The sequence below is a fragment of the Hakea prostrata genome, chromosome 3 (assembly GCF_041222555.1).
Source record: "Hakea prostrata isolate BN-2017 chromosome 3, UWA_Hpros_2, whole genome shotgun sequence".
Lineage (NCBI taxonomy): Eukaryota > Viridiplantae > Streptophyta > Magnoliopsida > Proteales > Proteaceae > Hakea > Hakea prostrata.
Window position 1 is genome coordinate 62,112,324 of NC_142602.1, and position 72,089 is coordinate 62,184,412.

Below are 72,089 nucleotides of genomic sequence, written 5' to 3' on the forward strand. Positions count from 1 at the left end.
TATCTTATGTAGATGTGCTTGCATTATTTTTTTAATTTATTCTCCAGTTTTTCTATTTCTATGTATAAATCCATATATTCCATATATGCATTATTAAATAGTCAATGGTCTTTAGTGGGCAGTGTGTAGGGTGATATAGATCTCTATTTTTTTTTTCTCTTATTCCATCCATAATTTCTTTTCGCTAAAAGGATCATTATATTAAGCGAATAAGAAATATTAAAAATACATTAATTAATACCTTATAGAGAACCAACCTTCCTTACCCGCAACAACTGTTGCCCCCAATACACCCTTCCTCACTGGTTCCTACTCAATTTAGAAAACCACTAACTCGTAAAACGAAATCTAAGACGTCTAGAGGCATCCACATTAAGTCCATTAAGGATTGAAGCTGACCAAGGAATATTAATATCAGAAGTTCCTGTCCTAGCTGCCAAATTTGCCACTATATTAGTTTCACGATAGCAATGTGAAACCTTCCAATCTGTAGTCAGCAAATATTCTTGTAACTCTCTCCACATATGAAAGATATACCAATGTATTTTCTTCTGCTGTATTAAAGTCACCACAGCTTTTGAATCACTTTCTACCCAAAGCTTTGTAATTTGTAAATGTCTTGCCCAACGTAATCTGTGAATGAAAGTTTCCAATTCAGCCTCAAAGTTGGTTTTCACATCTAAAAAAATACTGAAATTGAAAACCTCCGCAACAACTTCATTTGGAAATACTCCACCGCTAGACCTTCCTGGATTGCCTAAAGAAGACCCATCAATATTTGGTTTAACCCATCCTGCAGCAGGAGGGCACCAAAAATTTCTTTATGGAAGAGCAGCACTAAAGACAGAGAAGTGAAGGCCCAGTCTTCTTGCATCCGAAAAAATGGCAGGAGTTACTTTTCTCCCATCCATTTTAAAGCCAAACTGTACTAAGTTTGAAAAAATTAAACTCACCGCCTCATCAGTCCTGAAATTTAAATTTTCAAATCGGATTTGATTGCGGACCATCCAAAGAAAGTATAAAAGCAAACAATATTCATTAATCAAAGCAGTCTGTAAAGGAGACTGTGAAGCTTGATGTTTCCAAGCCTTGAACGACTCTACAATCGAATCTTTTACTGTCCAGCTATAACCAATCTTTGCTGCAAAAGCTTCTCCACATCCACGTGAAAATGAGCAGTGAAGAAAGAGATGTCCTATGTCCTATGAAGCTTTACCACATATATTACAATGAGAGGCCAGCATAATCCCTTTCCGAGTCAACAAGGCATCAACAGGTAGCCTATCATGAAAAAATCTCCAACAGAAACTTGTTGTCTAGGCTGCAAAGAAGTCTTCCAAATATTTTTTGGCCATTCCAGTTGTTCTCCTTTTCTACGATAGAGATCCCATGCCGATCGAAAACTAAACTCTCCCCCCATCGAACCTTGCCAATGACAAACATCAACAAAACCAGCACAAGGAACATGATATAACATAATAAGAGAGATTATCTCTTGAAATTTGGCATTGTCCACTGGCGGAAATCTCCACTCCCCTTGCTGTAAACAATCTGCAACAGTCAATTTCAAATGACCGTCTAGATCTAGAGGAATACCAACATAGTCTGCAATGGTAAAATCCCCAACCATCTGTCAAACCAGAATTTAATATTCTGACCATCTCCAATTGACGACCGTTCATGAGCTTGAACAAAATCCCAAACCTTCCTCAATCTCAATATCAAAGATGACTGCTGCCCATAAATCTTTAAATTTCCCCTTTTGTCCACCATCTTCCCCTTTAAAAAGTGAGCAAAACCAGAGTGTTTATGTTTAATTTTCCAAGCCAATTTGCATAAGGATGCAAAATTGACATCTCTTAATCTCTGAATACCCAAACCACCCTCACATTTTGGAGTACATAGTTTTGCCCAAGACACTGTAACCTTCTTCACAGCCTATATACGCCCTGTCCAAATGAAGTTATGCATCCAAGCCTTTGCTTGAGAAATAATAGAGTTAGGCCATCAGTACACTGAAAAATTATGAATCGGCATACTAGAAATAACTGAACGTACCAACTCCACTCTACCTGCCAAAGATAATAGCTTTCCACACCACCCTTGTAGTCGATTTTTAATCTTGTCTAAAATTGGCAGCAATCTGAAATGAGTAACTCTTTCTGTAAAAATATCTACCCCCAGATATCGAGTAGGAAAGAGAGCAATTGGAATATTTAATATGAGCAGTGAAGAAAGAGATGTCCTATGTCCTATGAATTTTACATTTTTTTGACCTGAAAATTCTTAATACTTTGATAAGAAATTTTTCAAAGCTTTAACATAACATAAAGAAGCATTTGAAAAAAATAAAAATATCATCAGCATACATCAGTACGGAAGGAACTTCTACTCCCCCTGGGACCGGTAAAGCTCTCAATCTACCAGCAACTATCAAAGAATGAAGACCCCTGCATAGTACCTCTTCTGCAAGAAGAAAAAGAAGAGGAGCTAAAAGGTCCCCTTGTCGAAGCCCTTTCTCAGCTCCAAAGAATCCAACTGGTCCCCCATTCAATAAAACTGAGATTCTAGTAGACTGAAGCATCTCATGAATCCAACCAACCCATCTATTTGAAAATCCGAAAGCCTTCAAGACCAAGAATAAAGCTCCCATGATAGAGTATCATAAGCCTTCATAATATCAATCTTAATTCCCATCCCTCCCCTTATAACAAAAAAATGTAAAATATTTGTAAGTTCGGAAGGTATAGTAATATTTTTAGAAATCATCTTACCTTTCTGGAAAGCTCCTTGTTCCTCAGAAATAAGCTTAGACAAAAGAGGACTCAGTCGAAAAGCCATTATCTTTGACAATGCTTTGCAAAAAAAATTCCCCATACATAGAGGCCGAAATTTGTCTAGTGTAGCTGCATTCTCCACCTTGGGAACCAAAGTGATAAAACAATTATTTACCCCTTTTGGAAGTTTCCCTTTTCGAAAGAAGGATCGAACTGCAGCCCCAAAATTGGTAGAAACAATATCCCAGCATTTGCGGAAAAAACTTCTTGGAAAGCCATCTGGTCCTGGAGAACTGTCAGGATCAAGGTCCCATACCACTCCTTTGATCTCCTCATTAGAGGGCGAACCTTCAAGTAGTAAACAATCATCATCCATCAGCACTTTTGGAATCACAGGCAACAACTCTGGGTGACCCAAGTAGGAACCAGTTTTATGATAGTTTTCAAATTAAGTCACCACAAAATCCTGCAGTTCAACCGAACTTGATGTCCAAGTGTCATTCATTCTTCGCAAAGATTTAATAGAGTTTTTATTCCTTCGAAGTTTAGTAGAGAGATGGAAAAATTTTGAATTCCTATCTCCCTCCCTCAACCACCTGACCTTTGCTTTCTGCCAAAGAAGAGAGTCCAGACGATCCATTGCTTGTACAAGTTTTGACTTCAAGGAAGCCTTTTGATCAAAATATTCATCTGTCATATCAAGTTGATCAATATTAGTTTGAAAGGATTCTAGATCTTTCTTCACTTGCTGCACTTCAATAAAAAGATTGGGAAAGGTCATTTTTGCCTAGGCTTTAAGACGTTGCTTAACATTTTTCAATCTCTGTGCTAGTACAAAAATGGGATCACCAACAACCGGTTCCACCCAAGCCAAACAAACCACCTCCAAAAAAAGAATCGTCAATCATCCAAAAATTATTGAACTTGAAAGGAGAGTTTACCGGTTTGACACCTTTGCTAACAAAGACACAAATCGGAGAGTGATCTAACCAGTGTGTCAGAAGAGTTATCTGTTTAGAATCACTAAACAACTCTAACCATCTGGCATTGAAGAAACTTCTATCAAGAACCGAACAAACATTACCAACTTTGCGTTGATTTGACCATGTAAATTTCCTACCCGAAGATGGAACTTCAAAAAGCTCACAAGCATCAATGGTAGCTTGAAAATCAGCTGTTGCACCCAGCTGGAATTTGCTTGAACCCCTCCTTTTAGACACCCGTAACACTACATTAAAGTCCCCCATAACAAAAAATGGTAAGCTGGACAAAGGGAGAGCAATAAGATCCTCCCAAAGCCGTTTGCGATAAGATCTATCACAACAAGCATGAACCACTGATATACCAAATTGCACACCTTGCCTCTTGAATTGAAGAGAGAGTTGTTGGTCAGATGAAGAGAGAATAGAGGGCTGTTGCAACTCTCTCTTCCAAAAGACCCAAAGATTTGGAACTTTCTCCAGCCGAAAATTATACACAAAATTAGAAGAATATCCCAATCTGAAAGACCATAACGGATCTGTTATGGTATTAGAGCTAAGGTTTTGAGATTTTTTTTCTTCCCCCAAAACACTATATTTTCAATGGCCACTGCTAACACTCCATTCCCCATTACCAATCTCTCCAACCTTGTTTCTGTCAAGCTTGATGGAGCAAATTATCTCATGTGGAGAGAACAATTAGAATCCATTTTTATTACCTGTGATCTTATGCATCATCTTGATGGTACTGGATCAATGACAAATCAAACTGTCACTACTGGAGAAACTCAAACGCCGAATCCAGCATTTCAAACCTGGAGAAACAATGATCATTTTGTTCGAGCATGCATCAATGCCACCCTCACATGTCACTTTCTTCTCATATTCTTGGCCTTCAAACAGCGAAAGATGTATGGGATTCTCTTGCACAACTTTTCCAACAACAGTCCACTGCTCGAATGACTTATCTTCGTAGTAAATTGCAGATGATCAATAAATGAATGAGCACAATTATAGACTATCTTCACAAAATTAAGTCCATCGCTGATTCCTTAGCGGCAATCAATAACAAGGTAAATGATTATGACTTGGTAGCATATACATTAAATGGTCTTGGTTCGGATTATCTCACTTTCATCATCACTGTGGAAAATATTACCCCACCCGCGTTACCTTTACCGACCAAAGAGCCAAACTACTTACTCATGAGCAATGGTTACACCGTGGCTATGGGAACATCCAATCAATCTTAACTGATTCCCATTCCCCTACTGCATTACTTGTTATAGATCAGCCTAAATTTAATCGGCCTAATAATAGTATTAAATCCTATCCACCCAACAACTGAAACCCACCTAGATCGACCTTCCGAAATTCATCAAATGGCCCTCCAAGATCTCAAAATTCCTATAACCGACCAAACCAAAACACCTTTAATACTAATTCCTTCAAATGTCAAATATGTGCTAAGTAAGGCCATTTGGCCAATAGATGCTATTTCCGTTATGCCTAGAGTCGAAATAATCATAATCCACCACCTCACAATCCTTATGCTGGCTACTTACATGGTACCCAAAATACCCAACACATTACACCACATAATGATGCACAGTGGATACCGGATTCAGGTGCTACCAACCATATGTCATTTTATCCAGCCATGCTACATCAATCTGCCACTTTCAAAGGAGAAGACCAGGTTTCAGTTGGTGATGGTAAGAAACTCCCTATAACTCATATAGGCTCCTCAATTTTGAAAACAAATTTAAATCATTTATCTCTTAATGCCATACTAATAGTTCCCCAATTATCAAAGAATTTAATTTCCATTTCTCAACTTACGTCTGACAATAATTGTTCTGTTGAATTTTTTCCATGGGGTTTTTGTGTTAAGGATTTGGAGTCAGGCATCACTCTACTGAAGGGTCCAATCAAAGAGAAATTGTATTATTTCTTGGCCAATGCTGTGCCTCCTTTGGCTCTTTATGGAAATAAAGCTCCTTTTGATATTTGGCATCGCCAGCTTGGTCATCCTTCTTCTGCAGTACTTACTCATTTGAGAAATAGTGTCTTATTTAATTCCTTTAAAACACTTGTATCCAATAAAATTTGTGACGCTTGCCAACTTGGCAAACATCACAAATTACCATTTTCTATTTCAGTTAGTCGAATTACTCACCCATTACAGCTTATTCATTGTGATTTGTGGGGTCCCACTAATAATATATGAATTACCTTGAATTTGATTTGGCATTGATCCAGTACCATCAAGATGATGCATAAGATCACAGGTAATAAAAATGGATTCTAATTGTTCTCTCCACATGAGATAATTTGCTCCATCAAGCTTGATAGAAAAAATGTTGGAGAGATTGGTATTAGAGCTAAGGTTTTGAGATTTTTTTTTCTTCCCCCAAAACACTATATTTTCAATGGCCACTGCTAACACTCCATTCCCCATTACCAATCTCTCCAACCTTGATTCTGTCAAGCTTGATGGAGCAAATTATCTCATGTGGAGAGAACAATTAGAATCCAGTTTTATTACCTGTGATCTTATGCATCATCTTGATGGTACTGGATCAATGCCAAATCAAACTGTCACTACTGGAGAAACTCAAACGCCGAATCCAGCATTTCAAACCTGGAGAAATTTCCAGGGCAAGATGATATTTAGTTTTGGAAGTGGCTCTTCAGCCCATGATGTCCTAACTCTAGAGGCTCTAGCAATGCGCAGAGCCATGCTGTGGGCCAAAGACTTCAACTTGAATTCTGTCGCCCTAGAAAGTGACAACCAAGCACTCATCTCCATCCTTCAAAAGCAGCCCTCAGAGGTACCATGGAAGATCTTTCCTATCATATCTGATACTCGAAGGATGGTGGCAAATTTTGAATGTATCTCATTTACACATGTGCTTAGGGAAGCTAATTTTGTAGCTGATGTTTTGGCCAAGGAAGGGGCGTTAACACATGAATCTTTCTTATATGTACACATCCCCCCTGATCATCTTAGATGGTTAATGTTGTATGATGTTTTTTCCTTAGGTTGTAATCGTGGTTTTTCTTTATAATAAAATATTTTCTTCATCAAAAGAAAAAGAACTGTGCTTGAGTTGAAACAACATGCTATTTTTGCTTTAATCTTTCTAACCAACTCGTACGTCCAACTTTACTCTATTTAACATGTCCTAGATCTATCTAAATAATGGTAGAATGAGCATGATCCATGAATGTTTTGCAAATTTATATGAGTGCACGGTATTTTAAGTGACACTTGGTCCACTTGAGCTCGGTTGATCTTTTTTCTTCATCTTCAAAAGTCAAGTCCACACACTCCAACTTCACTGTTTAATCTTGGGTTTTGACCTTCATCTATGTCTTGACTTCACTCATTTGGGTTTTGATCATCCTTTCTTTGGTCCAATTACTTTGGCTTGATCCAACTAACACATCTTAAACAAAACATTAGAGTCTTGTGTTTATTATTATCAAAATTAAATAGGGGCTGATGTAACAATTCACAACACGTAGCCCTTTACTTCTATGAGCTCAACCAAAGAGATGGTGGATACATGGAGGATGAAGGAGAACATATTTATTTATTTTCTTAGGATAGTATTATTTAGAAATACTATTGTTGTAGATCGTTTGGAGATTGATATTTTGAGTTTTTGAGAATTATAGATTTTTATGGATTTTTCTTTTTATTTTGAGTTCGAGTAATTGCTACAATTAGTTGTGTTTTTGAGGTGATTTTACGGTTTACATAACCAACAGATCAACCTCTCAATGGTTCACTAGATAAATATTGTCGAACCTTAACAAGTGTTAACCTTCTCCATAACATGGAGATTAGGGTGGTATTACACATAAACAATGATCAAAGGTGTGAGATAAAAGACGGCTGCGGTTAAAGTCTGAATCAGATTTTTAGTTCGAATAGAAACAATCAACCTTGTGGAACCCATCATTGAATCAGACCAAAGCAACCGAATATTAGTTTGATTCCTGGTAGACCCAAGGTTCGACATGTCAGCCCGTGTCGCCGTGTCGCCGTGTCGGACCTTGGCGACACGGCGACTCGGGCGACATGTCGCCAGAAGTCGGTCGATATTTGCAAACCTAAATATCACAAAACTAATTCCCCCAACCTAAAGTCGGTTGGATTTCTCTCAGCTTTCTCCGTTTCTCGTTTCTCTGCAACTCTCGCTCCTTCCCAGCGTTACTCGCCGTCAAACATGTTCGCCATCCCCAAACCACTTGATCCCCTCAGTTCCTTGGCTTGAGAACTGAAGATAACTCTGAGTTGCTAAAGGAGTGTGATTTTGGCTCAGATCTTGTGATTGGAGTCATCGACACCGGAATCTGCAGATGGAATCATGGAAGAGCTTCAACGATCGGGGTCGCGTTCCTAGCAGATGGAAGGGTGATTGTGTGGTTTCACAGTTTGGTGACCTAACACGTAATAATTCTGGTTATCGATCCCTCGTCTCATGGTGCTAATGTGCTATCCTTTACGGTTGGACTGTTCTTCTCTTTCTTGTGATTTTCTTTAGCAAATTCCTCAGCAATCAGATGCTGCGCCTTCAAACTGGTTGGAGAATGATCAGAAATCGAATGGTCAGAAGTGTTTCGTTTAGAGATCGACTGATCCACAGGGCACAGGCTGATTATCTTCCTGATTGTTCTGTTGATGGCTCTGGTTTGGGTGCCGGAGGTGGGGGTGGAGCGTGGAGGTGGTTCTCAATTGGGTTCCGGCGGTGGGGTGGTCAGGTGTCGTCGAAAAAGTCGATGTCGGCGACATATCGCCGACTTAATGTTAAGTCGGTGTCGCTGGGGGGTATCGTGTCACCCTCCAGCGACACCTCGAAATTTCGCCTCATGTCGGCGATAAATCGCCGACATGTGGTAGCATGGGTAGACCTAGGAAGTTGAGTCAATAGGTTAGATCAGAGCCAGATTCAATCATTTTTCAAGAAAAAAATTATATTGTCGACCTCCTGAGGTTTGGTCTATTTCATTTTTAGTCCAAAAAAAATTGAGACTTTGCGTCGCCTCCCCCAATGCTATAGAAAAAATCAATGTAAGGACAAATTATCGTTTCTATGACCAATTTGTCGTTATTCTTTTTTTTTTTTGGGTAATTTTCATATGGATCCCTGAGGTTTGATTTATATTATTTTTAATCCAAAAAAATTGAGACTTTGCATTTGCGTCCCTATACTATAGAAAATGCCAATTTAAGGACAAATTGTCACTTTTATGATCAATTTGCCTTTATTTTTTTTTATTTAATTTTTATACATACACACCCCCACCTGCCATGAAACTTGTGACTCCCCTTTGAGTCCAAAAATTATAGAAATGTCCTAAAATTCAAATAAAATATAAAATATGATCAAAATACCCTTATATGTTAAAATGACTCAATTACCCCTTAGCTTATACATTATTTGCAAACATTAACCTTAAATGAAGATGGGTGCTTGCTCCTTGGTTGAGTTGAGCAAATGAGAAATGAAGAAGATGGGTGCTTGCTCCTTGGTTGAGTTGAGCAAATGAGAAATGAAGAAGATGGATGAAGGGGGAATCTCTTCATCCATCTCGGCTAAGGTTTTACTTTGCAAATATGGTTTAAGTTAAGGGGTACTTGAGCCATTTTAACATATAAGAGCATTTTAGCCATATTTTAAAATTTATTTGAACTTTAGAATTTTTCTATAATTTTTGGATTAAAAGGAGAGTCATGAGTTTTATGATAGGTGGGGGGGGGGTATATGTAAAAAATTATATTAAAAGAAAGAGTAAGGGCAAATTGGTAATAAAATGATAATTTGTCCTTAAATTGACTTTTTTTGGGAGGCAGATGCAAAGTCTCAGTTTGTTTGGACTAAAAATGACATAGACCAACCCTCAGGGAATCCAGATGAAAATTACCCAAAAATGAATTGAGACAATCTATCTACATGCATGTAGCGGGAATGGGTCTCCACATTTCATGAGATATAGGACCAATGAGAAAGTTGTGCCATCTATATATACCATGAAAGGTAGAGTTCTATTCTAATTTATCATTTATACCCATATAAGTAGAGAATCTAGGCTCAAAATGAATAATAAAAAATAATTTTATAGATTAAAATAACTATTCAAAATTTTATTTGGAAGTACCTCTCATGATCATGGCCTTAAAAATAAAATAATTCCCCCTCACTTAAGTTATAGTGGTACCTATAGTCCTTTGTTGTAAGGATCACATTGATCCGAGGACCTAAGGATGTCAAAGTGAAATGAAATATCTGAAGAGACTGTGTGGGATCAAATTGTGCTATACCATGGAGAAATGATCCGGTTTTGATCTCATAGGTTTCCGTTTTTGGGTTGGTTTTGATTTGCACTAAAAAAACCATTGGTTTTAGACCATATTAAAATTGGTGCTTCTCAATCTATACTATCCTATGCATCCATTGGATTATTAGTTTGTTTTTTAAATTTTGATTCTTTTAGTTTGATTAGTGTGATATCTAATAGTATTTTAGATTTTCTTGTCAAACAATGTTTAAGATTGAAGCGTTATGAGACTTGGAGGTCATTTCACCAAAATTTCCTATAAATTCTTGTCTTTTGAGTTGAAGCCTATAAATTCTTGTCTTTTGAGTTGAAGAGTCGCTCCTTTTAGATTTCGAGATTTCAAATATCTAGAGATTTCAAATCTAAAAAGGTGAAATTTCTTACATCTATAGATAAGAGAAAACAAGTAGGGTTGACTTCATTTTGCACATCCTTATTTGTTATGAGTTTTTCATTTTTAATCTAAATGAGTTTTCCATTTTTAATCTAAGAAATGTCTTTTTTTTTTTTAATAGATCAAATCCAAAAACATAGTAATCAATAATTTCGAACTTGATTTCCCACCCACATATGTTGTAGTTCCACTTTTTACATTGAGAATACAGATAATGTAAAGGGACTAGATTGAAATCAAGCAAAAGACTCCACCGAAGAGCACAGCTTACCTTTGCTGTTGCATTGTGACACTTAAATTGTCTTTTTGAGAGATGTCATTTCTGAATTTTATGGGAAGAAAAAAAGTAAAATAGACTTTAAAGTAACTTTGAATTTTTTATTTTTTATTTTTTTTTCGATTTGATGAATTTTTGAAAATAAGATCAATAAAAGCAAAAATTATTATTAATGTTCAAAAGTAAATTTCTCTCCTATATGTATAAGAGAAAAATATAAAAAATAGTACAACCATCTACCTTAGCAGACAAAGATCCAAAATCTCCACTGTGGCTCCACCACAAGACCACCACCACCACCATCACTTGAATCACTTGACTACAAGAAAAAGACTACGAAGAGAAGAACAGAAAACAGAGAAGAAACACAAACCCCGTTATCTGGTGCTTTCTTATCATATCTAATTAAAAGTCTCCACCAGCATTATATTTCCTCTGTTCCACAGCTGGCGACGTACCTTTTCTTTCCCACTTTTTCTCCAAAAACCATAAAGTTCTTCACTGCAGCAACTATTATGCAATGAATTCAACCTCTACTCAATCTTCCGGAACCAATACAATTTACCAATTTAAGAGAATAGATCTAAGAAATCAATAAATGCTAATTAAGAGACAGGTACGGTCGAACTGTATTTCAGTGTTTTCCACATTGTTGTTTCCACTTTATTGGGAAAGTTTTCCTTTGTATCGTTTTGTTTTGTTGTCCATTCCAGTTGAAGCTTGCACAGGAGTGGAAAGTATTCCTTTCTATCCTTTTGTTTTCTTGTACATTCCAGTTGAAGCTTGCACAGGTAAGTATTTCATGATAGAAAGATTTCACGGTGTCCTCCTTACTGCAACTTCACTTTAGAATTTGGAAACTAAATTAAAGCTTGTGTATTAGTGCTTCTGTTGTTATTTTCTATGGATTTTGTTTAAGGTATATGGCTGCTCTGTATGGATATTATCCGTTGCCTTTTGTTTTCCTTTCCAATTCTTCTTGTTTAAGCCGTTCTAATATCAATAGGTGTTATATCTTCAAGTTATGATAAGACTCTAGTAGTTGTGATCTTCGCATTTTTATTCTTCTGAAGTGAAATTAAGAAGGGTATTGGGAGCCTTACTGACTGATCAATGTTGGTAGTTTTTCTAGTGATTCGACTACATTTACAATGAGAAAAGGATCTCAAAGCTGCAGTCATAATATCAAGATACAAGTTGATGAGTACATGGAAGAAAAACTAGAGACGATCAATTGGCTTCGTTCAATGGCCAATGTTTCCTTAAGTGACTCTGCCACATGGAGAGAAGAAGAAAGAGGACATGATGAATGCCAACTTAGTGATGAGGGAATCAAGAAAGTGGCCAACTCCATTGATGAAAAACTAAAAGAGATCAGTTCCTTGCAATGCGATTTTGATATATTTCGAATTCCCCGGCAGCTTCACAACTTAAATCCTGAAGCCTACACACCTCAGTTGGTCTCAATTGGGCCTCTGCACTGCAACAAGGAATACTTACAGACCATGGAAATGCATAAGTTGCGGTATTCAAAGCGCCTTCTAAATAGAGGCCATACGGAAAGATTAGATGTTTTGGTCAAAGCTGTGAGTAACTTGGATACAATTTCCCGCGGAGCTTATTCAGAAGCCATTGGTCTTGGAAAAGAAGAGTTTGCAGAGATGATGGTGGTGGATGGCTGTTTTATACTCGAGCTCTTACAGATATATGCATTCCCGGAGAAGGACCATTTGGTATCAAATCATTTATGGTTTTGTCAAATTTCACAAGACTTGATTAAGCTGGAGAATCAGCTTCCCTTCAATCTTCTCCAGATCTTACATGGCCTAATCTTTCCACCGTCGCAAGAGTACACCTTCAGTCATTTTACCTGTTGCTGTCTCGTAACTTTGTTTGCGTATGGACTTCATGGCCCAACCCTTGCTACTGTTGAACATATAAAGTTATTGCAGTTGCCAGAGGGTGGAGCAAAGCATTTTGTTGATCTTTTACGATATGCACTCATCCCATCATCTCTGAAGAAGATGAAACACGATGAAAAGGTTAAACGACTTAAGTTTTGCGCCTCAAAATTGAGGACTGCTGGTGTCAAGTTTTCGAAGAAGGAGAAGTCGGATTCTCAAGAGTCGTCTTTATTTGGCGTGGAGTTTGATTTGGACAAGGGAGAACTGAAAATCCCATTTATCACCATCTTTGATAGAACTGAAGTGGTCCTCAGAAACCTTATTGCCTATGAACAATGTTTAGACAGTCATGAGCGTTACTTCACAGCCTATGCAGCATTCATGGATGACCTCATTGACACTGTCAAGGACATCGAGTTACTAGTGCATGCCGGAATAATTGAAAACCGCATTGGAAGCTCCGAAGCTCTGGTGCATTTATTTAACAACATTGCCAAACAAGTGGTCATTGGGAATTCTTATTTCTCTTCTCTTATCACCGACTTGGAGGAGTACTACAAGAAACCTTGGAATCAATCCAAGGCAATTTTGATGCAGAACTATTTCAATACACCATGGGCATATATTTCATTTGCTGCGGCAGTGTTCCTCCTCATCTTGACGATAATACAGACTGTCTGCTCCATCACACAGATGAAATGAACAATTCCTTTGCTGCAACACTTCTCCTGCTAGCATTAAAATACAGCACACTGACTATAATTGCTTCTAGCTATCAGGGTCTTTGAAAAAGGAGAATTGGATCTGTGCCATGACTTGTTATGCTGTATTTGTCTTTTATCCAAAAGAAAGAACTTGTACACCACAACAAAGTCATCTTTAATAATGAGTTATTTCCATTTGACCTTGTCTTTAGAGATTGTATTCCATGGCGAGTCTAGATCCTTTACCCGTCAGTGTAGAGATTTGTGCTCCTAGGCACTCTCCACTACACATTAGGAGGGGGCGCATAGAGTCTATTAGAAAAACTAGCTAAAAAAAAGAATCAAGAAGAATTAATCTACAAAATAGTAGATTATTATTTGACAAACTCATGATAGAATTAACATACATTTTCGAAGATAAATTCCAACCTTGTAGAGATGATATAAGAATAAAAAGAAGATCTAACACCACTGTAGCAAAAGTGAAGGGTGAGACTTGAAGATAAACACCACAATAAGAAACACGTTCGATGCCAAGGATCTCACAAGCAATCATGGTGCTCACCCCAGCTGGACAGGTATACCATTACTTGGTATTTTGAGCTTCTGAAGATAATTCTTATCCCTTTGCATGTGTGACCTTGAGATTTATATATATCTCTAGGGTGGAGATGACCAGCCATAAAGTCCACCCTAAGTAAGATGCTTGCCCACTAATGCTCATATCCATAATGCCCTTAAGGCTTACCTTGACAATTACTAGAAAGCCCCCAAAAGAAATAGAGAACAAAATTACAGAACTGCCATTAATAAAACAAAACAAATTGGTTTTGCAACAAATAGAGAAGAAAATAAATAAGTTTTTACTAATAAATAAAAACAAATTTGCAAAACCATTTTATCAATAAATCCTTTCAAAAGGCAGTCTGTAGGTACGCGTACACTTTCGCAATTGTCAAGTCACTGGCAATGGAGCACTAGTCACTAAGATCAACACTCAACGTACACATAATCTTTTCATGGATGGACTCCACAGATTCAAAGTGTATCATCCATAGAGAGACTAGTCATCATATCTCCCATAGTCTGAGCAATTTTAACTTGCACCCCTCAAAACCCATCATAGTCCAATAATGTATATTAGACAATAATACATTATGATGGGTGCGGTCAAGTCAAGGACTACAATGTGGTTAAACCAGATGATCATCCATAAAATCAGTCTAAACAATCCAATGGAACAAATAACCACATAAATCATCATAAACAATAAATGCCACATATAATCAAAATAACCTTACAAATGTCCAATGTGAATGTGCAAGTAAACTAATAATATGTGTTGGGCCACATAATTCCTACAGAGTCCACCAAGACCTTACCTCTAATTCATTTTATCATCACTGAAAAGTGAGAGAAGTACAAATTTCTACCCTAGCTAATGGGTAGAAGATCCAAACTCTACCACAGTTGATGGTTGTAGCTGTACCACACATACATTGACAGATCTTGATTTTGTCGATATTGAGATGTGCAGTATAGCCCAACCGTGGGATGCCTCCTTATTGGCACTCCATGGGTGCTGAGCCTTGTAGCAGAGACAAGCCAAATCCTTCTACATATGACAATATATTTAGGTAGGTAGAAATAAAAAAAAAAAATAAAATAAAAAAAAAAACTTACTTTGAGCCCTTGCAGCCTTCTTCCCCTTTCCTATCTCGTGTAACTCCCCTGCCCACTCCTCTCTTCGTCCTCTCTCTCTTCCCTTTCTGAGTGCGCCCTCCCCCCCTCCCCTCTCTCTCTCTCTTTCACATCTTAATCATACCCCTGTGGGTTCTACCTCTCATGTGGACCCAGTTTTTTCCTCTTCTTCCCCTCTCTCCTCCTCCCTTCCCCCTCTTTTACCCAACCCTTCTACTCGGCAGCACATCCCCCCTACTCTTCCCTTCTACTCGGCAGCACATCCCCCCTTATCGAATACCCTCAGCCCTCCTTTCTCTAGCCCATGTCCATTTCCACTCAAATTCACCAACGATCCCACCTCAACCAGGCCCAACCTTCCCCCTGTCAATCTGACCCATCCTCCCCAGACCATTATGATCCATTCTTCTTCCTTGCACCCTAGCCCTCCTGGCCTTGGGATTTCTAACTATCTCAAAACCTTGTAGACCTCTTTATATTTCTTGCGTCCCCCTCCCCCTTCTAGTAATAGCCTCCGTGTCTTGATTACCCTTATACCTCCCTCGTTACGTGTGGAGGAAGTTGTTGAGGCTCTGCTTGACTGTTGCTTCTGATGTTGAAGGCTACAGGAGAAGCAACCGTGCTTCCAAAGGTCGATTCCAAGTTAACAGGGATTTTGTAGTTACTGTCAAATTGCCCAGAAAGAAGAAGAAAAACGAAATAGATTGAGAAAAAAGAAATTGCCTTGGGATCTCTTGCTATACTTCATGCATGCGCAAAAAACCTGTAACCAATCCAATATGACTTGTTCATTTTCCTTCTTTTCTGCAAACAATCAGGTCAATCAATGTGGTTCTAGTGTTCTTGTATGAGTTATATGTTTTCATTATCTACTTTTGGAATCATCGTCATCCGATCAACAATCAATTGGAAGATATTAGTAAACCCAAGAGGTTAACGGTTAGACGAAGAGAAAAAGAGGAAAATTAGTTTGATGAAGGAACAAAGAACTATAAGATGTACAATAAGCCCATATAATGAGGAAGCTTGGACCAACATTTTGAGAGAAGAAAAAAAATAATAAAAACAACAACAACAAACGAGGGAAGAAACTTAGGATGAAAAATCAGGGTTTCTTTCCTTGTTGGTCCTTTTGGTTTCTCTTCCTTTTGCTGGGATTGATCAGTTGATCCTTCCTTTTTGGTCCTTCTGGTTTTTCTTTTTCTCCACCTTCCTCAATGGTACTGCGTTCTTGAAGAATGAAACAAAGACGAAGAAGAGGCATCGTAGGTAGGGGTGTTATGGTCATCTCACATATGACTAAGGGTAGTTTTGAAATTAAAATATCTCAAACAGTGAATTAACGGAAAGTAATAGCAGGAATGTTAATGTGCCCAATGCAAATACAACTCTACCTAAGGTGCTTGTGCCATAAAAAGAGGTCTCAAAACATTTAAGCCATTATTATGGGGGTGTTGGAGCAATTAATTTCCTCTAGGAATTATATATCATGGCTCGACTATGTTTATATCTTATTAACCAGGAAAAAAAAATAAAAAGTAAAGAAGAAAGAAAGAAAGATCGTAAATCCAGCCTTTATCTCCGACTATAACAAATGACTCGCCCACTCAATGGCAACAGAAGTTGGGCTGAACCATTGTTTTCTCCCCAATCCACAACCACAATCCTAAAAACGATTCACAAAATTTAGGTTCTAAGAATTAACAATCGCAAAGAGCAAGTATAAGGGGAACGATTTTTGTATGGCTTCTTAGAAGTGCATACGGTTCGCTGCTGAAGCATGAGGTTGTGTTCCTTGTTGAAGCATGAAGCTCGCCAGTAGTTGGTGCTGCTGATTCCCTCAATATTGTAAACAATTTTTAAAGGTTAAATAATAGGTATAAATGTCATTCCAATTAAAAAGTAGGGATAATTACTGTTGCTCCCTTGTACTTTGATTTTATTACTACTTTATCCCCTGTATTTTTTAAAATTGATAATCCAACCTTTAACTTTGTCTACAATACTAATGCTCCCTTACCGTTAAGCTCCGTAAGTTTACTGATGATGTGGCATCTATAAATTTTTTCAAAATTCCAAAAATAACCTTACATTATCTTTTTACTTATTTACTATTTTGTCAAGTTATAATACTATCTTTAATTAATTAGGGAAAAATAACTTTAAATTAACTTTTCTTTTTTAAAAAGAAACCACCGAATAAAGGAAAGATGTGATTTTTCTTCCCTAAAAAGAAATCACCAAATAAATGAAAGATGTAATTAAATAAAACTTAAAATTAAAATTAAAATATTAAGAAATATCAAATATAATTCAAAGTTGGAAATTGAAAATCACCTAAATATGCTTAGCATTATGTATGTTACCAAATTTCTATCAATTAACATCTTATATACTAATTTGTTTGTAAAACTTCTATCAAGGTGATTATGAAAAATTTAAGTGGAATGTGTAAGTTTCAACAACCATAAATATGTGGTCCCACCAAATCCAAAACTAATTCTAAAATGTAAGATTTCAAGGATATAATTGACATTCAATATAGTTTCTATAAATGAGGATAATGCCATACTTTTGACTTCTTAATTTTAATGAAGGGCAAAATAGACATTTCATATTTGATGTTAACAACCACTTAACACCGTTAGAAGTAAGGGGGGCAATTGTAATTTCACAAAGAAAGGGGTTTGATTAATAATAAAACCAAAGTATAAAGAGGCAATAGTAACTATCCCAAAAAGTAACTCTTCCATCCCTATTTATTCTCCTCTCTCTTCTCTTTCATCTTTTCTTCCTATTTATTCCCTTCTCTTTCTATAAATGTGGGTTAAAAGGAAAATTTTGAAAAGAAAAATCTTATGTATTCAAAATGTCATTCCTAATTAAAAATTAACTCCTCAATCCCTATTTATTCTCTCCTATCTCCTCTCTCCTCTTTTCTTCCTATTTATTCTCTTCCCTTTCTATAGGCGTGGGTTAAAACAATCTTCTCAACGATTATGTACTCTTTCTCTTTCTCAATTTATTTATCATTTTTTTTGTTATTATTTTTATTTGATTTTATATTCTCTATTTCTTTTTTTTTTCTACAATTTTTATTATTTGATTTTATATTGTGAATAAAATGTCTATAATTAGTAAAGTAACTAACTATCATTGGTTTGCATTCCTACCAAAGAAAATTTTGATTTGCATCTAACTTTTTAGGGTTGAAGTCATGTGTATATATTTTTTTGTATTGTTGCTTTAATTTACCTATGTTATAAAATAAAGAGAAAATATAGAATACAAAGAAGAAAGACAAGATCAATTCGACACTTTTATTGAGTTAGTCATTACATATTATAATGGAACTAGCATCTTCTCTGATATGGTAATATCAGAGTCTACAAAGAAATACAATATATGATTCTCACATACAATAAGATAATCTTGATATGGAATGATAGATTACCACCCAAGATAGAAGGTCATAGAATGGAAATATTGACTGCCAACATTGTGTATGAGATGTTGTGATCTTCACCAATATTGCATCCTGAGGTAGTTGAGATCTTCAATTGGAAGTACAATCTCTTTGGAGGTAATGGATATCAATAAATAAATATTATTTATAACACTCCCCTTGGATGTCCATCAATAGATAATGTACCTCGTTAAAACTTTACTAAGAAAAAACCCTGTGGGAAAAAATCTTAGTGAAGGAAAAGAGTATACATATATAAATAATATGTATTAGTAGCTGCCTCATTAAAAACCTTACCAGGAAAACCCAGTGGGACAAAACCATGATGAAGGGAAAAAGAGTGCAGCATGTATTTTACTCCCCCTGATGAAAACATTGAGTATCTTTGAAGACGCACACTCCAACATCATATACCAGCTTCTCAAAATTTGAAGTAAGCAACACCCCAATAAATAAACTTGTCAAGTTATCACTTGAACGAATTCAATGAACATAGATTTCACCATTTCATTGAAGATCATGAATGAAGAAGAATTTCGGTGAAATATGCTTCGTTCTATCTTCTTTGGTGTATCATCCCTTCAATTGAGCTTTGCATGCAACATAATCTTCATATAATATTGTTGAAATTCCTACTTTTCGTAGAAGACTGCATGTTTCATGAATGTGTTGTATCATTGATCTTAACAAAATGTATTGTCAACTTACTTCATGAATCACTATTATCTCTGCATGGTTTGAAGAATGACAGCTATAGTTTTTTAATGCCATAAAATAGCTAACATCACTTGTGAATAAATAGCATGTTTGAGATCTAGTTTTATATAGATCAGATAAATCTCATGTATCTGCATAACAAGTAAGTTGATGTCCACATTCATAAAATAACATAATGTCCATAATTCTCAAATGTACTGAAATATATGTTTTATAACATTTCAGTGTCTTCATATTGGAGAAGAAATAAATCTTGCTAATACACTTATGTAAAATGCTACATCTGATTGTGTATTAACAGTAAGATACATTAATGCCCCAATTACACTAAGATATGGTACTTCAAGACCAAGAAATTCTTCACTGTTTTCTTGGGGTCGAAATGAATATTTCTTTATATTGAGCGATCTCACAATCATTGGGGTACTCAGTGGATGTATTTTATCTAGATAAAACCGTTTCAAAATATTCTCTGTATAAGTTGATTGATGAACGAATATTTCATTTGTCAAATGCTCAATTTACAAGTTAAGACAAAACATTGTCTTTTCAAAATTTTCATTTCAACTTTCTTCAAATAATCTACTGCTTTTGGAAATTCTTCAGCAATTCCAATAATATTTAAGTCATCTTCATATACACTTATTAAAATCAGATACATATCCTTTAATAAAAGCACAATAATAAATTGGATAATTTTTATACTCTTCATTTAGTAAATATCCACTAAAGAAGTTATACCATATATGCCATGATTATCTCTGAAACTTTATTGAACAAACTTCCTAGGAATTTTTATGTGCTTCAGGCATTTTGAATCCTTCAGAGATTTTTATATATATTTCACACTCGAGTGAGCTTTATAAATAGGCTGTAATAATATCCAATAGACGCACGTCAAAATTTTCATATACTGCCAGATTAATAAGATATCTGAAAGTGATTGCATCCACCACAAAATAACATGTTTCCATGTAATCAATGGCAAACCTCTGCAAAAATTCATGCTTTATATATTATAATTTCATTCTTTTTCTCATTTCATTTTTCGCACAAAAACTCATTTGTACCCCACTGGCTTTATATCTTCAGATGTTGGACTATAGGTCCACTTTTTCAAGCGAATTCTCTACTTGAATTGCGTTTGTACATTTTGGCCAATCATTTCTTCATTATATTCATCAACAAATTTATATTCAAGATCCTCGTCTCGTGCATTATTTCAACAAAAACATTATATGCAAAAATTGTTGTCGACAACTTTATATTTTTGGTTCCATATTTTTCCTGCAATGACATAACTAATCGAGATCTCTTCATTATTTCAGGTACCTAAACCTCTTCTGGGGTTTTATAGAAAATTATGCCTTCAGGATCTTCATAACCAATTGTCTCCATATTATGACCATCTTGATCATTTGCTCCTTTTCTTTTCTAGGATTTTATTCTTGGAACTGATTGATCTTCCACGTTTTAACCGTGGTTTAATTTCATTTGCACTAATAGATTGTCCTACTGGGACATCAATCCTGATTGGAGCACTTGTAGTTAGAATATGAGATTTAGTAATTCTTAGCTGGTCAGCAAATCTGGCAGTTGATTCATAATATTTTGTAAATGCATTATCTTTTGAACTTAAAGTTCACATTGCTCAGTGCGATGATCTAATGGGATAATGATAAGCATTACAATCAATCTCTTTTTCCAACTGTTTATTCTCTCCCCCTCATGTTGGAAAAACTAATTCATCAAGTAATACTCAACAAGTATTGCTTTAAATAAATCTCCTATCATTGACAAGATATTGAGTTATATAAGGAGATTCCTATCCAACATATATTCTCAATTGTATTTGGGGACTCATCTTTGTGCGCTATGGTGGAGCAATTAGAACATAAGCCACACATCCAAAAATTTTAAGATAAGAAATAGTTGGCTTCTGACCATAAGCCAATTGTAATAAGGAGAATTTATGATAACCTTTTTTGGCTTGATGCTTACAAATAATAATTGGTTCTCATAAACAATGATTTAGCTATTACTTGGAGATATTTAATAAATGATTTTACCAAACCATTTTAGATATAAACATGAACAATATGCTATTCAACTGTGATCTCAGTTGTTATACAATAATCATAAAGCTTGAATCACCAGCATTATCAAGAGAAACTGTTTTTAGCTTATAATCTATAAATTATGCTCTTAATCTAATTATTTGAGCAAACAATTTTGCAAATACCAAATGCGAGTTCATAATGAACATACATGTGACCATTTTATAGATGCATCTACTAAAATCATATATTATCTCAATGGTCCACATGATGGGTGAATAGGCCCATATATTTCACCTCTATACGTTTCAAAAACGTAGAATGTTCGATCTCTACTTTAGTTGGTGAATATCTAATAATAGATTTTCCTTGAGAACAAGCAGAATAAGAAAATTCACTCAATTGAAGAATTTTCTGGTTCTTCAATAGATGACAATTGAATTTTCAATAATTTTTTGCATCATACTTGATCCGGGATGGTCCAACCGATCATGCCAAATAATAAAACTATCAGAATCAATGTTCTTTTGATTTACCTAAGCATGTGTTTCAACCATGCGAATATTTGTGTAGTACAAACTGAGAGTAAATGTCTAACACTTTTGTAGTAGTACATAGTTACTCACTTTTACCATTATATATAGTCTCAATTTGATAATCATTTTGACAAATAGTTTCGAAACTTAACAAGTTTCTTTGAGACTTACTACAAAATAATGAATTCTTTATAGTCAATTTTTATCTCCCAGATAATAATAGATTAGCTCTTCCGGAGCTTCTATCAATGTTGTACTACCGATTATTATGTGAACATTAGCTTTCGCATCATCAAATAAGATAGGGCCTGTTTGGTTACATGAATCTGAGAATTATACCTGTTTGGTTGTAAAAATCTCTAGATTCATGAAATCTAGAGATTCACCTTTTTACACTAAAAACGTGAATCTATAGATTTATGGGTAAGGGGTGAAATCCAGAGATTTCAAAAAAACTATACATTTGCACATTCACAAAAATCACGTGGATCAAATAGTTTTTTAGGATGAATCCACTGATTTCTTTCCACAACCAAACATCTAATTTTATAAATTATAACTCCATAGATTTGAAATCTCCAGACTCATGTAACCAAACAGGCCCCAGAACAAAAATCCCATCATACACTCCCTATAAGCACTCAAGATCCAAGACTCAATCAAGTAACAATTATGTGAAAAATATCAGAAAATGTTTAAGTGGACCCCATTAAAATGAAAGTTTCTGAATTCTCTACCAAGCACTCCTTTTTTTGAACGAGATGGCCCCCAGATAGTAGAAATGACCTCCAATTCCCCACCATGCTCACTTAATTGTTATTTTTACAATAAGGAGTGTTATTGATATATTCTCATTCTATAAAAAGATTTCATTGAAAAATCAAATAATTCAAAAGACATTAGTTTTAGAAAACGGTTTAAGGGATGACTGTTGAAAATTTAACTATTTATCACAATTGAATTTTTGAATGTTTACATGACACACGTTGATATCAAATCGAAACGGGAACATAAATCCCATCACCTGCTCACTGTGAGTGTCGAAAGTCGAGAGTCAATTAACGATTTGCGCGAAAGATTTAAAAAAATGTTAAAATAGACCCACTAAAATGAAAGCTTCCAAAATTTCTACCAAGCACGACACCCCTTTTCTTGAGTGAGGTGCCCCCGAAAGACAGGTAGAAACGGTCACCAATTCCCACCTACCTTCATGTGAATCCCATATTTTTCTAGGATAGACCCCATAAAAAAGAAAAAGCTACATGTTTTTCGGAAGATATGGGCTCCACCAAATATTAGAAAAACTCCCAATTTCCTGGCACTGAGACATTTTAGATGGGATGGGCTCCACAAGATAGAAATCTCTCAACTTTTTACGAAGCACACCCACCATTTATTTATTTTTTTTAAATATTTCACCAAACCCACTTTTGTTTTTTAACCTTCTTAGTTTGCCAAGTATGTGACATGTGGAATTTGACTATTTCCCCGCGCAACAAATCGTACAGTAGCGAGCTTAGCTCGTTGTCTCCTTCTAGCTTCTTCGACGATTGCTTTAAATCATGATGCGTCCAAAATCTGCTCAGCCCTTAGATCTCCTCGTGATGACCTGCAAAACGAAAGCGTCAGATGTGGCCCGATCGCGGGGGTCGGGAGTCCACCTCCGAAGGCTAAGTCAGTTGATGAACTTAATCACAAACGGCTCTGCTAGAAGCACAGAGCTAAGGAATGAAGAACTGAGAAAGGTGATCTAGATCGTAAGCCTCTGATAGTTTACGTCTACCGACCATGCACAGATGACCGAGTCCCTCACCTCGTATGGCAGTGAGGTTTATATAGAGTGTACCTTCGAATCTCCTTCGTTGGATGCACTTGAGCCTTCTTCGGGTAGTCGTTGGATCTTAACAGTTAGATCCGTGGAGCGATAGACTTCTACTAGTTTGGACTAGTAGAGGACTCCTGAGATAACCTCTAGGTTATGCGATGATTATCCCTTCGATAATGATTAGCCGTAGCCGTCAATTTGAGCCTGCCATCATTAGGGTAGTTAACCTAATCCATAAGTTGGATTAGGGCGTGCTTGTAGCTGAATAAGTTTTCTTCCTCAGCAAGCCATCTTACGGATTCGGTTCGCTCGGGAGCGAGTCGATTCCTTTTGTCTCGACCGGAGTCGAGGATCAAATCAAGTATGAACCTGGTTCGATCATATTTTCTCCATATCATGAGCCCCCCAGACCAAGCGTTCGGTCGATCCCGAGGGCTTGGTTTTTAACTGGGTTCTTCATCAGACAATAGTCTCTGCGTGTTCCATTAAATGTCATATCACATTTAATGCGGTGGTCACTTTTCCTCGAGCGTTGTGAGGGTAATGCCACGTTTCTCCTTGCAGTCGATTTGTCGTGGCTCACGTAACCCAAGCGACGGTTTCCGAACGCCTGTTTCGGATTCGTGAGTTCAAACTTTCAAAACGTCTTCTAATCTCGATCGTCAATTTTGAATCAATCTCGATCGTTCAGATTCCCGAACACTCGTGCAGGTGCTTTAAAAGCGGTTCGTTGTCTTCGTAGGTTTCATTCTTCTTGTCTGGAATCTGAACCTTTGTCGTCTGTTTCGCGCCTTCCTACTCTCAAGCTTTTGCCTCACTGAATCAGTAAGTTTACTGGTATTTTTCTTTTTGTACCTTACTGAAACAAATAATGGCGGATAATAGGGTTTCTCTGGTACCCAGTGTTAGTAATAGTAGTGGTAATGAAGCTTTTGCTTCCCCTCCTTCCGAACAGTCGAATAGTGATAACAAAACCCTAACTGTCCTCTGGCGCGAGTTTGCTGAAGTTTCTCAAAAAAGTTTAGAGAGAAAAACCGAAACTCCTTCCGTCCTTCCTAAGTCTGGATCTTCCAAGACTTCTAGGGTAACTGCCGAGTCTTCTAGGCAGCGTCAAACTTCCAGGTCCGATGGCGGATCTGGCTCTGTTCCCTCCGTTTTCAAGGAGGAAACCCTTCTTTCAGCAATCCAAGATTTTGATTTTCCTTCCTCTTATCAAGTTAGGGCTCCCCATCCTGATGACAGGGTTGATTCAACCCTTTCGGGTGAGTTTTCTCTGTATATAGATGCACTGGAAAGTGGGGTTCGCTTTCCCTTTTTTAATCCTTTGTTCTCAGCCGTTCTGAATCATTGGGACATTTGCCCTGGAATGCTCCTTCCCAATAGCTGGCGTCTCATCGTCGGCTTCTTGGGTTTGTGTTTTGAACTTGGCATTACGCCATCTCTTTCTCTCTTTGTGCATTTTCATGTTCTTTCTATCTCCCATCCTCCCGGCTGGGTTTTTCTGTCCAAACGCAATAAAGCTGAACTTGATTGGAGGGGCAGCATCCTTGTCAAAGGAACTTGCCCTTCTAACCACAAAAGATGGCGCGAACGATACTTTTTCTGTCGAGTGCCTCCATCAGATCTTAACTTCCCGACCGTCTGGAGGCGGTGTACTTCTTCTTCTGAGAATAACCGAGGCCTTCCCTTATCCAAAGAAGACGAGGCAGCCATCAGGAAGATCAAATCCATTCCATGGTATCAAGAGATACATGAACTTGAGGTGGAGTATAACTCCATTCTTCAGTACTGGGGCTTGGCTCATTGTGAGCTTCTAACCATCATCCTTTAATTTTACTGAAGTGATATGTCTTTAATTCTAACTCTTGCTCTTCTTTGCAGTGCCTCCAAGAATGAACCCCGAGAACCTGCGAGTGAAGGCCGCTAGGGCCGTTGTGACAGCCGAGCAACGATTGCCTAGAGCCTTGACCGTTGATCAAGAGGCTTATGTTCCCTCTCCCGACCCCTCTTACAGGGGTATCAGGAATATCAGGCCCGTGGCTGATGCTTCGGGTAAAGGGAAGAAGCCGATGGTGGAGAGGTCTAATGTCTCCTCCTCCGCCAGAACCAAAAGGAGGCATGATACAATTGATGCTTCCTCCCATAAAAAATCCAAAAATTTTGTGGATTGTGAGGAGGTCTTCATCCCCCAGTGGACCCTGAAGTTGACCGACAAGGTGACACAAGATCCTGAGAAAGCTGCAGAGTGGAGCTCCCTCAGTCTTATACTTCCAATCGTCGGGAATTTGAAACCCTGGGTGACGTTGCCCTTGTTAGTCAATCCACCAGGTACCGGTCTTCTTGCTTACTTACTTTTTCATAATTTCTTATGACTTCTTCTGATAATTTCTGCCTTCCCAGGAATGCTGTGTTGAGCTTCTATCAACACATGGAAGCATTGAGCCGGGTTGGCCGCAACAGCTCCTTGCTGCAAACCTGTGAAGAGAATTTGGCCAAAGCCAATTCTGAGATAGACCGACTGACGGCAGCTGCTAAGGAGCTGCAAAGAAAGCATGAAGAGGAGATGAACTCCCTTAAGGAGGCCCTCAATTCTTCAACGGCTCGTGCTGTTGCTGCCGAGCACGAGGCCAGGAAGCGTGAAAGAAGTCGCCACCGGCCCCCCCCCCCCGCGGGGGGGCGGCCCCCCCCCCCCCCGCCGGGGGGGGGGCCCCCAGAAAAAGAGAAGTGTTTTAACAAAAAAAAAAAATATTTAAGACAAATACGAGATAATCATGAGCAAGAATATCCAATAATTAAATTAAATGAATTACAGAAGCCCAAAATGCTCCAATAACAAAGGAAAGAAAATAAAGAATAATGAATAAGTCAAAAATGAGGGCAGCGGAATAAAAGTGTTTAAATCAGTTTCTTTCCAGTTTGTTTCTCTAAGATAATGAACTTAGATTCCAGTTTAATGAGGTGAGGGGTTCTCCAATTCTTCTCCGGTCTCGGACCATCAACCGGTGCGATAAGCGCACTCCATGCACCCCGCAGAACTCCCGCACATGCTATTCCCATCTCCCCTTTGGCGGTGCCACATCTTCTTCAAACGGGATGGTTCCTTCATAGGGAACCAGCCCATCTTCAGATACAATTCCTTCCTCTGTATAGGCTAAAAACATACAAAGAATAAAGGAATGAGTTCTAAAGAACTCAGTAAGAAACAATCATATATCTCATCCATCATCCAAAAATACCATGATACAACAAGTAATATGAATGAATGCAAAACATGAATGATGCTATGATTTCTAACTATGCAAGTCTCTAATAGCTGACATGCTTTAAGATAAACACCAGCCCTCCTCTGGGTAAGTCTCATCACTCGATCCGGCAAGGACTCGGTTACCTCTGTAGGGATCCGGGGAAAAAGGGAAAGTCCACACTGGCTCACAAACCATGGTTAGGGGTTAAGTCCACACTCTCTCACCACGACCATTGGTAATGAGTACTGGCGCATGTCCTGGGTTTCTAATCCAATGCAAGGTCATAATGGTTACATGTCTACATGAAGTCCAGATACATCCCCTATGGCACCGACCAACTCGGTTCAAGTATCCTTCGCAACCTAGGAGTAAGAATCCTCACGGACTGGCTACCTCTGTTGGACTCTACTCCATAACCCTATGGTCATCCACATATCATTGGGGCGGATGCTCTCATGATTCCTCCCGACACCCGGTCCGGTCCTTGGACATCCATGAGCCCAACCCTAACATATGCAACCCTACCATTTCATGACCAACAGGTGGACCACCAAGTCACATCACTTGTCATCACGGGTCACTCGGTTTCAATTCCCCTACCGAAAGGGTAGTAGCATGTGGGGTACCTAGCCATGCAATCTAGACTCATCCTAACAATGTCATCAATTAATCATGATAGTGCTGAAGGCATCAGCAGGCTTGTGTCCCATTCCACAGCCTCCTGATAACATCAGCCAAGATATCCCAAAAGGAATACCCCAACTATCATAATCATATACCAACTACCACCATCTCATAACAATCACAAACCACAAAGTAAACATGAAATCAAAGTAAACAGCAGTAGTATGACAGCATTATATATGAAACTACAGCAGTATATATTGGTACAGCATTAAGAATAACAATTACTAAATCAACATGCTGAAGTATACATAAATAGATAAGATAGACTGTCCTTACTTGCATATACTGAAACGTCCGTAAAATGGAATCCAGTAATTATTAGTAGACTTTTCTTTTAAACAGTAATCACCTAAACACAGGGTTATTAGAATATATAAGTCACATAAACCAAATTGAATCAAAACCGAAATCTATTTGGTCACTGTTTACCAGCCGGTCGCTTGTGCCGGTCGCTTAGGTTAAGCGACCGCCACTAGTGACCGCCCCAAAAGTGATGAGCTTCAATCCGAAACTCAGGCTTCTGATTACTCGATTTCAATCCGGTTTTCGAGTAATCTCATCCTAAGTCTCGAATTAAACACTCCCTAAGCCAAAAGGGTAAGAGAAAACAATCCACTACCATCAGTGGATTACCCCTAACCCTCTCCTTGATTGGATTTACCATCTCACAGAAGCAGGGTTCCGTTTATGGTTATTCTATCTCATGTAGATTAAAAAAAAAGGTAAAGAATAACCAAGGGGTAATCACAGTGACGAGGGAAAAAGGGTAAAACCAAACTAACGGAGATAAGAGAGTAGAGAACGAAGGGTTAGTTCAATACCTCACACCAGAAAGCCAGAGAAGAAGAGAACTGGTCCTCCAAACCACTGTCAGTATTCCAGAGACTCTTTCGGATCTTCCCCGCAGCCGTCTTAACTCCCAAATAAGAAATAACGAATAAAGTAATCGTTAATGAGACGGAGGTTGCCTTTTATAGAAGTCTGGGGGCAAAATAGGGCAAAATCCCCGAAAAACAGACCGGGCGGTCGCTTGGGCCGGTCGCTTAGGTTAAGCGACCGCCACTAGTAACCGCCCCCATGTAATTTGCCATACAAGGGTGCTTTTACTAGGGGGTTGATACCCAAGGTCAACCTAGCCCTAAATAAGAGATGGGGGAGATCTTACCTTCATTCCGGACATCTCTGAACGACACTTGACTTCCAGAATTTCCCACGCCAGCCAAGGCAGGCTTTTCGGACATAGGATCCAGATCCATGGGTCCTGGGTATGGATCATGGGCTTCAATCCGGATACTCCACAAGTTCACCCGACTAGACCTTCGGGTTCTCGGACCTGGAATACGGATCTCGGGTTAGAAATACGGGGGGTATTACAGCCACGTTGTTCGGTGACAGATGGAATTTCCGTTGTGAGGAGAACGAAAGATATTTGAAGTGGGCGGTTCCTAGCAAGCCCGAGCACATCAAGCCAGAGCTTCGGAAGGATTGTGTTCGGAAGTACCTGAACAGCGTACCTTTCTCCCAATTGCTGGGTGCCTACAACATCCAAGCTTATCGCTTGGGGCAAAATGACGTTTAGGAGCGAATTCTGGCATCAATCCCTTCCTTCGATGCTGCTCCCTTTCGTGAGGTGTCCCATAAAGAGGTCTTCGGGAAATTAGGTATGGATCTCCCAGACTGGGCTCAGGAAGAAGATGATCCTTTTCCAGCTGACCCACAATATGAGGCATATCTGGCTGACAAGCCGGCACTTCCAGAGAAAAAGTCACAAGCCGAGTCACAAGCTGCTGCTAAAGAGGACTCCGACAACGTTAATCTTGAGGAAGGCTCTTCTCAGGATCCTGAGAAAAGTCCTCCTGCCCAGGGCTCCTCGGGCATCAATGAAGAAGAGGCTTAGGGAGTTATCTTTTTTTTTTTTTTTTTTTTTTTTTTTTTTTTTTTTTGTAAAGATTGACCTCCTTGCTAATGAATAGATACTTCTTTCATGTTGGCCTTATTATTTCCTCGTCTCCTACCGAAATCTTGTCTTGAATATCAAAATATAAATGATAAAACTTATCACTTAACTTCACATTCTTTGACGAATAATAATCTTGTAAAGATATTATGAAGATACGTTTTGGAAAGATGCATTAATCTTTCCCGCTCCTTCATTTACTGCAAAGTCCACACGTTTCCCTTCTTTGGTGTACCATTCACTGTTTCCAATAAATTGGTAATACATCCATTATCACAATGGCGGTGCGATGATTGGAGGTATCCCTGCATCAGGTGCTCCCCTCCACATGTTTCCATGTGGCTTCCCTCTGACCGTTGATCTTGCTTGTTGCGGATTTCGAAGCGTCATTTCGATCTGGGCCATTGGTTGTCTTTAGCTCTCAACCGTTGTCTTAATACCTGAGGCTATTTAAAGCCTTCGTGGGTACTCTCCATCTATCCTGCTATCTGCAAGTTAGATTTGCTAAAGCGACATTCTGTCCTCCTGCTTGCTTCCGTATTCCTCGTACTCCAACAATAACTCTATCAACTTCTGAACAAGTGAGTTTTTTGATTACTCATCTCTTTCCCCTTTCCCCCTGAGTAAATTGCACCAGTAGTATTACTTGGGGTTTAGATCGGTTTTTCATAGCTGATAGAGAACTAGGGTTTTCCCTCTTTTCTTTTGTTGTTGGATATCTGTACTGATACGGCTTTTCTGTTTATACAGTGGCTCCCAGGATCAACCCGAACTTTATCAAAGCGAAATCTTGTAAGAAAATCGTTCCGTCGGCGGTGGTTGGGGCCAGTGAGGTGGTTTCAGCTAGTGAATCCTCCAAGCGTAAGACGACTGCTATTGATGAATCTTCAAATCAGATTCCCACAGTTTCTATTGATGCTGCCCCTACGCCTCTTCTGCCTGAAGTGATCACTCGTTCTTCCCAGGAAGATCTTGATCACTCCACTGTTGATGGTGCTGTTGACGCCCCTGCTGCAGAGACCGTTCTTGCACCCCCGAAGGAGACTCTTCGGGCATCTGAGGCAACTATGTTGGCGTCTGATGAAGGTGTGGTCCCAGCAGGTGCTGCTCCTATTTCCAATTCTAGTGCTTGTTTGGCATCCTCCTTCTCTCCTTTGGAGTTCGAGGATTTTCCCACCAGGAAGCGCCGTCGGGTGACAAGTGATGTAGCTCATCCTTCTCATCCTTCGCCCGAATTAGTGTCAAACGAGTTTGACAGAGCGTTGGAATAGTGCACTACTGCTCAAATGACTTCTGAGAGCGCAGTTCTTTCCAAACTTTCAGATGAAGTCTTTATGAAGTCAATGGTGATGTAAGTCTTTCTTCATTATCTTTTGATTCTGAATATTACTCTTCTGCTCCTTTTTAACTCGGAAATTGTTTGCAGGAGTCTTACTGGTAACTTCCATAACCAAGTGGAAGCAGCCTCTAGGCTCAATAGGTTGAGCAATGAAGTTTCCAGGCTTCGGGAAATCTCTGAAGCTAAAGATGCTGAGATTGCTCGCCTTAGGAAACTAGCTTGGGAGGTTGCAGGAGAAAAGAATTCGGTGATCGATCGTCTTCGGTCAAACTTGGATGATGCTAGGGAGAAGATTCGGCACCTGGAGCGAGGAGTTGGAAAGTCAGGAGCCAAAGGATCTGAAACGTTACCTCAAAGGCAAGCTGTCGTTCCTTTGCTCGAATCCCTTCCAACTGATGTTCGCAGAGCCTGCGTCTTCAAGTATTTAGACAGTAAGCCCTTTGTTGATATGCTGAATGCTTATAACTTGCAGGCGTACCGGGATGGTGAGAACGAAGTATGGGAATCAATACTAAGGAAGGATCCTCATTTTGATACGACTCCCTACAGTGCTGTTTGCCATCCTGAAGTATTTACCAACCTGGGCCTTCCTCCTCCTGACTGAACCAAAAATAAGATTGATCCTCCGCCTTCCGATCCAGATATTATGCATTATCTGGAAGATTCTCCTGTTTATTCTCCATTGGAAGGAGTCAATTATGACGAACTCGCCTTGAATGCAAGTTTGGTCGAGGACCATACTTCTCCTGGACAAGCTGGAAAAAGAGTATGAAATTGCGGAGGATTTTATACATACTGAAATGTTTTTTGTAATCCTCATTCCTCCTCTTCTTTTCCTTGAATCCATACCAATAATTGACTCATGTGTTTGTTCTAGCAAAGTTGTGCCGATCTTGTATGACTTCTTAATGATCATCGATGATGACTTTCTTTTTTGACCGAAGATTGTACCCAGCTCTTGTAATCTTACGTTGATATTGAGACTGGCCTCTGTTGGTCTTTTGAAGAAATAAGAACTAACTTCATCTTGAACTTTGCTAGTCATTTGAATTGCTGTTGCATTAGGTCTTAGTTGTTTAGAACAATGCCTTTACTTAAAGATTTCCGGAGAAATACAATAAGCCTGAGAAGGAACTCACTCAGGTTTTAAACAATGCCTTGTAGAAGGAACTCACTCGGGTTTTGAACCGATGCCTTTACTTAAGGATTTCCGGAGAAATACAATAAGTCTGAGAAGGAACTCACTCAGGTTTTAAACCGATGCCTTGTAGAAGGAACTCACTCGGGTTTTGAACCGATGCCTTTACTTAAGGATTTCCGGAGAAATACAATAAGTCTGAGAAGGAACTCACTCGGGTTTTAAACCGATGCCTTGTAGAAGGAACTCACTTGGGTTTTAAACCGATGCCTTTACTTAAGGATAATTCGAAAATTCAATAAGTCTTGAAGGAACTTACTCGGGTTTCAAACCGACGCCTTGCGGAAGGAACTCACTCGGATTTTCATCCAATGCCTTGACTTAAGAAATTCCGAATAAAAATTCCATAAGTGTTGAAGGACCCACACGGATTTTCATCCAATGCCTTATAGTTGGATCTTGTTCTTGAATGTGGTGTATGATGCCCCCCAATCAGATGATAATTTGTTGAAAGCCAATAATTGCATTGATTGAGTTGAAAATGTTTACATCACGAACAAAATTGAAATCATCATCAAGGATAAAATTTTTTGAGATGCCTGGCATTCCACGAACGATCCAACTCTTTCTGGGTGTTGATGTTCTTCAGCCTGTAAGCTCCTGAACCGACTGATTTTATAACCATATAAGGTCCTTCCCAGGAAGGGTCCAATTTTCTTTGGTGGCGTGGGTCGGAAGCTAAGGTGTTTCTCAACACCAAATCTCCGGCTAAGTACCGACGATTCTTCACTCGGGTATTATAATGAGACGCTATCCTTCTTTGATAATGTTGAGTTCGTGCTATTGCCTTTGCCCGAACTTTGTCCAACAGATCAAGACTATCAAGCAGTCCTTGCTCGTTCGCTTTTTCCTCGAACTCTCGATCCCGTATTGTTCCCGCCATTATCTCCACAGGTGCCAATGCTTCGGACCCATATGCTAACCTGAATGGAGTTTCTCCTGTGGGTGTTCGAACCGTAGTTCTATAGGGCCATAGTACATTATGAAGTTCTTCGACCCATAAAGCCTTGTCAGCTTTGAGTCTTCTCTTTATCCCTTCCAGTAGCGTTCGGTTAGTAACTTCTACTTGTCCATTGCTCGGGGGGTATGCCACCGAGGACATACGATGCTCGATCATATATGTTCCGCAAAATTGCTCAAATTGCGGACAGTCGAACTGAGTACCATGGTCAGTGACGATAATCTTTGGAATCCCAAAGCGATATACGATTGACTCAAGCACGAATTTCTCCACTTTTTTCTCAATAATTGTTGCCAGGGCGCTGGCTTCAACCCACTTCGTGAAGTAATCAATTGCTACTATCAGATATTCCCGTCCGCCTGACGCCTTGGTGAATTTCCCCATGATATCAATTCCCCACATCGCAAAGGGAATGGGATCTAGAATTGAAGTCATGGCTTCCGCTGGGCATTTCGATACTGTAGCATGAATTTGACAGTTGCCACATCGAGAACATACTCCATAGCAGCCTCTTGGATCTTAGGCCAATATAATCCAAGTCTTAGAATTTTGTGGGCCAGGGCTCGTCCACGCATGTGAGCTCCACAAATTCCTTCATGAACCTCAGCCAAAGCTGACTTTGCTCCTTCAGGGCCTATACACCTCATAAGGGGTCCAGAATAAGATCTTTTGTATAGTCTCCCATTCTGAATGACAAATCTCACCGATCGTATCTTGATCAACCTTGCCTCTTTCGGATCCTCAGGTAATTTGTCATCTCTCAAATACTCAATTATCGGATTCATCCAGCAACGTTCTACTTCAATATAAGAAATTTCTTTCTCATGATAACTTGGAAATGTTATCTCTTCAATGTAGACCGAAGGGTCTAGATTTTTTCTTTGGCATTGGCTAATCGGGATAACTCATCTGCCACTGTATTTTCAGTCCTCGGAATCTGAGATATCTTCAAATTCCAAAATTGCTTTTGAAATGCCTGCACTATCTCTTGATATTTCTGCAAGCGTGGTTCTTTAATACCATACTCCCCCTGGACTTGGTTGACTATAAGTTGATAGTCACTATAAATAGTAACATCTGCAATAGACAATGCTTTTGACAACCGAAGTCCAGAGAATCGAGCCTCATATTCTACTTCGTTATTACTTGCTTCGAATGCAAATCTTAAAGCATATCGAATAATAAATCCTGCTGGACTTTTCAATAGGATTCCAGCTCCTGCTCCATCTTTATTACTCGAACCATCTACATATACCTCCCAAGTGGTTGGTATAATAGGATCCTCCATGGTGGACTCCACTGGTGCAATAGTTTCTACTACAAAATCGGCTAGCGCCTGAGCTTTGATTGCGGTTCTGGGCTTAAAGCTCACTGGAACTCGCTGAGTTCTACTGACCAGGACACCATCCTTCCAGATAAATCAGGTTTATTAAGAACTTTACTGAGAGGAAAAGTTGTAAATACCTCAAATGGATGAGCCTGGAAGTATGGCCTTAGCTTCCTGGCGGCCATCATGAGAGCCAGAGCCTGCTTCTCAATCTGCGAATATCGTGTCTCCGCATCTAGCAATACGTGGCTTACATAGTAAATTGGCCATTGTTTTTTTTATCTTTCTCATGAACAAGTACTGCACTGACCGCTGAAAGGGACGTCGCTAGATATAGCTGTGATATTTCCCCCTTCTCCGGTCGGGACAAGATTGGCGGTTGTCTGAGTGCTTCTTTTAATTCCTCGAAAGCTTTCTGGCATTCTTCGGTCCATTTTGCTTCCTTGCTGCCCCTCAAATCTTTGAATGCCTTGAAGAACGACAAACACTTTTCTCCAGATTTTGAGATGAAATGATTCAAAGCGGCAACTCTCCCCGTTAAACACTGCACATCACGAACAGTTTTGGGAGCCTCCATGTCAACCGAGCCCCGTATTTTGGCAGATTAGCCTCAATACCTCTCTGTGACACCATGAAGCCCAAAAATTTGCCTGAAGAAACTCCAAAGGCACACTTTTCTGGATTCAGCTTCATTTGATGTTTTCGCAGCACTGAGAATACCTCAGTCAAATCTGCAATATGATTCGCTTTTGTAAAGCTCTTCACAAGCATGTCATCAACATAAGCTTCGACATTCTTCCCTATCAAATTTTTAAAAATCTTGTTGACGGCTCTCTGATATGTAGCTCCTGCATTTTTCAGGCCAAATGGCATGACTTTGTAATAGTAGCTTTCACATCAGTCATGAAAGCCGTGAACTTCTCATCTTCCTTATTCATGAGGATCTGATTATACCCTGAGTAGGCATCCATGAAACTTAGAGTTTCATATCCTGCAGTCGCATCTATCAAGAGGTCAATCCGAGGTAATGGATAACAATCTTTAGGGCAAGCCTTGTTGAGATCCGTGTAGTCTGTACACATCCTCCACTTCCCATTCGCTTTTTTTACCATTACCACGTTAGCTAACCAAGTTGGGCATTCAATTGGTTCCATGAAACCAGAATTCTTCAGTTTTTCAACTTCGCCCCGAACGACTTCATACTTTTCAATGGAGAAATTTCTCCTTTTCTCGTATCACGGTTTCACCTTCGGATCTATCCGCAGTTTGTGCTCGCTGGATAGCCCGATCGATTCCCCGGCATGTCCTCGGCGGACCATGCGAATACGTCATTATTCTGTTGAAGAAATAGCTTCAATTCACTTTTGAATTCCTCCAGCTGCTCAGACCCGATATAAGTAATCTTCTTCTTATCCTCGGTACACAGTTGGATTTGCTCCAGCTTTTCCACCGGTTCGGGCCTTTGCATTTTCGCTTCTTCCCGATCGTCTTGAACTTCTATAGGTAGGGCAGTCACCTTCCTCGGGCCCTCCTTGTCTTTTAAATAGGCAACGTAACATTGCCGAGAGATCCTCTGGTAAGAGGAAACTTGACCGATTCCCATATCAGTCGGGAATTTTATCTTCAGGTGTTTTGTCGAAACAATAGCACCTATCTTGGATAAAGATGGTTGCCCGAGGATAACATTATAAGCTGGCAGTTCCTGAACCACCAAAAAATTGATTCGGACGGTTGTTTCCTTAGGAAAACTTCCAATAGATAAGTCCAACTGGACAGATCCTTCCGCCACCGTAGATGATCCTGCAAAACCATATAGATGTGTGGATGAAGGCTCCATCAAGTCCTCATCCACCTTCAGCTTTTGATACACTTCATAAGAAATTAGGTCAGTTGCAGACCCCGTATCAACCAAAACTCTATGCACTTCCCGGCGTGCAATTTCTACCTTGATGACTATGGCATCATCATGAGGTAAACAAACGCCTCTTTCATCCTCCTCGCCAAAGGTGATAGAATCTTCACCATTCGGCTTCTTTCGCCCTCGCGTCCCTCCGGTTCCGACAAATTTGGATTTTGTTTTCAAACTTCGGAGTGATTCGGGCTCTGGTCCTCCGAAAATGGTAAGGATCGGTGACCGAGTAGCTTCAATCACCTCCTTGACTTCGGAGCCTCCCTTGATCGTTCTGAACTAACCGAACGATCCCTTTTAGGGGCAGCCGCGCGTGGCTCACGTGGCTCCTCCCTTCTTCTGCTAACAAAATTGGACAAGTGTCCCTGAGATATTAATCTCTCAATATCTGCTTTCAGATGACGATAGTCATTTGTATAATGACCATAGTCCTTGTGGAATCGGCAATACTTTTCTCGATCCTGGTGCTCTCCAGGTTTTATCGGGAGACCTCTGGCGCCAAGCCTGAGATTTTCCAACCCGATCGCGGACATTTTTCTTTGGCTTCTGCCTTCTGCTCAGGAGCCTTTTGTTCCTTATTGGAGACTTTGTTATCTCCTTGGCGAGCATCTAGGATCTCCATGACTTCGGCCTCGCTTCGGCATCTCCGTACCAACTCAAAGCATAAGTTGGCGGGCATATCCCGTAGTAATAACTCCAAGAGTTTCCGGTTAGTGAGTCCAGTGAATAGAGCAGTTTTGGCTACTTGCTCATCCAAATTTTCTATCTCCATCGTTACTTTGTTAAATCTTTTCAGAAACTCTCTGATCGATTCGCTTTTTCCTTGTCTGATAGTAAACAAGGTTTCTTCCGTTTTCTTGACCTGTATTCCACTCTGGAATCGCCCTATGAATTTGCGCGCCAATTCATCAAAGTTTACGATCCTTCCAAATGGAGGTTCGAAAACCACTTTTGTGCTGCTCCGGTCAAAGATGAACCAAAAACCCTGCATAAAATTTCATCAGAATTACCTGAAACTGCCATGGTCTGCTGATAATAGCCAATGTGGGCCGTTGGATCTCCGGAGCCATCGAATGTAGAAAATGTAGGCAAACGGAAGTTATGGGGAAACTGATATCCCGCAATTGGCTCGGCAAAGGGGGTCTTCCGAATGACTGAGTAAATATCCTCAGTTATCCTTCCCTTAGCCAACTGTCCTAATTTCTGATTGATGTTGGCCAATTCCTGACCAATTTGGGTCGGGTGATCTTCAGCAATATGATCACGACCTCGATTAACACGATCTTCACGAGCTATTCGATCATCACGAACGGCCCGTCCCTCACGAACATTCCGCTCATCGTGAACTACTCGATCATCACGAATGGTTCTTCTGACAGTTGGTGAGTGAGTTCTCACCCCCGTATCCAACCTTGTATTTGAATCGGTTGTACTTTCCTGCGGTCTGTCGAACAGATCGTCTCGCCTAGGTTGATCATCAATTCTCCTAGGTCTTCGGTCACCTTCACGAAAGTTCTAACCGATATTCCGGTCTTCAGCCAATCTTTGATCACGCGGTTGATCACGTGGTAACGCACGCCTCCCTGAATCTCGATGATCAGGTTCTTGTGGTAACACCACTCGCCTAGTGAGCACGCGGAGTGCTTGGCTCACCTCCAAGAGTTGAATCTTCACTTGATTCCAATTGATCTTGGAATGTATCTGGAGGATTATGTCCTCCCTGACCACCATCTACCTCAATAGGATGTTGGCTTCCCTGGGAAACGTCTGGATTGTTCACTCCAGGAATCTGAACACCGGAATCGCGCTGTGCAGCGGCTGCTACCGATTTAGTCACCATGGCTTTACAAGTCGTTTCCCACAGACGGCGCCAAATGATGCGTCCAAAATCTGCTCAGCCCTTAGATCTCCTCGTGATGACCTGCAAAACGAAAGCGTCAGATGTGGCCCGACCGCGGGGGTCGGGAGTCCACCTCCGAAGGCTAAGTCAGTTGATGAACTTAATCACAAACGGCTCTGCTCGAAGCACAGAGCTAAGGAATGAAGAACTGGGAAAGGTGATCTAGATCGTAAGCCTCTGATAGTTTACATCTACCAGTCTATATCTGAATCTGAGTCCCTCACCACGTATGGCAGTGAGGTTTATATATAGTGTACCTTCGAATCTCCTTCGTTGGATGCACTTGAGCCTTCTTCGGGTAGTCGTTGGATCTTAACAGTTAGATCCGTGGAGTGATAGACTTCTACTAGTTTGGACTAGTAGAAGAATCCTGAGATAACCTCTAGGTTATGCGATGATTATCCCTTCGATAATGATTAGCCGTAGCCGTCAATTTGAGCCTGCCATCATTAGGGTAGTTAACCTAATCCATAAGTTGGATTAGGGCGTGCTTGTAGCTGAATAAGTTTTCTTCCTCAGCAAGCCATCTTACGGATTCGGTTCGCTCGGGAGTGAGTCGATTCCTTCTGTATCGACCGGAGTCGAGGATCAAACCAAGTATGAACCCGGTTCGATCATATTTTCTCCATATCAAATCCAAAAGCTAGAGTAGTTGAAGCACAAATTCATCTACCTAAGGCTTGTTGAATCTGCATCTGTAAGTGTTCAATGATTAAAGAGTTTCGTATAGTTTTTTTTTTTTTCGTGTAAATTTTCTCTTACAAGTTTTAAACTAAGTAAAAACTTGTGAAACATATGGATGCTCTGTAAAGATGTAAAGCTTCTATATGTTCTTGTTCTTTGCCTTTGGTTTTGTTTAAGATAATGACTGTATTTTTCGTACATCTTTGTGAGAGTTTCTGAATTTTTTTTCTTTCCCTGTTGTAGCTACGACAACTCTCTGATCATTTCCATATTGCTGCTGAATGGCCAATTCTGGTGAAATCAGGATACCGGTTTTTCATGAGTCCATGAGGCAAACAAGAGAGGATAAGATCGGTTCTCTTCATTTGATAACGGCCAATTTTGGTTCTTCCAGTGATCATTCTACTGCATCTAGAGGGGTAGAATTAGAAGAAGAACATGATGAATGCCCACTTGATGATGTGATCAAAAGAATGGTGATCAAACCCATGGATGAAAAACTAAATGAGATCAGTTCCTTGCATTCCTCCTATGATATATATAGAGTTCCCCCACAGCTTCATGAGTTAAATCCCAAAGCCTATACACCTGAGTCAGTCTCAATTGGCCCTTTGCACCACAAGAAGGAAAACCTACAGTCCATGGAAATACATAAGCGTCGGTATCTAAAGTTTCTTCTAAACCCAGGTCACTATGAGAGAAAAAATAATTGTCCTCTAATTCCACGCCAAGGGAAAAGCTTACGTGATTAATTCAAGGCTGTGAGTAATCTGGAACAAAAAGCTCGTAGATGTTATTCAGAAACCATTTGCTTTACAAAAGATGAGTTTCTGAAGACGATGGTGGTTGATGGCTGCTTTTTACTCAATTTCTTCCAGATCCTTCTGTTGAGGGAGAATGATCATTTGGCATCAAATGATTTATGGGCATGTCAAATCAAATGTGACCTGATTAAGCTTGAAAACCAACTTCCCTTCTTTGTCCTGGAGAATCTCCATAACATAGTCTTTGAACCATTGCCAGACAGCTTCACCTTTAGTCATCTTACCAGTTACTGCCTCTTAAACTTGTTTGCATCTGGACTCCAAGGCCCAAAACTCAGTAACCCTCAAGATTTAATGTCAATACCAGTGCCAAAGGGTGGAGCAAAGCATCTTGTTGATCTTTTACGTTCTGCTCTCATCCCAGCATCTTTGATCAAGATGGAAAAGTACACTGGAAAGCCTAAACGGCTTTCATATTGTGCCTCAGAACTGAGGAATGCTGGTGTTGAGTTTCAGTCTAGCTCTCTGCAAACATCTTTACTTGACATAAGGTTCGAAAAGGGAGTTTTGACAATCCCAACTCTCTCCATTCTTGACTCAACAGAAACAGTCCTCAGGAACATTATTGCATATGAACAAGGTTTGGACAGAACTGATAGGAACTTCACAGCTTACGCGGCATTCATGGATGGCCTCTTTGATAGTGTGAAGGATGTGAGGTTGCTAGAGCGTGGAGGAATTATTGAAAACCACCTTGGTAGCCCTGAAGCTGTGGTGGACTTATTTAACAACATCACCAAACATGTCATCAACGGGAACCCTATTTTCGCTGATACTATCACTGAGTTGGAGAAACACAGCAAGAAACCGTGGAATAGATCCAAGGCAATTTTGATGTGAGACTATTTCAACACACCATGGGCACTAATTTCATTTGCTGCTGCAGTGTTCCTCCTCATATTGACTGTCATTCAAACTGTCTGTTCCATCTTACAGTTTTAATGAACAACTCCTTTGCTTCAACAGCATCACACTGTCTGTTGCTCCTTCAGTCTATTAGTTGTGTGAGGATATACTAGTCTTCAAGTGTGTAAAATGTAAGTGCGTGCGTGTTTATGAGTGGCAAGTTTCAATATTTTGTCTGAGTGAACTAAGTAATAAAGAAAGAGAAACGAAATATGTTTTCATTGATTTCTAAGATGTGTTACAAGTATAGTATTTATAGAATTATACACATGTGTCTATACATGTACTTCTATATCCCACCTCAAACTAGGCCGAGGTAACAGCCCTAGTTTGTAACATATAGTAAGAAATTCCCGACGAGGCAAGGGTTTAGTAAAAATGTCACCACCGGGGGTGGTGGTCTAGTGGTCCCAAGCTCACTCCCAAGTGGTTTGGTAAACCTCATGTCCCAGGTTCGAATCCCCTCTGCTCCTCTATTTCTTGCATTGGACAGTTGTGTGCTCTTTGGCCTGGGCATGAGTGCTACTGGCTTCTGTGGACTATACTAGGCCTCCGGTGGGGCTCCGCTGACGGGGCCAGTGCTTGCGCTGATAGTGCACAGGGCTAATGCTTGCATAGGTCGCACTTGATAAAAAGTCCGAACATTGCGTAGCGGGGGGGGCGCTTGGTGGCCACTACTGCATCCCCTCTTTTAATTACCCAAAAAAAAAAAGTAAAAATGTCTGCCAATTGATGATTAGAAGACACAAAATGTGTAACCAAGTGACCGAGCCACACTACAATTATCACAATAGAGGATAGTAGGTTGTGGTTGTGGTATTCCAAGATCTCGAAGTAAAAAACTTAACCAAGTTAACTCTGCTGCCGTAGACGCCATAGCACGATATTCAGCTTCCGTGCTAGAACGTGCAACAGTGGGTTGCTTCTTAGCACTCCAAGAAATACAATTACGGCCCAAAAAGGTACAAAAACCCATAGTAGATCGTCTACTAGTCGGAAAACCAGCCCAATCGGCATCTGAGTAGCCATATAACTGAAAAGATCCATGCTGATGAATATGTAACCCATGATCTAAACTTCCTTTAACATAACGAAGAATGCGTTTCAGGAGTATGAAATCACTCATTGTGGGCTTTTGCATGTCTTGACAAATGGTGTTAACAGAATAAGAAAGATCTGGGCGAGTCATGGTGAGATATTGTAACCCACCTACCAAGCTTTGAAAATGATGCACATCAGGATATAATGGTAAATCAGAAAGATGAGCAGACCGAGTCACCATGGGTGTGGGCAAAGGTTTGGCATCGCTCAAATGAGCCTTGTGAAGTAGATCACAAGCATATTTCTTTTGAGACAAGAAAAGCCCAGTAGTTGTAGAAGATACCTCAATGCCCAAGAAGTAATGCAAAGAACCCAAATCTTTGATCGCAAAAGGAGCCCCAAGTTGACCAATAAACTCTTGAAGAAATGAGTAATCATTTCCAGTCAAAACGATGTCATCAACATGTAAGAGAAGTAGCAGAATTCGTCCATTACCCCGATAAATGAACAAAGAGCTATCAAAAGCACAACATACAAAACCAAAGTCCAACAAAAAGGTGCTAAAACGATCAAACCAAGCCCTTGGAGCTTGACGGAGCCCATATAAGGAGCGATGTAACTTGCATACAACAGTGTACCTTTGAGGATCATGAAAACCAGGAGGTTGAGTCATGTAAACTGGTATCTTCAACAACCCATGGAGGAATGCATTTTTAACATCCAATTGGTTAATTTGCCATTTCATCATAGTGGCAATACTAAGCACAAGCCTAATAGAACCAGATTTAATAACTGGACTAAAAGTCTCATAAAAATCTATTCCTTCTTGTTGAGTAAAACCTCGTGCAACCAAACGAGCTTTAAGCCTTTCAAGAGAACCATCAGCTTTAAGTTTAGATTTAGAAATCCACTTGCAACTAACAAGGTTCATACCAGCAGTCCTAGGCACCAAAGACGAAGTTTTATTTTGATCTAGTGCTTGGATTTCCTCCTGCATAGCAGAAAACCAACCTGGGTGAGCTAAAGCTTCCTTTACAGACCGAGGCTCTCGTGGAATAGCGGAAACTGTGAGAATGTATTTTGGATTAGGCTTAGTAATCCCAACACTTGATCGAGTAACCATATGATGGGTTTTAGAAGTGGGCTGAAGTGAAGACATAACAGTTGTACTAGGCTGAACAATTGAAGTGGGCTGATCAAGTGAAGTGGGTTGAAACATAACAGTTGTGCTGGGCTGAACAAATGAAGTGGACTGAGTGTGAGGCAAATTATCTTTAGAAGACCTATGTACCATAGAATCCAAACCAACAGGTAGAGCAGAATTTAAATCAGTTGTTAACCCATTTGGCATCCCATTTTCAGCAGAAGTATACGCATTTCCCACAGCCTGAGTTGCTGAACTAATATCCAGAGACACATTACCAGGATCAATAGAATTATGTGATGCAGAATTCAAATCAGATGTTAACCCATTTGAAATCCCATTTGCAGTAGAAGTGAACACATTACCCACAGCCTGAGTTGCTGAATTATGTAGTGCAGAATTACCAGAATCAACCGAAGTAGTTTGATTCGTATTACTATGAAACCATGATTTATCAAGACGAGAAGTAGAATCCAAAGAACCAAAAACGAGTGAGCAGTCTCCAAGTGAACATCATCAGTTTTGTAAGCAACCCAGCCATAAAAAATACTAACATGTGCCGGTGTAGGAGAAATAACAAGAGCAGTTATAGGAGACTTGAACGGAAAAAGAGATTCATCAAAAATCACACTTCTCGAAACATACACTTTCCCAGAGGCACGATGATAGCACCGATAACCTTTGTGCTTGTCACTATAACCCATAAACACACATGTTAAAGACCTAGGCTCAAATTTATTTGTAGTATAAGGTCTTAAGTAAGGGAAGCAAGCTGTCCCAAAAACTCTTAAAGAAGAATATGCAGGATCATGTCCAAACAACAGCTTCAGAGGAGATTGCATATCAAGCACACAAGAAGGCAACCGATTAATCAAATAGACTGATGTAAAGAAAGCCTCAACCCAGAAAAGCATTGGAATAGAAGCATGATACATCATTGCTAAACCCAGTTCTACTAAGTGTCTATGTTTCCTTTCCACTATACTATTTTGATCAGGAGTCCCTCTACAAGAGATGTGATGAACTATACCATTAGTTGCCAAACATTGTTGAAAAATACCCAAATTGAACTCACCTCCCCATCAAATTGAAATACTTTGATACGAGCATCAAACTGATTCTCAACCATGGCTTTAAAACCAAGAAAACAATTATAAAATTCTGATTTTCTTCGTAGAGGATACAACCAAGTGTAGCGAGAGAAATCATCTACAAACAAAGCATAGTATTGAAATTTCTGAACACTAGATACGAGAGCTTTACCCCACAAATCACAATGAATTTTGTCAAGTGGTTTTACAGATCTAGTAAACGAACTAACAAAAGGTAATTGAGCATTTCTGCTCATCTGACAACTATCACAGATATTCTTGGATTTACAGGTTACAGAAATACATCCTCTAGATTTCAGAAAAGCAGTAATAAAGGGAAATGGATGCCCCAATCATTGATGCCAAATGTCTTCAGAAATAGAACAAAAACGGGAAGAAAACAAAGCTTAAGGAGCTTTACCAACATCATCAAAAACGTATAAACCATCACTCTTACTCCCCAATGCCAAAACTTCCTGAGTTTGAGCATCCTTGACAGAAAACCCACAATTAGTAAATTCTACTATGCAACCAAGATCAAAAGTTAACTTAGAAACAGAGACCAAGTTCTTCTTAATATCTGGAACAACCAAAATATCTTGAAGAGGCAAAACGAAATTCCCAAGATGCAGATGACCAGACCCCTTATGAGTGATTGAAAGAGATGATCCATTTCCAACCATTAATCCAGAAGAACCTTTGAAAGGAACTAAACAAGAAAGCTTACTTGATTCTGAGGTAACATGATCCGTTGCTCCTGAATTAGGGAACCAACGAGCATCTTGAGGATCATTTAACTGAATAGCTGCTAAAACCTTTGGCACAGAAGAATCCTGATATGAATGATCAAACCGAAACCAACATTTAAGAGCATCATGCCCAATTTTCTTACAAACTTGACATCGAACAGCATCAGACATAGAATTTTCTTTGCCAAAAGTCCCTAACTTTGTTATCTGAGAAAATCTCCGATTTGCTGAAGAGAAAGAACTGCCATTAAACGAACGACCGCCACGGCCGTAACGACCACCCCCTCTGTATCGAAATCCTCTGCGACCACCATCATTCTGGACTAATTGAGCAGTGAAAGCCATAGCCGAATTAGGAACTTCACCAAGAAAACCCTTATTTCGCAACTCTTGACTTTGGAGCAGATGAATTATTTCAGAATATGAAGGCACCGGTGGCTTCAACATAGTTGTTGCAAAAATCTCATAAGAAGAACCCAAATTAGTTAGCAACAAGAACACCTTACGCTAATTAGTCACAGGTTTGCCAATTGAAGCTAACTGATCACATAGAGTCTTGAATTTAATCAAGAAATCCGCAAGAGGTTGCGACTCTTTCTTTGCGAGAAAATGAAGTCGAGAAAGAATCTCAAATTCCCTAGCTTCAGATACTTGAGAGAAAGCGTTTGCTAGAGTTTTCCAAAGATTGAAAGAGGAGGTTGCACCTACCGCCAAACCAAGTGCAGAGTCAGCGAGAGTTCCTGTGATCCAGGCTTTCACAAGTTGATCGGTATGAACCCATGCCTGATAAAAAGGATTTAGAAACTCTTAACCATCATCAGCGATCAATATACGATCAGGAGCTGAAATTTGTCCATCGATGAACCCAATAAGATCTTGACCCTCAATTAGGGTTCGAAGCTGAGTCTCCCAAAGAAGATAATTCTCTGAGTTCAATTGAATTGTGACAAAATTTGCAACATTCAAGTTGCTTGGATATGGAAACAGCAACACACAGAAAGATGATGCAGCCATAGGAAATCAGAAAAAGAAGCAGAGTGAGAAAAGAAAGAAAGTAGCAGAAAGTTCTTGAAGAAAGTAGCAGAAATTTCTTAAAGAAAGTAGCAGAAATTTCTGATAGAAACAACTACTGCTGGAGAAATATCGTGAATCAGAAAGAAGCAGATAGAAGCTTCATGAAGAACAGAGAAGTTCACGGCAGAAATTTCTAATAGAAACGATGATTTCTTGAGAAATATCTTGATTTCTTGAGAAAGCAGAAGAAGCTTCTTGAATAACAGAGAAGTTCACGCTCGGAAGGGATGATACCATAATAAAGAGAGAGAAACGAAATATGTGTTCATTGATTTCTAAGATGTGTTACAAGTATAGTATTTGTAGAATTATACACATTTGTCTATACATGTACTTCTATACTAAGTGGTTTCAATATCCCCCTGTACTGTGTATAGTCATCAGAGGGAATAACATGTTATGTTGTTTGTGGAAGCTTTTGCAGAATAATTCATGATTTGAGAAGAACTATGCCTCCCCTTTTTCAGTTGCTTGAAGAATCTAATGTTATGTTGGACCCGAATTCTTATACTCAAGACTTCGAAGATTGACCCACACCTGACGTATTTCGGTACGCAATTTGAATGACCTGAATTCTTCGATATGTAATGGAAGTAGGTGGCTTAATATAACTTGACCTGCTGAATCAGCCTGTCTACCCCATTAAAATCTATAAATACGTATTTATGTTCTCCTATTAGGCATGGTAAAGTGTCTAATTTGTCCACCCCGAGGTTTTTAGTGGTGAAGGTAACTTATTACTTACATTTGTTAGACAATTTTCACAAGTTCTTCATGTGTCTACTGAAAATTCAAAATTTACTCTACCAGTTGACTAATACTCAGGCCCTGTTTCTTTCACACCTAACCATCGTTCTACTGGAGGATCAAGTTCAGGTGGTGGTTGTGGCTTTGGAGTGGTGGTGATACGATATGAATTTCACTGAACCCGTCAAACCGGGATCACCCTATTAGACACGGCCTAACCAGATTGGGACCTACCAAGACCTAATAAAACAATCATAAGGGCGTCGTATTCCAGTTACTAATCCTGTATGGCCTCTCGAACTTTGCGGTAGACGAAGCTGACTTGTAGAAGGCTTCTATCAGCAAAGCGGTGAAGGAATGATGCTGAGAATAGGTAACTAGTTACATCCCCGAATATCTAGGGAAAAACCCTAAGATCGAACGGCCACCAAAGGAGATCAAGAATTCATTTAACGGTCAAAGATTAGAGGTAAAATTTATATAAACCAAGGACGTACAACCTATCAGGTATCTGAATCGTTTTCCCAATTACGCATTCATTGTTCTTATGCTCTGCACTTAGCCAGAGCCTTCGTGATTAGTCCGGTTCTTGACTTAAGCATCGGAGGTGGCCTTTCGACCCCCCCGGTTGGACCACGTCTAACTTTCTTTTGCAGGATACATCAAGAAGTCCGGCGGCTTAACAGAATTTGAACGCATCATCTGGCGCAGTCTGTGGGAAACGCTTCGAAAAGTCATGGTGACTAGATCAGCAGCAGCAACAACGGCTTTGCGAGAAATTAATTCTCGTCCTCAAATAGAATTCAGGTCATTAAACTGAAGGAAGCAGACTCCAGGAGATCCAAGAGGACGGAAGGGAAGAAAATCAAGATCCTCCCAATCCTCTTCAGGGACATATGGAGCAGTTGCAAATCCAATTCTTGGAGATGCAGCAAACACTTAGTTTGTTAACAAGGCAGGTGGTTGCACCGCAAGCACCTGATCAAATAGAAGCAAGAGGACGTGCACAAGAGGCAGCCTTGGTTCCACTGTTGATCCAGGTGCCGGCACTTTCTCACCATGTAGATAGGCAGCAAGGAGAAGGTCAAAATTATGATCAGATTCATCAAAAAGATTGCCAAGATCGAGTTCGAGAAGTGAGAACCGATGAATTACCCGAAAGAGATGATCAACACGATGGGCCGCAGGCAAGTCGACAGGAATAGCCACAAGGCGTCGAAGGGGAGTCCACACCCACTCACCAACCTCAAGACGTTCGGGAAGAGGAAATATCCGGACGGAGGATGGATGATCATTGCATATTGGTTGAGAGTTAGCCAACATAAATCAAAGATTAGGGCAACTCTCTCGAGGAAAGAGGGGCGATGATATTTATTCAGTCATCTGAAAGACTCCTTTCACCGATGCTATCACTTTGGTCGAGTTTCCACACAATTTTAGACTCCCGACTTTTATGGCATTTGATGGTTCGGGAGATCCCATAGCCCATATCAGCTATTATCAACAAACCATGGCGGTGGCTGGAAACTCAAATGAGATCCTATATCGAGTCTTCGCTTCTTCCCTTACCGGAGCGGCACAGAAGTGGTTCTCAAACCTTCCCTCAGGAAGAATTAACGGTTTCGAAAGTCTTGCTCGAAAATATATTGGGCCCTTTCAGAGTGGTATCCAGAATGAGTCAATTCGGGAATACCTGAAGAGATTCAATAAAGCTACCATGGAAATAGGTAACTTGGACGATCAGGTAGCGAAAACGGCCCTTTTTACAGGGTTAACCAATCGAAAGCTATTGGAATATTTACTTCAGGACATGCCCACTACTTATGCCGAACTAGTACAACAATGCCAAAAGCAGGCGGAGGTAGCTGAGATACTTGATGCTCGACAAGGAGATGGTACACGACAAGAACCTAAAGTAGCAACAAAAGAAACTAAGGTTCCCGAAAAAGCTCAGAGACAAAAGCGGCCTGATCCGAATCGGGCTAGAAAGCCACATTAGACATGGAGGAGGTGATCTTCAGACCAAGATGAGTACACACCATTAAATACTCCTCGGTCGGAGATACTGATGCAGATAAAGAATCAAGATATCCTAAGATGGCCGTCCAGATTGTAACCAAGACAGGAGAAAAGAATATGGAAAAATATTGCTGCTTCCATAAAGACTACGGACATTACACCAACGAGTGTAGACATCTCAAGGCAGATATTGAAAGATTAATCAATCAAGGACATCTCACAAACTTTCTAAAGGTAAAGGAGGACGAAAAGAAAAGGACCAACGAGAAAAGGGATCGTTCGCCAAGCAGGGATCATTGTGTCGAAGGGCCAAAGTCTAAGAAAGGAAAGGAAGTGGCAGGACCTAGTAGGTCCCCAATTCTTACAATATTTGGGGGACCCGGACCCGAATCCTTCCGAAAGTTGAAAACAAGATCGAAATTTGTCGGATCAGGAGAAGCTCAGAAACAAAAGAAAATGGAAGAGGTGCCCATCACCTTCAGTGAAGAAGATGAGCGGGGCATTTGCATACCTCATGATGACGCGATTGTTATCAAAGTAGAAGTCGGATGAAGAGAGGTACACAGGGTCCTAGTTGACACAGGATCTTCGGCTGATCTCTTGTCTTATGAAGCTTTTGAGAAGCTAAACCTTGAAGAAGGGCTGATGAAACCTTCCTCGACACATCTCTACGGATTTACTGGCTCATCTGTTGTAGCCGAAGGATCGATCCAATTGGACCTTTCAGTAGGGAATTTTCCAAAAGAGTTGACCATTTGGGCAAATTTTCTGGTGGTCCGGGATCTTCCTCCGTACAACATGATCTTGGGAAGACCCTCGTTAACAAAGCTGGGTGTCGTGGTTTCACCAAGGCATATGAACATAAAATTTCCCACCGATACTGGAATTGGGCAAGTAGTTTCAGACCAGAAACTCTCCCGGCAGTGTTATATGGCATACCTCAAAGACAAAGAAGGACCTAAAAGAGCCACGGCATTACCTATTGAAATAAGGGATGATCGAGACGAAGATACCATGCAAAGACCCGAACCTGTAGAGAAACTGGAACGTATATGCTTGCAACCAGGAGATGAAGTAAAGTTTACTCATATCGGATCTGAGCAACCTGAGCCTTTCAAAGAAGAATTGACTGCTTTCCTTCGGGAAAACATAGATGTGTTCGCTTGGTCAGCCAATGACATGCCAGGAATTGACCAAACCATAGCTGAACATCGACTATGGATCAATCTTGACTTCAAGCCTGTAATCTAGAGAAGACGAAACTTCTCAATTGAGAAGCACGAAGCTATCAGGGGGGAGGTCGAAAAACTCAAAAAGTCTAGTTTTATTGAGCACATTGAATGTCCAACATGGTTGGCCAACGTGGTAATGGTGAAAAAGTCCAATGGAAAATGGAGAATGTGTACTGATTACACAGACCTCAACAAAGCTTGCCCAAAGGACTGCTATCCCCTGCCACAGATAGATCTTTTGATTGATGTCACCTGCGGGTACGAAACATTAAGTTTCATGGACGCCTATTATGGATATAACCAAATCCTGATGAATAAAGAAGATGAAAGACTCACGGCATTTATGATCGATCGAGAGAGCTATTTCTATAAAGTCATGCCGTTCGGCTTGAAGAATGCAGGGGCAACATACCAGAGAGCTGTGAACAAGATTTTTAGCAACCTAACCGGGAAGAACATGGAAGCATATGTACATGATATGCTAGTAAAAAGCCTACTAAGGACAGGCCACCTTGAGGATTTGCGGGAAGTATTTTCCGTTTTAAGAAAATACCAAATAAGGTTAAATCTGGAAAAGTGCGCCTTCAGGGTATCGTCAGGGAAATTCTTGGGGTTTATGGTTTTCCCAGAGAGGAATCGAAGCAAACCTCGCCAAAATACAAGCACTCATCAGCATGGATCCTCCAAAGACTGTTCGGGATATACAATGCTTGACTGGACGAATCGCTGCTCTAACCCGATTTATCTCACAGTCAGGGGAAAGATGTTTGCCTTTTTTCAAAGCGTTGAAGGACTTAAGGGGAAGTAAAAGGCCGGTTGGACAGAAGAATGTCAAAAAGCATTCGATGAATTAAAAAGAAGACTTGGGCAGCCACCGTTACTTTCTCAACCCGAAAAAGGAGAAACTCTACAAATATACCTAGCTACATCATAGTTGGCTGTAAGCGCAGTCCTCTTCCGGGAGAAAGAAAGAAAACAATGGCCAATATATTATGTTAGTCACGTACTTTTGTATCCCGAAACAAGGTATTCAACAATCGAGAAACAGGCGTTGGCCCTCATGATAGCAGCCCAAAAGTTGAGACCTTATTTTTAGGCTCATCCGATCGAAGTGCTAACCAACTTCCCCTTGAAAAAGGTACTTTTTAAACCAGATTTATCGGGAAGGATGATAGCATGGTCATTCGAGTTAGGAGAATTCCAGGTGGACTTCAAGCCCAGAACAGCTATAAAGGCACAAACCTTGGCTGATTTTATATTGAAATCCATAACCCCAAGCGAAAGGGAATCAGAAACAGCTTTGTCCATTATGTGGCACATTTATGTCGATGGTTCCAACAATAAAGTTGGTTCGGGAGCAGGCGTTTTGTTAAAAAGTCCGGGAGGATTCATGATCCGATATGCTTTAAGATTTGGATTCCAGGCAAGTAACAATGAAGCCGAGTATGAAGCTCTCATTGCAGGACTTAGATTAGCAAAAGCTTTGGCAGTGGCCGAAGCAACAATATACAGTGACTCTCAACTCATCATCAATCAAGTGAAGGGGGAATATGAAGTGAAAGAGCCACACCTACAGAAATACCAAGAGCTGATCCAAATCTTAAAGAAGGATTTCAAAGATATTCAAATATGTCAAATACCTTGAAAGGAGAATTCGGTAGCGGACGAACTCTCAAGATTGGCAAACACTAAAGAAAAAACATTAGAACCATCCGTCTACATTGAGGAGTTAAGCTTCCCAAGCGCAAAATTTGAAATCATTTCATACATTGAAAGCAAAAGATGTTGGATGGTTCCCATTATTGAATATATTCGGGATGATAAACTCCCCGAAGATCTTAAAGAAGCCTGATCGATCAGGGTTCGTGCGGCACGATACACTATCCAACACGGAAGATTATACCGGCAATCATTTGAAGGACCCTTGCTTAGATGTGTTGGACCGAAGGGGGCCAAAACTGCATTAGCCGAGGTTCACGAGGGCATTTGCGGCGCACATATGGGTGGACGTGCTCTGGCACATAAAATCCTTCATCTTGGATTGTATTGGCCTAAGCTACAAGAAGATTCTTTAAAATACGTTCGTGAGTGTAATCAGTGCCAAATACACTCGAACGTGCCCAAACAACCAGCAACAATCCTTACGTCAATTCTGAACCCTATTCCTTTCGCAATGTGGGGAATCGACTTAATGGGAAATTTCTTCCAGCTGCAGGACGCAAAGAGTACTTGGTCGTGGCAATCGACTATTTTACAAAGTGGGTAGAAGCAACTCCGTTGGCATCGATCAAAGAAAAACAAATGGAAAATTTTGTATAAGAGTCGATCATCTACAGATTCGGGATCCCTAAGGTACTAGTTACCGACCATGGAACTCAGTTCAACAATCCTCAGTTCGAGCTGTTCTGCAATACCTACATGATTGATCACTGAATGTCATCGGTGGCATATCCTCAGAGCAACGGTCAAGTAGAAGTTACAAACCGAACGTTATTGGATGGAATCAAAAAAAGACTGGAGAACAACAAAGCTCTATGGGATGAAGAACTAAAAAATGTCCTATGGGCATACCGAACAACCATACGAACTCCTACTGGTGAAACTCCGTTCAGGCTAACTTATGGTGCGGAAGCGTTGGCCCCAGTCCAGATAATGGCAGGAACCGTTCGGGAACGAGAATTTGAAGAACAAGCAAACGAAAAACGTATGTTGGACAGTCTCGAGTTAATAGATGAAGTTCGTGCTCAAGCCATAGCCCGAACTCAACAATACCACCGAAGGATAGTCTCTCACTACAACACTCGAGTCAAACACCAGCAGTTTCGTGTAGGGGATTTAGTTCTAAGAAATACCCTTGCTTCAGACCCGCGTCATCAAAGAAAGCTGGACCCCACATGGGAAGGGCCTTATATGGTCATTAAACAGGTAGTATCGGGAGCTTATAAGCTAAAGGATCTGGAAACCAACAATGCTCTGGAACGATCGTGGAACGCCAAGCATTTGAAGAAATATTTCTCTTAAAGTCAAGTGAAATTTCTCTTTGTTTATCAATTTTGATCTATTTGGATCTATGATTACTTAATGAAGAATACTTTTTTCCTTCCAAATCTTGTGATTGGGGGCACACATATAGCAGAGTACATTTAGAATCATAAGGCTTCGGGTTAATACCTTCGGGAAATACCGAGTGAGACCTCCGAACATCCCGAAATATTCCCCTGAACTTTCGGGTAAAGGCATCGGGTAGCACTCCTTCGAAAGCGGAGAAAATCTTTAAGGAGACTTTTTCTGGCCTAAGGCATCAGGTAAAACTGAGTGGGTCCTTTAAAAGCTTCGATGGAAATTCTGAGGAATTTCCTAAGGTCAAGGGCATCGGATAAATTTCGAACAAAACCTTAAAAGCCTAGTAAGTTTAAGCACTTCCTAAGGTAAAGGCATCGGGTAGCACCGAATGAGTCCTTCAAAAGCCGAAAAATTTTCAAGGAAAGTTTTCGAGTAAAAGGCATTGGGTAGGACCGAATGAGACCTTGAAAAATCACGAAAAGTCCTAAAAAATTCTTTGGGGATCGGGTATATCGGGTGTACACCGAGTATAACTTTTGAATCCTTAGAAAGAATTTCTTAGAAACTATTGTGAACTTGATGTTTCGAATTAACCGAACGCTACTTACACAAGTTTAGCAAGCGAACCAGAAATGTTTCTACTCAACCAAGCTAAATTCCCGAAAGATAGAGAAATGTGGTTGAACAAAAGAATTTTCATTCAAAGACTAGTGAAAGCCAAAATTCAAGATGTACACAGTATTACAAAATCTTAGACAAGGAACATTTCAAATTACAAAACTACGTTCGGAAGATTACGCAACATCTTGGACAAGGAACATTTCTACAAAGAAAACAGGAATTCCACCAACAACTGGGAGGAGCATCTAGAAACCATTGTCCAGCTTTTCCAGGATCCTTACCCTTTGACTGATGAAGAGACATCATCTTCGGTCACTGAGATAGGAAGGAAAAGAAAATCTGGCGAAGAAGTTTTAAACCCGATCTCCTCCAGTTCTTTGGATCATTGTGGAAGAACGATTGACACTTTCCGCATTGACATTTGGAGCGTCAACTTCTTCCTTGTTTTCTGCAAACTCCTCTGTTATTGGAGATGCAGGAGGTGAGTCATCAAGATACAGCGTGATATCCGGATTAGGAGTTGGCAGATCTTCTACGTCTTCCGCCCATTCGGGAGAAGGAAGCCCCAACTTTGTAAAGACTTCGGGATGGCAGAGAAATTGATGGGGAGCCGTGTCAAAATTCGGATTTCTCCTCAAGATTGATTCAAACACCTCATTCTGCCCATCCCGATAAGCATGATCATTCAAAATATCCAACAAGTCACGAAAAGGCTTACTGCCTAAGTACTTACGAATGCAAGCCCTCCGGGTTTCAGTAGGGATAAAATCAAGGTCGGGAGAAACTATTTGCTTCTGCAGCTCTTCCACCATGGCTTCGGAATTGTTTAGCTCCCCTGAGAGATTAATTACCCTTCGCTCAAAACCACGGATTTGACCATTGGCAACTTCCAGGGCTTGAGAAAGATCTAAAATTTCAGTATTTCTTACTTTACCTCATCCCAAAACCTATCCTGAAGGCATGCAATCTCCCGATCCTTGGACGAAGATTCCTCCCGAAGCTTGGAGAGTTCGGATTGCATCTTCCAATCCGGTAAGCTGCCTCCGCCTGCTTATGGAAGTTATCCACCGTGCTCCTACAACAGGCAAATAATCTGCAAGATTTAAAAAAATATACAGAACACAAGGAGTAATCTCAAAAGACACTCACATCACCAACGTTTTTACAAAAACATCATCAGGAACGAAGTCCAAAGCCTTGCTCTCGGCCGGCGTTTGAGTAAGGGTGCTCCACTCCAAGGCCCGTCCAAAGGTGCCGGTGACACGATCAGAACGCCGCAGTTTCCATGGAGGCCTATAAATCTCCTCCGTTGGAGGAGAAGGAGGTCTTGGAACTGAAGACATAGCTTTGCCTTCTCCTCCAAGCTTTTCCCGTGAAGTGCAACTCACGGACATTGCAGTGGGAACACCGGAAGGATCTATTAACCAGAAGGGAGAAATTTTCAGAGAAAGATTTTTAGTTCAACAAAATGGAAAAGCTCCGCAAAACCAAAGTGACAAAACAAGGAAAACCAAAGGGTTTAAATAGACACTGAAACAAGGTGATGACGTTTCAAGCTTGGAAAAATCCACGTCTTAGGTTTCTTTGGAGATCCAACGGCAGCAATATGACGACGATTCAGGTTTCCAAATCAATGGTTAAAAACTAGCGACGATTGACATATGCCAAAAAGATGGACGGTGAGCATAAAGCGACTGTTCGGATTTCAAAAATTCGAATACAGCACATCTGTCCACGGGGAAGGAAAGGCGCCAGTTACGAAGACGGCGAACTCAAGTATGCAACCATCAAACAGAACATTAATACCTAATTGACGTTTACGATTCCCAATGAAGATAAATTCCAAGTAAAACTGAAGGGACATCCGCCTTAACCGTTGGATGACCAAACGTGCAGGCCTTTCCAGGATGAACAATTCGACTACCAACACTTCAAATATTCTGAATAAAAGGTGGCAGTGGGAGAGCAAAGTAGCATTAGTATATTCAAAAGATTTTCAGTTCACGATTGAGATGATACAAGTATACTTGAAAACTACGGAAAAACGACAGCAAGCAATAAGCCAAGAAAGATAGAAAGATTGCATTATTAAGGTTCTTGACCCAAAGGAGGGTCTACCCTTACAAAAATACCCAAGGGAGGGTCTATCCTTTGCAAAAAAAAAAAAAAAGATAAGGAATAAGGAATCTACACATTGGCAGAAGAGTGCGGAACTTCGTCATCGGCAGCCTTGGGAGTCTGTTCTTCAGTATTTTTAGGAGGAACTTGAGCATTATCTGCCACAACCTCCTCCTCCACTGGCATTTGAGGTTCATCGTCCAAGAATTGCTCAATTTCGAAAGTGGTAGGTTTGGCCGGAGGAGGAATGTTCTTCGCCGCAACCCAATCAGGGGTAGGCTGGTGAAGATCTTCAACAGTCTCCTCATAAACAAGGTCCCTATATTCGTCAATTGGGAAGGCAGGGTCGACTGTTAGGATGTTCTTCCATGCAACCACATTGTACTGATTGAGCAATTTGCTAAACGGAACACTATTCAAATACTTCCGGACACAGGCCCTCCGAACCTCAGGTTGCAAATCTTCGGGATCCTGGGGAAGAATAACAGCGTTGAGCCTCTCTTCTAACTCTTTTTTCTCCAGAGAGAGAGACTCGATTTTGGCCTCAGAAATCAAGACTTTGCCTTTAAGATCTTCCAGTCGAGACTTGGCGATGATGAGTTACCCTGCAGTAGGACGAAGACGCTCTATCTCTTCTTCCTTTTGAGAAATCTCCTTGATCTTCTCTTCAACAGTAGCATTGCTACGCTTCGCTTCCGCCCGAAGGCGGCCAACTCTCAAATTTGCTTCCATCTCACGATGAAAGCATTCGGTAAGGACCCTATATCAACAAACAAGGGATAAATCATCAAAATAACAGAAGAATCAATCCTTCGGGGAAGGAAGTCAGAATGTACCTAATGTTGGAGTTCACAAACTCCTCACCCGGCACGTCACTTAAAACTTTCCGATCGCACGGGGTACGGGTATTAATCGCCCAATCAACAGATGCATCGACATCCGAAAGAACTGCATTGTAGAGATTCACCTTCTAGCCAGGAACATAGATCTCCTCCTGATCAATTTTCCTCTGTTTAGAAGCTGCATCATCAACCAGCTCCCGATTCCTTCGAACAAGAGCGGCGTCATCATGAGTGGACTCCTCAATTTCCACTGGATCCTTTCCCTTAGCAGCATGGTCTTGTCTAGTTCTCAGGAGGTCCTTCAAAAGAATTAGCCCCTTCGGAAAGGCTGCAGACGAAGTTTTCCTTGGTGACGGGGCACCTTCGGGAGCATCTCTTCTGGCTTTGTGAGGAACTCTATCCTCAGCAGCAGAAAACCCTTGTTGGGCCAAGGACTTGACACCACGACGATCGAACTTAGGAGGCATTGTATGAAAACCAAGGACCAGTTACTACAAGATCGTAAATATGCGCGCAAAGAAAGAGAACAGAAGGTTTTTGAGCGCTCACCATAGCTCAAACCCCAGAGAGCGAAGGATGCTTCGTACTCCATGGCATAATTGTAGATTTCAGAACGCCATGGAATAGCTTTGATAGCCCGAATCGCCTCAATATCGCAATCGGAAGGGATCACCAAACGGTTGATCTTAGTATAGGAATCCCTAAGGTTCCATTTCATCGGGAGCCTGGGATTGGAATCGGGAACTTTACAGAAGACATATTTCTTCCACCACCCCTTATTGTTAGAGGGACAAGTACCTTCTGCAAGGACTCCTCCTTCCCATTTCAGATCAATCTTTGAACGCATAGAGAAAAACACCCATCCAAGGGGGTTCGACTTGTTCAGAACGTGAAAATGACGAAAAACACCCAAAGAAGGGGCCAGCCCGAGATCATGGCATAACCCCAGGTAACCAATGATGAGTCTCCAGCAATTAGGGAGGAGCATCCCCGGATAGATTCCCCAATGTGTAAGAATTTCAGCAATGACAGGGGAATAAAACGGGATCCGAGCCCACTTTTGAAAGAATCGTCATGGAGAGAAAACTCTCCAGGAGGGTTAGAATCAGCCCTCTCATTATCATTCGGGACATGAAGATAACAAGAAACAGGAATCGAATAATCAGAATAGAACCTGGTGATGTCATTCTGACTAACTGAAGACTTGATATCTGAGGGCAAAGTAGAAGGACGTTTGGACGACCGAGAACTCCCAGCCGTAGGCTTCTTAATAACCTTCCTCCTCTTCGAGGAAGTTCCTATAGCTAATGGGGCATTACCAGGAGGATCCCTAGGGGAGACAGGATTGGATTGAATCCACTCATCTGAAAGTTCAACGGAAACTGTGGGAGACTTCTATTCAGCAGAATGTCTTCCCGAAACCATACGAGAGATAGAGTCATCACTTGAGGTTTTACCACTACCCATATTGGAACGAAAAGAAAAAAGCGAAAGTAAGGAGAAGAAAAACTTACTTGTGATCCCAAAATAGCTATACAGTTTGGAATTGGAAAAGGCGCAAAGCGAAAGCTCTGTTGAAGAAACGCGAGGAAGTAAAAAGATGAAATGAGAAAGAAAGAATATTTTATAGATTCAATATGAAAAGAAAAGAAACAAGGATGAATCCTATTGGCAGATAGGGGCACGCACCGATTCAAGGGGAGGATCTAACGTTCAATATTGTAGACCATCGACGGATTATAACCCTTGACGGTTCAAAAACTCTCGCCATGATGATAAAAACTTGGACGCGACGGTTTGGACAGTAGGAGGTAGTGTGTATGCTTCTTCAGTCAACACATGGCCCATAACGCACGAACAACGAAGGGTCGGATCACTTTGACGGCACCCCACTGGAAAAATGTCAGGGGCATTAAATGCAAAGATATTGTGATCATCGGAGATGACCCATGCTTACTCTCATCCGGTGAACCTCCTGATACAAACCAAACATTCCGCAATGTTGCTCTAAGGTTTGGCTTGTGGGGCAAATGATACGATATGAATTTCACTGAACCCGTCAAATCGGGATCACCCTATCAGACCCCGTCTAACCAGATTGGGACCTATCAAGACCTAATAAAACAATCATAAGGGCGCCATATTCCAGTTACTAATCTGGTATGGCCTCCCGAACTTTGTGGTAGACGAAGCTGACTTGTAGAAGGCTTCTATCAGCAAAGCGGTGAAGGAATCATGCTGAGAATAGGTAACTAGTTACGTCCCCGAATATCTAGGGAAAAACCCTAAGATCGAACGGCCACCGAAGGAGATCGAGAATTCATTCAACGGTCAAAGATTAGAGGTAAAATCGATATAAACCAAGGACATACAACCTATCAAGTATCTGAATTGTTTTCCCAATTACGCATTCATTGTTCTTATGCTCTGCACTTAGCCAGAGCCTTCGTGATTAGTCCAGTTACTAACTTAAGCAACGGAGGTGGCCTTCCGACCCCCCGGTCGGACCACGTCTAACTTTCTTTTGCAAGATACATCAAGAAGTCCGGCGGCTTAACATAATTTGGACGCATCAGGTGGGATCTTATATGGTGATCCTACCATGACTGCTGCTAAAGTTAATCCTAGATAAAATATTCACCAGTGAATCACACTAGCTGAAATAATGAAAATGAAATCCGAATGCATGGTAATTGAATTCGGATTCGGGAATATTTGGTAACAATCTATTCTATCAATATTAAAAAGTCAATAAAAATCAGTCAAAAATTACAAGTGGAATAATTGATTGGATTCTCGGAAGTAAGGACTCGCAACAGTTTGGCTACTCTCCATAGATAGATAATACCGATCCTAGGGCTAATATAAAAATATCTACCTTTAACTTTAATGAAACCCATAAAACTCAAATCCAAATGGAAAGAAAGAAAAAGAGGGTCGTTTTCTTGGATTTTGCTTGGGAGCAATGCCTATGTGGCACTGCTCCAAGCAGCGGACAGTTAGATTAAAAGATTATTTGAATAGTTTAATCTTGAGCGATAAATACCTCCACATGCAAAATTCATCCACTTAAGTGAATCTAACCCAAATATATGAGCCGACTCGAACCGAACCGGTTTTTCTTTTAATTCCAATCCCTTTCATCTTCGGCAACCACCACCGTCGCTGGGGTGATTTCCTTGGCATCCTCCGGCGTTGCCGATGATGCTACCATTACCGATGCCGGCTTTACACTGCTTAAGAGTCTTGTATTCTTATAAGCACAACAATTTAATCTCCGATCCATCTATCGCTTCTCCATTCCTCTCTTTCTCTCTCGATCTTACACTACTCCATTCCTCTCTTTCTCTCTCGATCTTACACTACCTGGGTAACACCAGTTGCCATTTGCAGTTGAGTTGGATGTATAGTTTCATCGTTGAGGTACCAACCATTTCTAGTTTGATCATATTTCTCACCATCACCCCACAATGCATATGCTTCTCCGTGAACGGCGTCGTCTCTGATCAATAGTTGTTGTTTGTCCGGCATCCTCAATGGGATAAAAATCTTGACCACTATGCAGATGATTAGATGTAACCACCGCATTCCAACCTTTGATGAATTGAGCTCCAACGATCTGTTTTCCCACTTGAATTCCTCTTGCTTTTCCATCATAGACAAAACCTTTGCTGTTGGCGACTGGTAAGAACATGGAACACAGCATTGGCTTGGCGAAGATGCTGGTGAGAATTCCTCACAGACTTCCGGTGACTGCGTGTGTGTGGAACACCCAGAGTGTCATCTACCTTCTGCAGCAATTTCGATCTCTTGTGGATCACCATCATGGTGAACCATGGAACACTCCAAATTGCAAAGGCTTGTAAGGGGAAAAAACCCAAACAGTTGGTAGGCATCGATGTGTGTGTCGAAGCAAACTATGAGGGAATGGTGAAGAGAAATCTATGCACTAATACGAAATTTCCATACTAAAATAAAGAAGTTTACCATACATTAAGGAACTGAAGCTTATCCATTCATGAACCCAATAACAAACTGCGAAGACCTAGATGAAGAGGCAAAGAAAATAACTAACACGTAGGTGATGCCTTAAGATGTCTTCAGTCCTTCCTCAAGGATTCTCTTTCAATTGTGCAGTGGAAGCAACGAGAACGATTTTAGAAGATTCATCAGCAGGGACGAAATTCCAATTAGGAGGAAAGAAGGGAGAGGTGGGTAAACAGTGGGCTTACGGTTGACGTCCCAAGGTTGAGTTTTCTTGGGTCTCATCTTCCTGTGGTGCGCCGACGCCTTCTTCTGTGGCCTGGATGAGCATTCTATCACCAAAACCGATTTTCTTCTTGCGCTGGTTGGAATCATCTTCGTTGTGAGACTTGTGGAAGAGCCGACACCGGTAGCATCATCGGCAACGTCAGAGGATGCTGCCAGCGATGGTGGTGGTTACCGAAGACGAAAGGGATTGGAATGACAAAGAAAATCGGTTCGGTTCGATTCGGTTCATATTTGGGTTAGATTCACTTAAGTGGATGAATTTTGCATGTGAGATATTTAACGATCAAGATTCAACTATTCAAAGAATCTTTTAATCTAACCGTCCGCTGCTTGGAGCAGTGCCACATAGGCATTGCTCCCAAGCAAAATCCCGTTTTCTTTCATGTGTTTGTTGAGAAAACCTGCAAACCGAAATAAAACCCTCATAACTCTAAGTAGTCATTAACATGGTCTCAATCTTCTTCCTCTCCTCAGTTTTTGATATTAGAGAACCAGGTTTTTCCATTTTTGCGGATTCACAACAAAGAAGAAAAACTACTTTTATTCTCAAAGGGTAAGGATGGGATTTTTTCCGTTTTAATCTCCTTGTTCCCTGATATTTGACTGCTTTGCGATTTCTTCTCCATCACCCACCTCCATGAGACTGCTGTGCAATTTCTTCTCAATCACCTATCTTGTTGAAGTGTATTAATTCTCGGATTTGAGTTTGATTCAGTTGGGAAGATTGCATTCAGAAGACTTTAGATCCATAGTTAAAAAAAAGTTAAACAACCAGGGTTTTTCATTTTACAGATTAAGGGACACAAATATTCTTTCAAAGGGGAGAGATGGGATTTTAAACCAGATATTTGATTGGTTGGGATATTTGATTGGTTGGTTTTTCATTTTACTCAGCGAGTTTCATTCTACTTTGTAGGTTCACCAGCAACACGAAAAGGAAGAAGACTGAGTTTTTTTATTTTTTATTTTCAAATAGAGTTTTGGTTTTAAGGGTTTATGAGATTTTCTATTGTAGTAAAAATAGATATTTCATATTAGCCCTTAGATCGGTATTATCGTTGGATCTTGACCCACCAGGATCTCTATAGTTCATATAATAATTAAATCATAGTTATAGTTATGAATACAATCACGGAAGCGTAGAAATAAATACCTGTGGTGCGTTCTCGTTATAGATCCTCCTTTTGCTCTCCTTGAATCTTCCGTAGCCTTTCACCTTTGGAATCTTTCGTTTGAGTGTTTGTGGAAACAATCTCAAACCCAAATATTGCGTGTGACGGCTACGGGGACCCAAGGAGTTATTTATAATATAAAACCCTAACCTTTAACCACTCCCACAATAGTAAAGGTCAGTAATACCCCTGAATGAATATGAGCCCAGATAAAAGGACTAGTGTTAGTTAAGCCCACAAAACCCAACAATCTCCCACTTGGGCTATACTAACACAAGTACCTTTACCTAAGTATTCGGCCATAATGCCCATAATCCTTCATCACTCAGAAAACCTGATTCAACCAACAAACAATTAATGTGAACGATGTAGGAGATGCTCCTCAATATACGAAACACAACTATCTGCCATTACAGTCATTAACAACTCGCTGATATGAATCCTTGGGGTGCATACAAGAGGTAAAGAATGCAAAACCTTATGTGATCACAAAAGTATTCCCTCTTGTGGGTCATTTCCTGATCAATGATCAGCCTACCTTGAATTACCTCATAGGTAGAATACTCAGATATTATAATTTGGCAAACTGCCATTGATCGATCTAACATTAATATCGACTTTAGCAATACCGTCCAATTGGCATAACCGCCTATGGCAAAACCGCCCATTGGCATAACCGCGCCCATTGGCAAAGATTACGCACATTGGCATAAACACATTGCCTATTGGCATAAATCAAAACCTACAGGATTTAGGCTAAATACCGCCATAAATCTAAACACCGACCATAAATTTAGGCTTAAATACCACCATAAATCCGAACCTTGACTAAATACCGTCATAAATCAGAACTTTGGCTAAATACCGCCATTGTTATTAAAACCTTGGCTAAATACCGCCATTGTCATTAAAACATCAAATGTAGCAAATATAAATCTACATTATTTACTTTAATCATTAACACAAGATGAAAACGAAATAATCATCTTATTAATGAATAAATTTCATAGTGAAGTCAAAGAATGTTGAATAAAAACAAACAACAACTCCCACTAAATGAAAGTATCAAAATATTATAAGACATCCATACTGGAAACATGATTTTTAACAACTCCCACTGAAAGTGCCTAAGTAAGTGGAAGACATTTTGATGGTACTTTAAATGACATATATAACTTATCAAAATCATTTTTAGGCATTCATTTAATAATAATGACAAAAAATATATATTACCAAAGAAAGAAAAATTACCATCATGCTAGTAAGAGTTATCGACTGTTACTACATTTCAACCTTTGGGTTGAGAATGCACTAGTCCCCTTACAATTTGCAACTACCGCGGGATATATGACTTTGAAAGTGCCAACACCTTTGGGTTAATGGTACTTCTAAGTCATCATATTCCTTTAAAAACATGTGCATAAAGATACTTTGATGATGACACCTTTGGGTGAACACCGTTAATTTTCTGCAGTAATTATATATACATTGGATCACATAATATTATAATAAAATTATATTTTACCACTTTGGTGGGTTCCACATAATTCTATCATAATATTATGTAGTCCTATTTGCAGTAATTTATAATGGGATTCTTTCAATGAGAAAACAACTATGCACATCCAATGTAAATTGTTTCCATATTCAAGAAACTTTTATACAGTAAAAATATTTTACAAAATATCTATTTGGCACCAAAAAATATATTAACCCACATTAAAATTGAGTGCAACAATAATCTTTGAAAATCTCATTACCTTTGGGTAAATGAAATTCCTAAAATTATTATTCACTCCCACTTGTGTGCATATACTATCATTATATAGATGATATCACATTTAAGCAAATGTCACCAAACTTTGACTACTATGACAAACAATAGGAAAGTAGAGTGATGCCACTTTGGTGGATCACACTCCTCTTCTTATTATCTCCATAAAAAATTTATTTATAGTCAAAAAACAAAAGTACGCACAATAAATATTAGTATAAAACACAACCAATTAAGGTTTCAAGTCACCAATCTCCATACTTCTTCCAAAATGCATTATAAAGAAGTGTGTTCTAGAAGGTTAACAAAACCACATGACATCCATATCATGATGTAGAATCATCCATGTGTATCACCATTCAGAGGGTAGAGGATGGGCTAACCATGTTGCAATACCAAGATTTGTCAGTTGGCCTGCCATGCCTACCAAAACTAAAAAAACCATGCCAAGGTATTCCAAGCTGACTTTTCACTTAGGCAGTCATCGCTATTCAGGACTCCCAACGGTAGGAGAATGGATAAACCAAACAGTTTACCAAGGATACTCTACCATTTCCAATTAACAAAACATACAGGAAAGCAGAGCAACAAAGACATAAGGTTCTCATGATTTTCCATCATAATAGCATTAGTTCCATCCTAAACAATATCATTAGCCACAATTCTACAAAAGCCATGATAAGGTAAGAAGCAATAATCAATGCAAATTTCTGCATACCACAAGCCCTCACCAAGATCTCACATTTCATATAACTATTTACCAAAGTGTACCCTAATCGTCTCTTTGAAGAGAAGTATTTACCAGTTAGTAAGATAAGCTTTTGCTCTAACTGGTTGCACCAAAAGTATAATGTCAAGCAAACAATGTGATACAATGGTCATCCTGCACCCAGGCTTGAATTGCCAGTGCATCAAAATTGAAGCATAAGTGGTGCACAAACAATACTCTAAAATTCTTATCACCTAGTCGATTGAATCAACTTGGACTGGATGTAACTGTTACATGAAAACGTTTTGGATCTCTAACCAACTGCATCGAATATGGGTTACCAAAATCAGGATGCAATTATGGGATCCAGATATTTATCAAGGCACTCATGATGCACGTTTGGAAGGTAATAATACTGAAAAACAAACTGTAGTGCCAAGAGAGTAAATGTAAGCCTCAAAAAATGAGAAGTTACAAAATTGAGAAGCTACATACTCGAGTAACATACACGAAATCATCTCATATCCCACAAAGCAATGATGCCTCACACACATCAAACCTTAGTAACAAAGAGGGGAACCAACATATTAAATTTAATATATTTAGAAGAAACATTTTCCACACTTATTCTCATCATAAATCCACTTGAAACCATGTCTTCTGATTCACAATACATCCTGATGAACTAGTAAAATCAATGATCTAGTTCTGATTCAAAGATCGAAAACCAGATGAAAATTACAGAATTAATTCAACGAATAAACCATATAAAAAACAACGATTTTAGAGTAATAATCAATTCAATGATTTTATCCTTATTTAAAGACCATTAAACCGTATAAAAATTGAAACTAAAATAATTTCTTAAATGATCTAACGGTCATTAACTAAGAGGTAAATCCAATCAACACTCTTAAGAATTCCTTCCAACATGATCTTGAATCCATCATACAGAAAAGATGGATGAACAACAATTAATGTTTAAAGTCAAAATGTGATTAATTACATCTAAAAACTTATTGCCACTTTAATGATCACTTTATACGCCACTCCACAAAGCCCATGGTACACCAATTCATCTTGAAAACTAGCATAGGGCCTCAATGCTTCCAATTCCAGCATAACCATGGGATAATCTAACAGCAATTAGTCTTTCAATCCACTCAGAATAACTTAGAGAGATGATAGTTTTCATAGTTCCACCGAGTGGGACTAACGCATAGGAAATCTAAAGTCAACTAATGATCGTCCAAGAATCCATCAGCCTACTGTTAGAATTATTTAATCCGCACAAGACAAGTTTTTGATGTTCATGATTATGGGTGATTCTAACTCTATGGCTAAACACAGTATTCTAAAAAGTTATCTATTGAAAACTGCATACTCAATTCAATGATTTTATCAAGAGATGATCTCAACGGATACCAATAAACAACGCTTTTGGTAATAATATTCAATTATTTTATCCTTATTTAAAGCCATGGAAATTTAGAAGACGTTGAAGATACATAGGGTTGTATCAGGCCCAACGATCAACTTGTTCAGAGGTAATCCAAGCAGCACCTAAGTTCCTTCCAACAGATTTCGTGATCCACGCTCAGAAAGGTGGAGGACCAAGGATTATCGTTGTAACTGAAACACTGAAACTTGAAAGCAGACCTTGGGAGTCTGGGAGAATCTCAATCCACTCCTAAACCAGCTATACTAGGCCAAGCCTACCAAAAATAAAATCAACTAATGATCAAGAATCCATCAGAATCTACCCCTATTAGAATTATTTAATCCGCAGGCAAGTTTTCGATTTCCGGCTTCTGGGCGATTCGAACTCCAGGCTCCCGGATCAGCAATTATCGTTACTTACCAAGTCAATGATTATCAAGAGATGATCTCATGGTTATACTCCATGAAAGTTGAACGGCCATGAAGATACTTAAGTATCCTTCGATGTCCAAGCACGGTCATTCATTAGAAAGTCCTAAAATCAGAGAGCTAAAATCAGAGACTAAACCAGTAATAAATGATCATGAGCCTCGATAGTTGTCGGCGCGTTGATTATAACACTGAGGAACTCGATCGAGACGCATGCAATATTCTCTGCTCTCTTCAAAAACTTACACCTTCAATGGTGTTAGAGGGTCAAACTGTCGAATCAGAGAGTTCACCAGCGGAGATCGAGAAGTTTTCTAGCTCCGGCTGCGCTGTACAGATGAAAATGCCGCTTTCTTATGGAAAGATGGAAAGAAAGAGAGCAAACAAGCTCAGAAACAGGTGCTCTAGGTTACAGTGACCGTCAACTAAGTGCTTAATGCATTAACACTTTTATTCTTCTCTCTTTTCTTTAAAAGAAACAAAAAATATGATATAGTGATATCATAGTATTCGAGATCTCAATATTCTTTAAAACGATGATTGTCTGGTTCTTCATGAATTAGAGTTTTATAAAATATATATATATATATATATATATATATATATATATATATATTTTCAAAAAAAAAGTGATCGATGATGATTGGGTGAAGGCGAAGCAGGTTAAAAGCCGTGGGAAAAAGCATGATTCTTGTGTCTTAAAGGAAACGTTACTTTCTGCTTCTCCTTCTCCATAAATATTCTAACCACCCAATCGTCCTTTGAAAATTAAATGACTAGTTCATCTTCTTCCTGTTTTGCCATCCTCGGTAAGATCATTGCGTTTCCAAGAGATTTCACAACAGATTCAAGAAACATATAAAAAGAAAATTTAACCTGAATTTTCCCATTGGATAGAATATCTGGTTTTCACCCTAGGAGACTGGGGTCAATAAAAATATGGATCCTCCCATTGGATCCCAATAATAATAATAATAAAATTAACAGATGATCTAGGTTTCAATTAACCCTAGATCCCATTGGATTCGATTCAAAATTAAATCAACAGAACACCCAGCTAATTACACACTAGAAATCAATAATTCATAACATTAAATTATTATATAAAAATGGCTTTGATGCCAATTGTTGGATCTTGATCCACCAGGATCTCTATAGTTCATATAATAATTAAATCATAGTTATAGTTATGAATACAATCACGGAAGCGTAGAAATAAATACCTGTGGTGCGTTCTCGTTATAGATCCTCCTTTTGCTCTCCTTGAATCTTCCGTAGCCTTTCACCTTTGGAATCCTTCGTTTGAATGTTTGTGGAAACAATCTCAAACCCAAATATTGCGTGTGACGGCTACGGGGACCCAAGGAGTTATTTATAATATAAAACCCTAACCTTTAACCACTCCCACAATAGTAAAGGTCAGTAATACCCCTGAATGAATATGAGCCCAGATAAAAGGACTAGTGTTAGTTAAGCCCACAAAACCCAACATTACCCAGGGGGCCCTCCTTGGGTGTCCCCCGGGGGGGGGGGGGTGGGGGGGGGGGGGGGGGGAGGGAAAGGGGAAGGGGGGGGGGGGGGGGGAGGAAGGGGGGGGGGAAGAGAAGAAATTTTTTTTTATTTTGGGGTTTTGGGGGGGAGGGGGGAGAGAGAAAAAGGGGGGGGGGGGGGGGGGGGGAATGTCTAATAATAAAATAGAATTTTTTGGATGGCACTCCTTATGTGGGGCCTAAATTCGTGATTGCCCCCTTAAGGAGATATATTCCACGGCACCTCCTCTAAACAAAATTCAAAATTTCAAGTTATCCCCCTTAACTGTCAAGGGTTTTGACTGTTAAATTGAGTTTAAATGAGTATTATACCCCCTCGATGTAAATCAAAATACCCCTATGCAATTCTTTTTTCACTTCCTTCCCTTTACTCGTTCTCCTCCGCCTCCGACTCTAGCAAAAAGCTATGTGTTACTATGCGTCGGATCCCTCTCCTAAACAACGGTAACAACCTCAACGAAAACAACATTTCATACCTAGCGTCTCGGCGGCGCATCGAGCTTCACTACCTTTTTCGCCATCAACGGCAATAACAACGCCAGTGGAAACAAGATTCCCTTTGTCGACACAGGGCAGCTACCCATAGGGGAGGCAAATGCAAAGTCTCAATCTTTTTGGATTAAAAATGACATAAACCAAACCTTAAGGGGTCCAAATGAAAATTACCCCAAAAATAATAATAATAATAATAATAAGGGCAAATTGGTCATAGAAACAATAATTTGTCCTTATACTGATTTTTTCTATAGCACAGTGGTGGCAGATGCAAAGTCGCAATTTTTTTGGACTAAAAATGACAAAGACCAAACCTCAGGGGTTCAGATGAAAACTACCCATAATTAATTTGAGGACTTATATTACAACATAAGTTAGGTATAACTCAAATACCTTAACATCAACATCTCTTCAATCTTCTTTAGATCTTAGATGGCTTAATCTTTCAACCATTGCAAGAGTACACCATCACTCATTTTACCTATTTCTGTCTCTTTTTTTTGTATCTATAATCCATGGCCTAACCCTTACTATAAAGTCACTCCAGTTGCTAGAGGGTGAAGCAAAGGATTTTGTTGATATTTTAGGATATGCATTAATCCCGTCATCTTTGAAGAAGATGAAACAAATGGGAAAGGTTAAATGACTTACGTTTTGTGCCTCGAAACTGGCAACTGCGGGTGTCAAGGTTTGGAAGAAGGAGAAGTTTGATTCTCTAGAGATATCTCTATTTTGATGTAGAGTGCAACATGGACAATGGAGAACTGAAATCCCATTAATCACCATCTTTACGGAACATAAATCATACTTAGAGACCTTATTGCCTATGAATGAGGTTTAGACAACCGTGGCCGTTTCTTCACAGCCTATGCAGCCCTCATGGATGGCTTGATTGACACTATCAAAAAGATAGAGTTGCTAGCTAGAGCATCCCGGGGTAATAGATAACAGCATTGGAAGCTCGGAAGCTCTATTGGATTTATTTGACAACATTACAAAACATGTTTTAATTGGGAATCCTTATTTCTTTTCTCTTTGCTGGAGACCGATGCACAATCATGAAGAACCCAAGCAAGACAAACTCACAACGACAAGGAATCTACCGTGGTTCGGCAAAATTGCCTATGTCCACCAAAGAGAACGATAGAATCCCGTATTTCCAGAAAATCTCTCTACATCACTCTTTACCTTATAAAGTGCTATTGTTTACTTGAGTGCTTTCTTTTTCTTCTCCTTTATCCCACGGAGACTATTTAGAAAATCCAACATTTAATCCTCATATAGTTAAAACTCTATTCAATAATTGACCTAAATCATATTCTCATTACAATAATAGTCAAACTCTAATTACATGGACCTACAAAATACAAGACATATATACCCAAACTCGACACTGTTATCAACCACTTGGAGGACTACTACATGAAACCTTGGAATCAATTCATGATGCATTATTATTTACAATTCCAATTTGGTCCTAGAACTAGATTTAAAAAAAAGTTAAATATAAGGTAGAATATTACCTATCAAGTGGTGTGACACTTTACCCTGAATGAGTTCAATACAAGATAGAATGAATACACAATTGAAATATCTTTGCAACACCTGGGAGTAGATGACTTCCCAACTTGCCTTCTATCACCAAGACATAATCAAACTTTGAAGGGCTTAATCTCCTTTGTATAACATAGATGAGAGGCATGAATGTGTACAATGTAAGAGATTGAGAGCTTAATCACTTGTAATAGTTGTGACCGTTGGAGACTCTCCATACATTAGGGACCAACCATGTGCCCTTCTGTTTTAGTTTAATCCTTCTAAGCAACTCTTAAGTCCAAGTTGACCCCACTTAACATGTTCTAGATATATCTAAATAATGGTAGAATGAACGTGATACATGAGTGCATATAAATTTATATGCGTGCACGGTGTTTTAAGTGACACTTGCTCCACTTCAAAGCGGTTGATCTTTTCTTTTTTATCTTCAAGAGTCTTAGTCCACACACTTCAACTTTATTATTGAGTCTTGGGTTTTGGCCTTCATTTATGTCTTTTGACTTCACTCATTTGTGTCTTGATCGTCTTTTCTTTGGTCCAATTATTTTGATTTGATCTAAGTAACACATCTTAAACAAAACATTAGAGCCTTGTGCAATTTGTTATTATCAAAATTAAATAGGGACTGACGTAACAACTCCCTACACGTAGCCCTTTACGTCTATGAGCTCGGTGGACACATAGATGATGAAGGAAAACATATTTATTTATTTCCTTAGGATATGTTTTATTTAGAATTATTATTGTTGTAGATAATTTGGAGATTGATATTTGAATTTTTGAGAATTATAGATTTTTATGGATTTTTCTTTTTATTTTGAGTTCGAGTAAATAATGCTACAATCAGTTATGTTTTTGAGGTGATTTTACCCTCTACATAACCAACAACAGATAAACCTCTCAATGGTTCACTAGATAAATATTGTCGAATCTTAACAAGTGACGATTTTCTCCATAACATGGAAATTAGGGTGGTGTTACACAAACAATGATCAAAGGTGAGAGATAAAATACGGCTATGGTTAAAGTCTGCATCAGAATTTTGGTTCGAATAGAAACAATCAACCTTGTGGAACCCATCATGAATCAGACCAAAGCAACCGAATATTAGTTTGATTGCTGGTTGACATAGGAGGTTGAGTCAATAGGTTAGATCAGAGCCACATTCAATCATTTTTCAAGAAAATAAAAGAGAAAAATGAATTGAGACAATCGATCTATATGCATGTTGGGTCTCCCCATTTCATGAGATATATATAGGACCAATGAGAAAGTTCTGCCATCTGTATATCCCATGAAAGGTGGAGTTCTATTCTCATTTATACCCATGTGTGAGTAGAGAATCTAGGCTCAAAATGAATAATAAAAAATAATTTTATAGATTAAAATAATTATTTTAAAAATTATTTCAAAGTATACCTCTCGTGATCATGACCTCAAAAATAAAATAATTCTATCGCACTTAAGTTCTACCGGGAACCATAGTCCTTTGGTTGTAAAGATCACATTGATCTGCACCAAAGAACCACTGTAACCAAAGTTGACAGGATCGCCTAGACGGCAGAGTTGGATGGCAGGTCTGACCCTGCTCCGCACTTTCGCTGCTACCATCGCTACAACTGTAGGAGTTTTGTGTCCGCCCTTGAGGCGTGCCGTACGTCCCCCTTTGTGGGTGTTGTCTATTTGTCCCCTCTGTGGGTGTTGTATATCTGTCCCCTTATGTGGGTGTGGTGTGTTTGTTCTAAGGGTTTTGTGTATGTGTTCCATTTTGGGCTTGAACCAACCCTTATCCTGGCTGACCCTGTCTATTGCATATATGATAGTTTGGTCTTTTTCAGCTCCTTGGTTTGTTTCGAACTTTGTGTACTCATGTAGTTGTGTTTGTACTTTTTTTATTTCTGAATGAAGTACTGTTTACCAAAATAAAAAAAAGATCACATTGATCCGAGGTTAAGGATGTCAAAATGAAACAAAATATCAGAATAGACTGTTTAGGATCAAATTGTGCTATGTCATGGAAAAATGATCCGGTTTCGATCTCATAGGTTTCTGTTTTTGGTTTGGTTTTGATTTGCACTAAGAAACCATTGGTTTTAGATCTTAACATATTAAAATTGCTACTTCTCAATCTATTGGATTATTAGTTTGTTTTTCAATTTTGATTCTTTTAGTTTGCTTAGTGTGATATCTAATAGTATTTTAGATTTTCTTTGTCAAAGGATGTTTAAGATTGAAGCGCTATGAGACTTGGGATCATTCCACCAAAATTTCTTATAAATTCTTGCCTTTTGAGTTGAAGAGTCACTCTTTTTAGACACTTTTGA

General features: G+C 39.7%; 2 protein-coding genes and 1 pseudogene across 2 annotated transcripts; all 3 read left to right on the forward strand.

Annotated features, from left to right (window-relative positions):
- Positions 1-11,930: 11,930 nt before the first annotated feature.
- LOC149022691 (UPF0481 protein At3g47200-like) lies at positions 11,931-13,385 on the forward strand. Its single transcript, XM_089147681.1, has one exon. The coding sequence runs from the start codon at positions 11,931-11,933 to the stop codon at positions 13,383-13,385; it is 1,455 nt and encodes a 484-aa protein (XP_089003807.1).
- Positions 13,386-39,177: 25,792 nt separating this feature from the next.
- Positions 39,178-40,810, forward strand: LOC149022692 (UPF0481 protein At3g47200-like; annotated as a pseudogene).
- Positions 40,811-50,891: 10,081 nt separating this feature from the next.
- On the forward strand, positions 50,892-51,368 carry LOC149022693 (uncharacterized). Its single transcript, XM_089147682.1, has one exon. The coding sequence runs from the start codon at positions 50,892-50,894 to the stop codon at positions 51,366-51,368; it is 477 nt and encodes a 158-aa protein (XP_089003808.1).
- Positions 51,369-72,089: the final 20,721 nt, after the last annotated feature.

What these genes read in the sequence shown, in the direction of transcription:
- LOC149022691 (XM_089147681.1), top strand. Translation starts at nt 11,931, where the DNA reads ATGAGAAAAGGATCTCAAAGCTGCAGTCATAATATCAAGATACAAGTT.
- LOC149022693 (XM_089147682.1), top strand. Translation starts at nt 50,892, where the DNA reads ATGATAGCATGGTCATTCGAGTTAGGAGAATTCCAGGTGGACTTCAAG.